At 43.2% G+C, this 72089-nt stretch overlaps 2 protein-coding genes across 2 annotated transcripts; both read right to left on the bottom strand.

Moving 5' to 3' along the window:
• Positions 1 to 2137: 2137 nt before the first annotated feature.
• On the bottom strand, positions 2138 to 3127 carry LOC310876842 (kelch domain-containing protein 3-like; the record flags this gene model as incomplete). The annotated part of the gene is made up of 1 exon (XM_083790494.1): positions 2138 to 3127. One exon carries the CDS (start codon positions 3125 to 3127, stop codon positions 2138 to 2140), a length of 990 nt encoding a protein of 329 aa, XP_083646620.1.
• Positions 3128 to 28701: 25574 nt separating this feature from the next.
• LOC310876840 (dolichyl pyrophosphate Glc1Man9GlcNAc2 alpha-1,3-glucosyltransferase-like) lies at positions 28702 to 30282 on the bottom strand (the record flags this gene model as incomplete). Its single annotated transcript, XM_083790492.1, has 1 exon — positions 28702 to 30282. One exon carries the CDS (start codon positions 30280 to 30282, stop codon positions 28702 to 28704), a length of 1581 nt encoding a protein of 526 aa, XP_083646618.1.
• Positions 30283 to 72089: the final 41807 nt, after the last annotated feature.

Here is a 72089-nt window from a genome sequence, read left to right as displayed (position 1 = left end):
ATGCGTGTCCAGAACCTCTCATGGAAGGACCATCCCACTAAAGCTCAGATTTATAAAGCTCAGATTTATGGAGGCACACCCCCCCCCCCCCATCTCAGAAAGAAGACTGCTTTGCTGGACACTGCCACAGAGCAAAAGACCAGGTTATTTCGGATATTCTTCTGTAGAGACTACCCTGCCATGCATCAAGAGGAACAAGACTTCTCACATTTCCAGATGTTCTGAGTAGGGACAAAGGACTGACTGTGAATGAACTTGGTGTGGCAATTGAGCAACAGAGACAAAGCAGCTTGTGTCGCAGGTCTCGAGGGCACTCGAAGGATGATGATGATGATAACTATTGAAAAATAGCGATCTATAAGCTCATAGCGCAGCACCGAGCTTGTAGATCTGCTATTTTTGAAATATTGGCGCACACCTTTGAATATATATTATTTCAGAGCGAACGTTTTTAACTCAAATCTTTAAGTTCCCTGGAATTACATATTTTCAGATGGGGGGTCCGTGGCCAAATACAGATCATTCCGGGGGTCCTTGACATGCTAGGACACCCATCTATGATGTGACATCATAGAGGAGTGACTTCATAGATGAGTGACATCATAGATGAGTGATGTCATAGATTAGTGACATCATACTTGAATTTACCAAGATTGCCTTTTTTCACCTTAGAAATATTGCACGAATCAGAGCCTATTTGTCTTTGGACGATGCAAAAACGCTAATCCACGCCTTTGTTTTTTTTTCGGCTTGATTACTGCAATGCACTTTTTTCTGGACTGCCTAAGAAAACAACTGACAGATTACAACTTGTCCACAATGCAGCAGCCAGAGTTTTAACTAGAACTAGAACATATTACTCCAGTTTTGGCTTCACTGCACTGACTTCCGGTTGTTTTTAGGCTTGATTTTAAAATGATTTTACTTGTGTATAAAGCTCTCAATGGTCTCGCACCTTCCTACCTACATGACTGCCTGCCTAAATATGTCCCAAACCGCCCCCTAAGGTCTTCCACTGCTGGCCTGCTCGCTTTGCCTAAAAAAATGTGTTCGTCAGGCAGCCTCTGTAGACATTTTTAAAGCACAGCTCAAGACCCACTTCTACAACATTGCTTTTTTCATGTCATGAAAGGTGCTATACAAATAAAGTATTATTATTATAGATCCAACACCAGGTTTTTTTTGTGTGCTGTTTTATTTTCCTTTTTTTCATTGGTCACAGTGTTAGTGTTAGCCCCTCCCATGCCCAGCTTTGAGGGGCACTAGCCCCTCCCATGGCCAGCTTTGAGGGGCACTAGCCCCTCCCATGGCCAGCTTTGAGGGGCACTAGCCCTTCCCATGGCCAGCTTTGAGGGGCCTTTGAGGGGCACTAGCCCCTCCCATGGCCAGCTTTGAGGGGCACTAGCCCCTCCCATGGCCAGCTTTGAGGGGCACTAGCCCTTCCCATGGCCAGCTTTGAGGGGCACTAGCCCCTCCCATGGCCAGCTTTGAGGGGCACTAGCCCTTCCCATGGCCAGCTTTGAGGGGCACTAGCCCCTCCCATGGCCAGCTTTGAGGGGCACTAGCCCTTCCCATGGGCAGCTTTCCGGGTTTGTGTGAACACAAACATTGGCTTGTGATTGGCTGATCACCCAATAGCGATGATCTGATTGGCTGAGCAAAGTACATACTAAAAGTGAGGGCAGTAATGTGAAGACGGAAAAGTGAGGACACAAATTGTGATTGGCCGGAATGAGAAGATGTACGAAGGCAAGAGTGCCTCTCACTTCACACAGGTGTGATTTTTATTCTTCATTTTAACGTATTATTTGTTTGCTGTTGGTCGTCATGGCTGCCAGTTCACATCACTTTTTGTTTCGTTTTTTGCCTCGCTTGTTGTTTGTTTCTTTGTCATGGCTGGCTCGCTGTTTCTTTGTTTCTTTGTCATGGCTGCCAGTTCCTATTGGCTGTTGCTAGTCATGGCTGCCAGTTCCTATTGGTTGTTACTAGACATGGCTGCCAGTTCCTATTGGCTGTTGCTAGTCATGTCTGCCAGTTCCTATTGGCTGTTGCTAGTCATGGCTGCCAGTAACTATTGGCTGTTGGTCGTAATTTCTGCCAGTTCCTATTGGCTGGTGCTAGTCATGGCTGCCAGTTCCTATTGGCTGTTGCTAGTCATGGCTGCCAGTTCCCACCTGATGTTGTGTGGGAGTGCAGACTGCTCCAGACCGTACTGGATAACTGCTAGCTTGCATAATGTCTTGATACTTGGACTTAAGTCTAAGACATACAGGTCACCTGGTCTGGTGTCTGCTCCAAAGAGGATGACACGATCTCCCACCATGCAAGAGCACATATTCTTCATCCTATGTGGGCGTTTTCCCTTGGGCTCAACCTTCTTCCAGGAGAAGTTCTCAGGACTGAATTTCCACAGATCATTGAAATTCCGGTCCAAGCCTTCACCACCAAATATGTACAGCTCTCCATTGTAGGTAAAGACTGAATGACTCCTGCGTCCTTCTGGAAGAAGCTGTGCAGAAGGTGTGTTCAGCCAATGGTTGGTCTCTGTGTCAAACACTCTGATGGTGTTGAGATACTGATCCCAAACCCTCCCGCCCCCAAATACAAACATCTTTGTCCCGATGATGGTGGCAGAGTGACCTGATGAAGCAGGGGGTGGAGTTCCTCTGACGTTAACTAAAGACCAGACCATTGTGGTGGTTTCCAACTTGAACATGTCAATGTCCAAGTAAATAAACATGGCCTTCTCCAAGACACAGGCTTGGTGGTAGCTCCCCCCGGCTGGAAGGGTCCCAGAAACCTGTGGTTTAAACCATGTGTGGGTGTCGACATCAAAGGCATAAAGCACGTCGGAGTGACCTGCGTCAGTCCGCCCTCCCCAGAGGTAGACGGTATATTCAATCAGCACAGCTGTGTGGCCCTCACGCCCGGAGGGAACCTCGAGGTGGCGCTCTCCTCTCCCAGGGGTCACTGGGGTCAACTTCCTCCAGGTCAAAGACACTGTGTTGAAGACGTTCACATCAATGTGATCCTCGTCACCTCCGAAGGAGTACACACAGTGTCTCACTGCCACAGCACTTTGATTGGCTGTTCCTGGTGCTCTCAGACGCTCCGCCCAGCGTGACATTACTCACAGTGGATAAATCCTATTGGTCGATGGGATCCCAGTGGTCAATGATATCCTATGGGTCAATGGTATGCTATTGGTCAATGGTATCCTATTGGTCAATGGTATGCTATTGGTCAATGGTATCCTAGTGGTCAATGGTATGCCATTGGTCAATGGTATCCTAGTGGTCAAGTCCTGCATGTGTAAGTGCGTGGAATATTCTGCGTTCTTCACTTATCTTCGTTAAGAGGCACACACATCACGCAGAGTTTGTCCAATCCGTGAAGCCGATGGTTTGGGTTGACCAATCAAGGACGTTGATGCCTGCGGACCTCCCTAATATGGTAAATAACTGATCACCATAGCAACTAGGGCTGAACAATATGGGGGGAAATGTCATACATATCTAGATATGTGTGACCTAATATGGTCATGCATATCTAGATATGTATGACCATTATCTCAATATTGATAGTAGCGTTCAACACGCCCACAGCGTCCCCAGCGGGGATCAAACCCAGGACCTTCTAGCGGTGAGGAGACAGACTGAATGGAAACACAGGACCTTCTAGCTGTGAGGAGACAGACTGAATGGAACTCCAGGACCTTCTAGCTGTGAGGAGACAGACTGAATGGAACCCCAGGACCTTCTAGCTGTGAGGAGACAGACTGAATGGAACCCCAGGACCTTCTAGCTGTGAGGAGACAGACTGAATGGAACCCCAGGACCTTCTAGCTGTGAGGAGACAATTCAATTAAATTCAAAGGGCTTTATTGGCATGAGAAAACATACGTTTACATTGCCAAAGCAGAAAGAACAGTACAACAATACAGCAATACAATCAAAACAAAAACAAAAATGATGTACTTTGTCAGATTCTTCAATAGATCAACTTCTATGTTCAAGATCACTCGATGCAGGTATAGTGCAGGCATATACACAATGATTAGTCTTTACGGTGGTTGTGTTCCATTTGATATCCTTCTCCTATCACAGCAACTCACAAATCTTGCTGCTGTGTTTGCACATTGTTGTAGTTCGCCCAGCAGATATGGGAGTTTTTTGTCATTGGTCATGTTTTCAAAATCTCCGTGTGTGGTTGTAATCTGTGGGAAGTATGTGTCTCTGATGTCTTGGTACAATGGACAGATGGTTAGGAAGTGTAGCTCGGTTTCCACTTCATTTAGTGTGCAGTGGGTGCATAGTCTGTCTTCTCTCGGGATACAGGTCTGCCTATACGGCCTTTCTCGATCGCGAGACTGTGCTCACTGAGTCTGTACCTAGTTAAGATTTTTCTTTGTTTTGGGTCGGTCACAGTGCTCAGGTATTCTGCCACTGTGTATTCTCTGTTTAGGGCCAGATAGCATTCTAGTTTACTCTGCTTTTGTGTTGCCACTTTCCAGTGTGTCAGATAGTTTTCCTTTTGCTGTTTTATAATTTGGTTTAGTCCAATGGGTTTTCTATCTCGTGGCTCTGTTTGTGTTTGTGTCCGGAGTTCCAGGGCCAGCTGGCTGAGGGGGCATCTCTCTAGAGTTTCACTGTGTGTGAGTGCCTTGTTATGGAGTGCATCTAGGTCACTTTCTTTTAGGTGGTTGTAGAACTTAAGTGCTCTCTTTTTTATTTTGATTATGAGTGGGTATCGTCCTAATTCTGCCCTGCATGCATTATTTGGTGTTTTTCGCTGGGTACGGAGAATGGATTTGCAGAATTCTGTGTGTAGGGTCTCGGTTTGGTGTTTATCCCATTTTTCAAGGTCATGGTTTGGAGACAGACTGAATGGAACCCCAGGACCTTCTAGCTGTGAGGAGACAGACTGAATGGAACCCCAGGACCTTCTAGCTGTGAGGAGACAGACTGAATGGAACCCCAGGACCTTCTAGCTGTGAGGAGACAGACTGAATGGAACCCCAGGACCTTCTACTGTAGCTGTGAGGAGATAGACTGAATGGAACCCCAGGACCTTCTAGCTGTGAGCCGGCAGCACAACCGACTGTGCCACTGTGCCCTCAATCCTTTGTAATGTTCTACCTGCTGGACACATAAGGGTCCATTTGGTAGCCCTAAATTATTGGTAAATTATTGATAAACCCCTGCATGGCCTAATTGACAAGAAGTTTACACAAATGGGTCTGAGAGGCTAATGCCTCGTTCACACCTACGAAGCTAGAAGCAGCAGCTTCTAGCTTCGTGGTCCCATGTTATCTCTATCGCTTCTCTGGGCCTTTTAATACTTTATTTGTTTTTGAGCCAACCTCGCCGAAGAAGACGGGCTGGCATCGATATGGTTGCATTACAGGCTCTTGCTCTTCAAGATGGACAACAGGTAAATGGCAAATGAACCTCAAAGTGCTCCAGAACAGAATAAAAAACATATAGTTTGGTAAAAAATAAGCCTATGTATGAAGTATGAATGGAGGTAGGTTAAGTTATATTTAATGGTTAAAACAAAACGTTTTTCAGTAAAAGGTTAAAGCACTATATTCTGATAGTAATCATTGCTAGTATTTGTTCTGTATAAAATTAAATGATTCAGATGGTAGTATATGATAGTATCCTGACCTGAAAACGCATTTTCTGTTTAAAGAGCTGAAGAGACAAGGAGACTCTTGTTACTGGACAAACTATAGCAATGAATACTATCTGAATATAGAGATATTTAACACTTATTTTAGCCAAAGAAAATGACTTAACCTACTTTTGTATAGAAAAAAATAAACAATATTACATTGATGCATGCATACACTAGCTGTGTGTAATAGCCTATGCCGATGCTAACCACTTGTCCGGAATCGATCCTGAATCCATGTTAATGCAGTGTTTTATTGTGCATTTAGGCATTCCAGCGCCTACAGTACACCATGCTGAACATCCATGTACCAGTCCTCAGGCTGTACATGGATCCTGAGAAGAGCATGAAGCCTGAGTTCAGGCTCTCAAGACAGGCCTTCAACAGCCTGCTGACCACCCTCCACCAGGACTGGGACCATGGCTGGGGCCATCATTTAGACATTTTAGTTTTTGTATACTGGCTTGCTCATGGCTTATCATATCGGGTTACCAGCAATGCCTTTGATATTCCCAAATCAACAATTTTTCGTCTTGTTCAAATAATTGCCAAAGACATTAGAAAGGCCAAGAACAAAATTATTAATTTCCCACCACCAGACACTTTAATAGAAGTAGGTCAAGGATTTGCCCAATTGGCACGGCATCAGGCCTTCAGTAGGGCTGTGCGGGCCATTGATGGATGTCACATCAAAATGGAACCACCCAAAACCAACAAAAGCTGTTATTACAACTACAAAGGTTCATACTACATCCAACTACAAGCCATCTGTGACTTTGAGGGGAAATTCCTGGACATTATTGGCTATCCCGGTTCTGCACATGACACCCGCATACTCAGAAATATCCAGAGCAGTGGGAACCAGTTAAGAGCCCAAATGTGTGGCCAAATCTCAGCACCCAGGCAGCTCCACAGAGTATTGGCAGATCATGATTATGCCAACATCAGATTTCTTTTTTTTTTGTGAACTTATTTTGGGCTCCGAACCCACCAAAGCTACCACAAATATGATCAACTATACATTTTATTGTTGATGGTGATATTCAAGTGATTAAGTTAATGCACAGGTTTATTGTTGATTTTATATGAATTGCTATGATTGCTAATGCCATTTATTTAATGCTATTTATTTCCTTTTGTAGTTTTCACAGTGTTCAACCATTCTTCAATCTGTGCCTGAAGACAAAATAAATGACACCCGTTGAGACCATCCACTTGCATTCTTTCACCAATCGAGGGCAGCTACACATACTATAAAAGTCTTCATACTCAACAGTGACCTTCAAATACATTTCTTTACCAACAATGGCCTACTGTATAAAGCAAATAAATATTCATGCTGGACATTTCAATTAAAGGAACAACAATCATATGAATCAACTTAAATTTATTGTTTAAATAAACAAAACAAAATATCTAACCCATAGGGTGTAGGATAAACTTTCAAAATAAAAAAAAGTATTTTTTGGCATCTTTGCCAAATTGGCAGAGAACCTAATTTGGTTTCTCTGCCAACTTGGCAAAGATGCCAATGAGGGTGTCGAGTTGCTTCTCTTTTTAATTTTCCCTCTCTTCCTCCCTCTGATCAAACTCCCTCTGCCTCTTTTCCTGGCTGTCTGTGTATTCTTTCAGGAACTCCACAACTTCACTCTTTCTTTTGGTTCCTGGGGCATTGGCTATTCCTGGGGCTGGGGCATTTGATGTTCCTGGGGCTGGGGCATTTGATGTTCTTGGGGCTGGGGCATTTGATGTTCCTGGGGCTGGGGCATTTGATGTTCCTGGGGCCGCAGTGGACTCGGATACTGAGCAACAGCCCGATGAGGTATCATCAGGCTGTTGCTCAGTATCAGAGTCCACTGCAGTGGAGATGGTATTGAGCGGCTTGATTGAGTCCTTGTGACCCAATGCCTTGTGCATGTCATCAAAGAAGACCCATGTTGCAGGAGTCTTCTCCCCAGCCTCTGTCCCTGACCCAGTCTTGGGTAATAGCAGGTCCTGTGTGTGGAGTATAAGAAACACAAGGATAAATTACCACATTACATACATTTTTAATGAACCTTAATTACTTATTGGTATTCATGAAGATTCACCACCAGTGTAAAGTAACCCACCCACATCCAGAAATCCAAGTGACCTATAGGGGCATATCACCACATAAACATAATACATTATTTACCCTATCTTTTTTAAAGGTTTTCCCACTTTTTAGACGCTTGTGCGACTGTCACCTCACCCTCCAAATTCATCTCTCTTAGGATCAAGCTGATGAGAGAAGCAATTAGTTTCACTATAGTGTGTGTGTGTGTGTGTGTGTGTGTGTGTGTGTGTGTGTGTGTGTGTGTGTGTGTGTGTGTGTGTGTGTGTGTGTGTGTGTGTGTGTGTGTGTGGGTGTGTGTGTGTGTGTGTGTGTGTGTGTGCGTGTGTGTGTGTGTGTGTGTGTGTGTGTGTGTGTGTGTGTGTGTGTGTGTACCACACAACGAAATGTTGGGGTAGCAATCATAGTAATGAAACCATTTATAACATTTAGTTTACTTACTCATATCCTTCCATGGAGGCATTTTCTATATCCCGTGAAATGGGAGTTATACTGCACACGCAGTTGTATAAAGTGCGTGGTCTGCGCATCGGTCCCTGTTGTTCGTACACATAACAGTGAAGTAATTGAATCAGATCTGAGCAAAGTGCAATTGGGAATCATTTCAGCACATAACTAAAGTACATTTCTGCTTATTCTTATTCATCATCAGTGAGAGAGAGCGTTCTACTTCTACTTACATTAAAACTTATTTGTTGCCATTGCCATTGTCCTTCTCCAAATACGTTTTAATCAATGTCGGCTACGCTACCCGTTCTTCTTCAAACTATTTATATTCCAACGGTGTCCGCTGTAGGCGCTGTTATTGTATAATTCCGAAGAATTCTCACAACGCTTTGCATTGTGGGCAATTCTTTTAAACAAAGTCAACACCAATGCTGACTTTGGCAAAGGGGCCAAGGGCACATTCTGATTCTGATTCTGAAGTCAGTGAGGGCTCATTGAGTCAGCAAGGGAGTGGATTGGGATTGGGCCTTCGTTTCTGCAGCAGCTGACGAAGCCGTCAGCTGCTGCAGCGGAACAACCATCCTGCTCTTCCACCCAACGCATGTTGTGCTTACTGCCCAAGGCAAGTACGGTAAGACGTTGCCATAAGTTATTCATCCAATTCATAATAATACGTTTGGGAAAGTCAAATCTCCCTGCCATAGAGTTATAATATCTGCTGCGGATCGATTGAATAGTCTCAACCAGGTGCGATGTGAGCTTGTAGATTGTCTATTTTTGGTGCGTGACACCGTCGTACGATGATGTATACATTACACTTTCAAAGTGACGGTGCACAATGAACAGTTCCCTCTGTCTGTTAGAAAGGTACTGTATAAGGCCCTAGTAAAATGTAGTGCAGGTTGTAGGTTGGTTAAAATAAAGAAAAGATTATTAAAATAGAATAAGATAATATATATATTATATATTATATATATATTCTGTTTCTGTGTGTGTGTGTGTGTGTGTGTGTGGGGGGGGGGGGGGGGGGGGGAGGAAGAAAAAAATGCTGCTGCATGAGAAAGAAACCTACTGTGACTGTCAAATGCACCAAGCGGGTGTCAAATGTGTCTTCAGTGTTTGGGTGATTAACTGAAATGGATTATTATTTTGAGTCCTGCTTAGTACAAGTACAACGATCTTAACCCATGGTGCATGAATGCTCCACCACTATTGTGTTGGGTGGGTCCATCGTATATCTACGATGAACCCACCCGACACAATAGTGGTGGTCCCCAGGCTGCTCTCTCTCTCTCTCTCTCTCTCTCTCTCTCACTCTCTCTCTCTCTCTCTCTCTCTCTCTCTCTCTCTCTCTCTCTCTCTCTCTCTCTCTCTCTCGTCTCTTCAGGTGACGTTTACTAAGCGTAAGTTCAGACTAACGGCGGGGCTCCACCGGGCGAGTTGCGTCTCTGCGGTGTGCGTCAACAAACGAACCGGGGCAATTTTAATTCAGTCACGCAATGCAACGCGGGCAGTGGAGCCACCCTTCATTGATTAAAAAGGGAACATTCCCTGTCGGTGACGCTGACGTGCCCGGTGGAGCCCCGGTGTGATGGAAAAAGGCGTTTAGGGCTCCTTTTTCGTCACCGTTAAACTATTTTGCTAAACATTTATGAATAGTTAAAATGAACAGTCTACAGGCTCACAACGTGTCAATGTAGATTGAACTATTCAAAATTGTTTTTCAAAATAGTAAAAAAAACAAAAAAGACAAAGAAGTTTAGGGATAATGGGTTTAGTGGTGACGGAAATGGAGCCCTCTAGGTTAAGTCATGAACATTGTTTTCTGTCTCCTATAGGTGACGTTTGCCAAGTGTATAAGTTCGGCCTGACAAGAAGAAGGCGTATGAGCTGAACGTTCTGTGCGACTGTGAGATGGCTCTGATCATCTTCAACTCCACCAACAAGCTGTTCCAGTACGCGAGCACCGACATGGACAAGGTTCTGCTCAAATACATCAAGTACAACGAGAGCAGGTCCAACTCTGATATAGCAGAGGTGAGACGCACGCACACACACACACATACACACACGCACGCACGCGTGCGCACGCATACACAAACGGATAATTGTGTGTGTGTGTGTCTGTGTGTGCATGCGTGCGTCATAAGAGGCCATGCCTATAACAGCATGTTGAATACTTCATCTCCTGTTCTCTTTGTGAGCGTCCACGGTAAGGTCACCCCTGCTGCTCCTGTTTCTGCCCCGGTGCCCACCAGGCCCCATTCTATTATACATGAAGAACACCAAACACGGCTTCCTTTGTTCCTTTGTTCTCCCCATGACCAAGACGGACCAAGATGTGTGTAATGTATGTTCACACACACACACACACACACAGACATGCACGCACACAAACACACACGCACGCACACAGACACGCACGCACGCACACATGAGCACCCACCACACAGACCCACACATGCATAAACGCATATATAAAGTATGTGTGCAGAACACACCACCTTTTGTAGACGCAAACCTGTAAGTAAAGTGTTACCGTTTGTGTTACTATAGTTTAGGTTGGATACAATGCGTCGTTGTGAGCTTGTTGAAGTTATTTTCAGCGCGCGACACTAGTGTTGATTTCGCCTAATTAAACTATGGCGAAAAATGTTTGTCGACTAGCTTTTTCCACAGAGGAAAACTAAATATTGCCATGCTTTTTGTTCTTGCTTAATGTAAGTCTGCTAAATGCCTAAATTGTAAAATTGCAAATTGTGGGGAGATGTGGCCCTCACAACTTCAAGTATAGTGTACAAGTACACACACACACACAGTCACACGTGCGAGTGCGCCCTCTCTCTCTCTCTCTCTCTCTCTCTCTCTCTCTCTCTCTCGCTCTCTCTCTCCCTCTCTCTCTCTCTCTCTCACACACACAAACATGCACACGCACAGGCACAGGCACAGGCACACCCACACACACACGCACACACACACGCACACACACACACACACACACACACACACACACACACACACACACACACACACACACACACACACACACACACACACACACACACACACACACACTGTACATGCATACAAACATGATGGGCTCACATCGCAGACCTCACCCTGTAACCCTCATAAACAAGTAGACAAGGACAACGCCAGCATGCAGTATTCAACATGCGTGCATACAATTTACAGTGTGCTGAACTTCGTACAGTATATGAAAGATGCATTGCTGCTGCTGTGTCTCTTGCTGCATACATAAGAGAAGTCCATCCATCCATCTTCAACCGCTTATCCGTAGTCGGGTCGCGGGGGCAACAGCTCCACCAGAGAGCTCCAGATTTCCCTCTCCCGAGCAACATTAGTGACTTCCTCCTGGGGGATTCCGAGACGTTCCAAGGCCAGAGAGTCGATGTATTTCCTCCAACTGCGCCTTGGTCTGCCCCGGGGTCTCCTCCCAGTGGGACATGCGTCGAGGACCTCCCTAGGGAGGCGCCCGAGTGGCATCCTAACCAGATGCCCGAACCACCTCAGCTGGCTCCTTTCCAGGCGAAGGAGCAGCGGTTCTACTCCGAGTCTCTCTCGTGTGACTGAACTTCTCACCCTATCTCTAAGGGAGATGCCAGCCACCGGTCGAAGAAAACTCATTTCAGCCGCTTGTATTCGTGACCTTATTCTTTCGGTCATGACCCACACTTCATGACCATAGATGAGAGTAGGAACGAAGATTGCTCGGTAGACAGAGAGCTTTGCCTTCTGGCTCAATTCTCTTTTCGTCACAACAGTGCAGTACAGCGACTGCAATACCGCCCCTGCCGCTCCGATTCTCCGGCTGATCTCCTTCTCCGTTCTCCCCTCACTCGTGAACAAAACCCCGAGATACTTGAACTCCTTCACCTGGGGTAATGCCTCATTCCCTACCCGGACTGCACAATCCACCGGTTTCCTGCTGAGAACCATGGCCTCAGATTTGGAGACGCTGATCCTCATCCCAGCCGCCGTACACTCGGCTGCGAACCGGTCCAGTGAGAGCTGAAGGTCTTGGACCGATGGTGCCATCAGAGTGGGGATACATAAGAGAAGTGGCGGGGAAAAATAGTACTCACATGTTCTACTTTTAAAAACTTTCACTCTGAAAGAACATAGTATACAAAGATTTGCGCCACATTGTCAAGGTAAAAAAAAATATATAGTATTGAGCCCCATTGCACCGGCGGGGGGCGATGGCTATATTTACCTCTGAACAGCACTCAATAAATCTAATCAGATCTAATCAATCTGCAGTTTCAATGTTGATTCTGCAGATTTTCCCCCTGGACCCCGCTCTTAACATGTTCAATACTTCTACTCCACTACAACTGAGGCAAATAATGTCCTACATTTTTGTGTACACCACTATTCCGATACACGGGCATATTCAGTATGGCCAGGGTGGGCCATGCGTTTACAGTGCCTCGCATATCCAGACCTTTCACCTTATAATAGGCAAACATTTGGCAGAAATAGGCAAAGATGTCTTTGCCTATTTCTATTGTAAAGGGGGAAAAAAGTAAGTAATGTGTACAGTCAGAGCCGGATTAACAATGGAACTAGGTGGAGCTTAAGCGCCAGGGCCCGAAGCTTGCAGGGCCTGGTACGAGACTAGGTACAGCTGTTGCTTCTTTCGAAAAATATAACGCAACATATAACCCCCGCTAGTGTTATTGGTCTTCTCTGAGAGTTTCTGTAGCAGTTTTCTGGAGGGGGGGGGGGGTGGGGGTGGGCAGTTGGTTTGGGGGGGTTCCCCACGGCTGTGCGTCGCTTCCACCTCTGACAGAGGGGAAGCGAGTAAGCGACGCCGTCAGAAGCCCCCTTGCTCAGGAAGGCCCCCTCACTCAGACGGACCAAGTTGCGACAATAACATACAGTCTATGTAAAGAGGAATATAAACAAGACCTTGGCGCAAAACTTCATATTTACCCTGCTCTAATACAACAAAAGTGTGTTCTTACATCCTCCATTTCACGATTTCAGCACTTGTGAGTAAATTAATTTAATTGCTATTATGAAAGTTTTCAGTGACGTTGGACCCACAGGTTGCATTGTCGTCAATAATTAATCTGTCTTTAAAACGTTCTAATATTAATATAGCATATTGGCATTGTCTGTTGGTGCACAACATGGTCAACAGCACTGTTTGCAAATGTAGCTACATTTGTTGGCCACAAAGACAATTTAGACAAAACATGCTGCTGCCTGCTAATGGAGCTTGTATTATAGGCTAATTCTTTTTCGGGGAAATTGCAGATAGCCTTTCCAACTTCAGTCTCTGCTAAACTGTGCCCAGTGCGGCAGTGCCTGCTGGCTGCTGTGTCTTGTGTCAGCGGGCAGCACAGGCAGTAGTGGATATGCGCTAAACGCATGCATGTTAATTCATGAATTAATTAATTGGCTGAATCAGTAGGGGCCTTTTGATATGGTGAAGCGCCAGGGGCTTGAGAGGGGTTAATCTGTCACTGTATACAGTAAGTGGTATGAGGTGTGCATGTTTTTGAAATGTTTGATTTTAAGTATTTATTAACAGTTTGCAGAATTACAGTACATTTCAAGCACAACTCAATACAAAAATTGGACGACATCATAAAGCATTATACTTGTTTACAATAGGGTCCACCGTTTTCAATTCATCATAACATTTAGGTGGTCTTTACACGAGAATGGTGTTCATAGAAAACGGCAAAATAAAGTATTGTTTGCTGTGGTCCATTTAGACGAGAACAGTGTTTTCAGGAGTGGAAATCTTTGAGAACGCCGTTTTATCCCTTCTCCGTGTAAAAAGGCAAAACGGTGAATAAGCAAAACTTATGACATAATGGCTCACGTTGGCTCACAGCGCATATGTTTATTACATTAATGCAGATATATATGATATAATGGAGTTCCTGAACAAGCCTCCCTCCTCGCCTACAAACCGCTGCTCATCAGCGATTGTGAATGTAAAACCATGATGTAAAGAAAAAGCCTTGGGATAAGCGGCAGCCGCGGCAGCAGCGTTTATGTAGCCTAATTTATTATAAAATATATAACCATCCATGAGTGACGCGCTCTGCCTGCATGCTCTGGGTTGCGTGAAGGGGTTCTTCTTCTTGTACGTGGGGGTGACTGGTCTATTTGGCAGCCCGTCACCGCCACCTAGCGACGTTATGTGCGTTCTCGTGTAAAGCCTCAATAAAAAATGAGAACGCAACGGGACTTTGACGTTTTATCTGGAGATGGTCGCCATGTAAAAGAGGCCTTAGAGACATACAAATATACACTATACTCTTTATAGCCAAAATCCGGAAATCATCATAAAGTAGGTAAAAAGGGGGAAAACATACAGTGAGGGGGAAAAGGGGTGGGTGGGGATTTCAGATTTTACGGGGGGGAGGGCAGTTTTGAATTGCAGCCGTCCGTAGGTGTCCTTTGAGAGCGGTTTTGAAGGAGTCTTGAACATGAATGAATGACAAGCAAGGTGTGGCTGCAAAAGAGGCTGCATGCCTAAACCCAGCTACAAAATGTGATATCACTCTGGCTCGATTGCTAAAACTCAAAATAATGTGGGACGAAATGTGTGTTAAACTAAGATTACTGCCTATTACTGCATTAGCCCACATTCAACTGCGTACTGGAAGCAGGCAACAGCACCGTCAATGTCCCAAGGCCATTGTGGATATCATATAATTACTTGCGCAAGCAGAGCGCGCAAGTACTAGTTTCGCTCAGGACGATATTCAATGCGTATGCACCGTCCCAGCATATTCGATGCGTATGCACCATCACAGCATATGACGTCAGGGTATAACTGGTATAACTAGCTCTCAATGATGACGTAATAAAGATGTGGATTAAAAGACCCAATGCCAGAGTGTAATTGGTTTTCGATGGTGACGCAATGATGATATGTTTTAGTGTCGGGAGGATTAAAGGTAATGCTCCTATGTATACAATTTGGCACCACTGCCGTATCAGGCACAAGTAGTCATTACGTCATTTGCTGGGACGGTTCATACGCATCGAATATGCTGGGACAGTGTTGCGCAAAGTATGGCATTTAGTATTAATATAGTCCAAGATTAAGTACATTTAAAGCAATTGACTATTTAAAATAAATAATTAAATAATGATACTGTATACGTGATAACATATTTAATTTCAGTTTATATCGATGATTTATTTTTCTTTGAGAAACTAAAAAGGGATCCAGAATAATTCTAAATCGATAAAACTGTATTTATTTTATAGATAGAAAGTGTACCATACTTCATAATACTACTTGTTTACATGCATAAAGTAGGTAGGTAGCAACATTTCAAACGTTCCTTCACAGAGAATCTGAGATTTGACAGTTTGTAGCGGTCGACAGTACTTGCGCGCTCTGCTTGGCCTACTAGTGTGCAACAAGCAAGTATAGCACTCGACAGAGTGCAGTTCTAGTTAAATTATATTTCCCATGTAATGATGTAATGCTACATGACAACATAATGTCTGATTATAAATCAACCAAGCTACTCTACTGAACTTCTCAAAGTAAAGTTGTCCTTCTCTCGATGCGACACATTTAATGTTTTTTTTTTTTCTTCTGCCACTGCCGATTGTTTGGGAACGGTGGTATCGACCACCGTTCTTGCCTGCTTGCCTGCCTGCAAGTGCAAGTAAGGTCCAGGGAACTTACAGTCCCATCTGTTTTGGTACTGTTTGTAATAACGTCATCGAGAGATGCATTGGCATATATTACCCTAGATTATCTGCATGCATTTGCCACACTACTCGGTTGTCGTGTCTTTTGTATACGGTATTCACTTTTAGCCGCAGGGAAGACAGCCGGGGGATAAATATTGCTTGGTAACAAACACTGTGTAGCCTATAATCAATCTTTCACAATCCTTGTGTACGGAGTGTGAAAACAAATTTCCTCTGGGGGAGGACAATAGACTATGAATCATTCATACAAGTGGTGTTTGTCCACAGACACTGTTTACACACTGCATGAGGCGTCATTATTTGGCTCGCCACAGAATAGGCGGTAAAGAACAATATATTAAGTAAGACCCTGAGGTCGCGTGCACGCATCCGCCTGGGTGACGGCAGACTGCTGGCGCCTTGGCATTGATTGATTTATTGATTGATTGATAATGTTTAGACAAAACAATTGCAAACAGTACAGGGAGCAGTCAAGCACAGCATTGGTCCAAAAGGAAGCAGAAGAAAGACCTACTGTATAGCAGTCTTGTTTCCATTCGGGGCTCATGCATTCATTCATTCATGATGACAGTTTAGACCTGATGACAGTTTAGTCAAGTTGGCTTTCTCATTGGCTAAACCGCAATGCGCTGTTTCTGTGTGTGTGTGCGTGTGTGCGCGCGTGCATGCGTGTGTGTACCGCAAATATGTCAGAACACAATAATTCCGGCCTGGGCCATGGCCCTCCCCAGTTCCTGTCATCCTACTGTCTGTCTCTCCATAAAAGAAAGTATATATAAAATAAAGGCAAAAGCCACAAAACAATTAAAAATAATAACACAATACAACGCCATAGAGAATGTTGGTTCCTACCTAAACTGACACAGAGGCAGTTATAGCGGACCCCCACAGATAATAAAAATGCGGCTGGTAATTCATTTTAAAGGAATTAGTTTTAAAGGAAACCAGTGATTGTTTTGAGGGAAGGGGGCAGGGCATTCCACACCTGAGTGGCAGTGCTGTACGGTGAATTTACCCATAATTATTTGTTCTTGGCATGGGGGGGTCAGATCAACATATGAAATAAATTCTGTACTGGCCATATTTGGAGCGTGTCTTGAGGGTACAGGGCTGGATGATCAGACATAAACTTATGTATTCACTATTCATTGATTCACTAGTATACCAAAATCCATTAAAAAAATGGCTCTCTCAGTTCTTGGGTCAAATAATGATATGCGATTAAAATGCGATTAATCGAGATTAATTAATCGAGTCCAAGCTCTAATTAATACCTGTAAGCTATAGACATTTTATTTAAAGACATTTAAATTTTTTTGACAAACTGGACTAAAACCTTTTACTAAAATGACTAAAACTGAAAAAACTAAAACTATCAAGGATAGAAATGACTAAGACTGACTAAGACTAATTAAGCATTTTTCCAAATGACTAAGACTGACTAAGACTAATTAAGCATTTTTCCAAAAGACTAAGACTGACTAAATCTAAAAAATGTCTGCCAAAAACAACACTGTCAGGGACCAAGCATGTATTGGTGGTGTCGCTCGGCCAATCAGGGACCAAGAAAAGCGATCGCCTGGGTATGTACTATGTATGTCGGTACATTCCACCAGCCAATGAGAAACCACGGTTCTCAATGACTTAATTTTCAAAATGGGTATAAGGTCAATAGGGGTTATGTATGCATTGGCTGGGTATGTATGTGTGTATGTCGGTGTACTCCACCGGGCAATGACCATGCTGCTGTATTTCAAACCTAGACAGCAGCAGAGAGCTTTAGGACTGCAGTCGTACCTGCTTGCACACAATGGCCTACTTGTGTTTGACAGAGTGCATTTCTAGTTTGGTTTGTTTCTTTCTGAAAGTGCAACTCTGAAATGACAACACATTAGTGCTGCACGATATAGACAAAATGTAGCCTAATATTTCTGTATTTATGCAAAATATAGCTAAATCGATTAGGGGTGCACGATTATGAAATTATGACCGATATCCGATCTCCGATTATTTGCAGGATCATATCTGCTGAGACGGATTCTGACCGATTGCCATATTATACAGAGGACCACAATGGAAACAAGCCTAGGCACGGCCTAGGCGGTTGGCCCAAAGCCTATTAATGACACGAACTGTGTACTTTTATTGTGGTGTAGTTCCTAGTGTTTCCTGTCTGCTCTAATGTTTTCTACCTGCCTTGTCTAACCTTGTGATTAGTCTTTGTATTTCACCTGTGTCCTGTTTAGTGTCAGCCTATCGTGTGTTGATTGTAGTTATGTTGCACCTGTGTCTTGTCTATTTAAACCTCCCTGTGTTCAGTGTTCACTTGCCAGTTTATAGTTTGTTGTCACAGTGTCCTGCCCTTGTATGTCCTGCCTAGTTGTGAATAATTCACATTCAACTTTATTTATCTGCCTGCCTGCCTGCCTGCTTTTGGTTCTGCATTTGGTCCATCACATGTCTCACGTGACAATTTATTTATTTATTGTTTATTTTTACTTAAGATTTTATTTGATTTGGCTTTTGTTCTAGACTAGAAAGACCAGAAACTTTTGATTTATATTCCGATTAAGCTACCGATTATTTTGGACCAAACAAATAATTACAAAGAAGAAAAACAACAAAAAAAGTGTTGTAACCTGCCGTTTTTTTCTACTTTCAAATTCTTTGTTTGGTCCAAAATATTGTGTGTGTTGTCATGATTTGTCACGACAAGAGTTGGCTTCGTACGACGCTTAAAAGGTCTTTAAATTAATAATTTAAGAAATGCCTAACGTCAAAATGCATTGCGATTAATTTCCTGGGCCACTCGTTGTTCTGAAAGGGGGAGGGACTGCGACGCTCTATAGGGACTTGGCCCAAAGCCTGTTAAATTGTTAATAAAGTATTAAATCAATCAAAAAATAGCACAACACTTTTCCAAGTGTCTGTTTTCACAACTGAATGAGATGAGTATACACAAATTAAATGTAGATTTAAAAATAAATCAATTCAATGCGAAGTGAAGACATTACATGCAAATTTGCAAAGATATCCGCAGTTGTAATTACTACACAACATGTTTTATGCAGGCCTATACTTTCAGTAATCAAACACAGACAATTAACTCAGTTTAGTCTTTTTTTTTAATTGAAATTCACATAATGCTGAAATATTCAGAAAATGTCAATCAAAAATAGTGAGTAGCAAAAGAGGCTGAAACGGCATCCAATTACCTATGTAGGCTGGGTGCCGGTTCAAAGACAGTCATAGAATAAGAATAAAAAAGTCTGCGCACCAATTTCAGCTCCCAATAATTATTTGCTTTAAAGGTACGTGTACCACCTTTAAAATTAAAGAATAATTGGGAGCTGAAATTGGTGCGCAGACTTTAAAAAAATAATCAAATATGCTTCATGAATGCATAATCAATTTAAACTAATAACCCAACAGAAAAGGCTCCGTTCAAAACATCTCAAAAATACTGTTTTTACTGTTTCCAGACCCTTGGAATCTCCAATGGATCGAATGAATTGGTACAGTTACTGTATTCCCAGCCATGGTGACTACTGTTTTTACCAGTGTTGATTTTGTCGACTAAAACTAAGACGAAAAATGTTCGTCGACATACCTTTTTCCACTGATGAAAACAAAATGGAAACTAAATGAAAACTAAACTACGACGACTAAAACTGAGACTAAATATGCTGACAATTTCGTCAACAAATTAAAATTAGACTAAAAAGTTAGGAAGGGACTAGTGGACAAGAGTTCCAGTATAACTCATTTTATACTTTGTTGCATGCTGAAAATAGCAGATCTACAAGCTGAGCTTGTAGATCGGCTATTTTCAGCAAGTGTAAAATCAGTCATTACGACGGCATCAAGGCCCACCAAAATACATTTTAGCCGACTAAATCAATTGTAGATCAAGTGGCAAAGTGAGTGAGTGACAAAGTGAATTGAATGCTCTTTAAAGTAATGTAATGCAATCAGATAGGACTTTTCTGTTTGGATGTATGAGCTGTTAAGGCCAGAAATTCATTTTTTGCCACTCAGTAGGCATTCACGCATAACGGGTATGATGTCACGCGCATACCCTTTATGGATCAAATTCAAGTCATGTACTGTATACAGACGGAGCTAACGTGACCGCTTCATAAAGAAAGATTGGCTCCGTCTTTGAGTTACAGAAGGAGAGAGCATGTGTGCGTAACCCGAGACCGCGCTATCGACCGCACGATCCCTGTAATCCGTGTATGCGCAGGCCTACGCACGCACAGCTGGACGGACGCAGAGAGAAAGAATAATTCAAGTTCAATTCAAAGGATTATCGTGCCAGTTCCTCTATATTGGGCCAGCCATTATTGTGTACAACTTATCAAACATATTCAAAAATAGCGGAAATAGCAGTTCTACTTGCTCACAATGTGTCAACATGTGACATGCTTTGTGAGCTTGTAGATCTGCTATTCTTTCTTTCTTTTTAAATTTATTTCGTTTCGCTAGGGGACAACCATAGTCTATAGATATCTATAATGGCTGTTCGGGTGTCACATGGACATGTTAAAGGGCCACTTCACCCCTTTTGCAACCAGATCTTATTTTAACGATGTTTGGGAGACAAGAAACACTTTCCTGGGTTTTCTTTTTATGTGGGTAATATGTGTTTTTAGATATTTTAGCATTTCAAAGTGTCCATGGGCTCCATGATATATTGAAATGTTATTTCCTTTAGAGAATAGCCCCTTGAGATTTATCATCTCGTTTTAGAGGGGGTCCTCGGGGTCCCAGCGTCATGGACACTGGGCTCATTTACTTCCCGGACTGCATGTTGTCTCAGTAAAGCCCTGCACACACCGTCTGCGAACACCGCGCGTCAAAACAGCCGCCTCGGTTATTTTTAATGAACCTATTGCACACCGGTGGCGTCCGACGCGTGCTGACGCCTCGCCTGACACGCCGATACACCACTGTTCTATTTTCCAGCCTGTGCCGCGTCTCTGCGCACCCGGTGTGTGCAGGGACATCCACGAGGACTAGCAGTGAACCAAAGCATGAATTGTCCTCACCCTGAAAGTAGCATAATGTTTTGATCATCTTTTCTCCATGGGACCATGCAGAGAAAAATGTCATTGAACTCTCCCTGGTTGTGCTAATGGATGAAAAATAATCACACATGGCTGATTAGACATCTTTTCACTTGACTCGGTTGAGATGAGGTTTGAGGCTTTTATTGCTGATAGTGTCAAAGTACCTGTTTGATGTATACCGTATTGTTGTAGACTCTACATATATATATATATGGTCATGTTATGCCTATGTCATTTGAACATCTGCCAATGTGAATATTCATTGAAATGAGAAACAAAATATTGTGCTGTAAAAGCAATTCATGTCCTTTGCATTTTGTTTTATTAAAAAAAAACTCAACAAAGAAGTTTATTTGTATTTTTGTCCTAATATTTTTTATTTCTAATACATTTGTCTTAATATTATTTGACATTGATAATATAACTTACTATAAGTATTTAGTCTAATTTAAGCTTTAGTCTTTATGTGGATGTGTGCACAATTGCACATGCATTGAGCCTGTCAGAAATAGCAAAAAAACAAGTGTTTTTTCTAACACGTTTTAGTGGTAGATCTTGGCTTACAATTGGGAATAAAATGGGCTCTTGGGCTTGAAAAGGTTGGTTACCACTGTTGTAGAGTGTTGCGTGCGTGCATGTATTTGTATTACTGTACAGGTGTTACATTGGCTCACATGCCAGTGCCATCTACATCTTCCTAATCTCTAATCCTGTGATTGGGAGACTGTAGACAGGGGTGCGGCTCCTCAGCTGCAGCCCTTTAGTAACCGGGTGGAGCCCTATTTAAGCTCTGCTCTGCACTTCAATGTTTGTCAGATCCTCAAGTAACATGCTGTGTTTCTCTTGCTCCAGAACCTGTGCCTTGTCTTGGACTTTGCCTCTTCGCTACCAGCCTACGCCTATGTTAAGATTACCTATACCTTGTTTGGACTTTTTGCCTGATTTTGTATTTTTGTTGTGCTCTGGACTTTGCCTCTTTGCTACCAGCCTATGCCTACGCTAAGTTTGCATATACCTTGTTTTGAGTTTTTGCCTGCTTTTGCATTTTTGTATTTTTGTTGTGCTCTGGGCTGGAAATAAATCTTTGTGTTTTTGAACTTTGAACTTGCCTCTGTGTTTGCATCTGCAATTGGGTTCACCTAGACTTTCATACCTAACAGGTGAGGAGCAATTTTAACCCCTCGCGACATACAAACACTAGAGCCAGAACGTTACAATAACGCCGCCACTCCAGCACGATACGTGATACTACTACGATATTATGGATTCTTGGAGTCCCTCAGAATTTATGAGTATAAGACTCAACATATTATAATAGGTTACTCCCCTCCAATACATAAGGACTAGCATTACTGTCGACACACTCACACTCTCTCTCTCTCTCCCCCCACGCCTATGTGTATATTACGTACAAGAAACGGTTTTCTCCCCTCCCAGACCTCCCAAAGAGGATTATTTTAGCAAACAATACAAGACTCGGTGTAGGCAAGTAGCTTTCTCCCCCCGATACGTAGTGACAACGACTATGTTATGACACTTCATATTAGAATGACTTCCCCCTCTCAGTATGTACAACAATGAGGCATGCTCGCTCACACTCTCTCTCTCTCTCTCTCTCTCTCTCTCTCCCCACGCCTATATGTACATTACCTACAAGAAACACTTTTCTGCCCTCCCCTCCCTGTCCGGCCTTGTGAAGAAAAATCCGGCCTCCTCAGCAGAGGAAAAAAAGAAAGAGACTGACTCCCTCCCTCCCTCCCTGCCTGGGGAGGCCCCCAGAGTTAGTGTTGAAGTGTCCTTGGCTTGATCAAGACTGAACCCCTAATTCCTCCGCCATCGGTGTGTACATGAATGTGTGTGTGTGTGAAATGGAATGGGTGAATCTATGCAAAGCGACTTTGATAAAGGTGCTATGCAAATGCACCATTTACCATTTAATTAATTTCAGACTGCATGATTGAGAAAAAAAGATTGAACAGGCAACTGAACATAACGGAGACATTGCTCGCACTTCTAAATCCAATGACTGAAGGTCTTAATGAATTAAATGAGTTTATTTGCATTCTGAGTCCAACATGGTCTAATTTATAATTGACATCCTAAGCATGCACATACACGCACATATGGGTGAACTGACTGGTGCCAGGTATACAACAAAGACTGTTTAGAATGGAACGAGAGAGAGAGAGAGAGAGAGAGAGAAAACACACATAATTAGAAGTGACCAAGAGACACATACACATGTTACTGTACCCTGTCATGTCATACAGTACTTGTATCACTGTACTTGTCACAGCATACACAGCCTAGTATAGCCTATATGTATACTGTATACACTGTCACAACTAGGGATGGCCAAAAGGAAAGATTGTATTAACCGGTTACCGCCAGGACTTTCTCTAACGCGCTTGCGCGAGAGAGAGAACGTCTGAGAGAGTGAGGGGGGGGGGGTCCCGTTAACAGCATACCGGTACGTTCATTCTATGATCAATAAAACGACAGATCCACAACGTGCATGGGGCTGCTCCAGGCTGCAGAACCCCCCATGCGCTCTGCGATCTGCCGTTTATAGAACCAACGTTCGTTGCATGAAGGGCAGATCTGCGGTGCGCTCTGAAAAAGCTGTTTTGACAGTGCCCGGAATATCGGGAGGTCGAACCAACGGGACGTCCCTTTAGTGCGAACTGCCCGACGAGTCGAACTGACGGGAGGTCGGGCTATGGGGAATGGTAGGGTCTCTTTTTAGTCCGACCGGTAGGACCAACGGGAGGTCGGGCTATGGGGAATGGTAGGGGCTCTTTTTAGTCCGACCGGTAGGACCAACGGGAGGTCGGGCTATGGGGAATGGTAGGGGCTCTCTTTAGTCCGACCGATAGGACCAACGGGAGGTCGGGCTATGGGGAATGGTAGGGGCTCTTTTTAGTCCGACCGGTAGGACCAACGGGAGGTCGGGCTATGGGGAATGGTAGGGGCTCTCTTTAGTCCGACCGATATAGGACCAACGGGAGGTCGGGCCAAAGGGAGGTCGGACAAATGCCATGTTAATAAAGTTGCTTTCACGTATAATGAGAAAGAAGTACATTTGTACAGTTCAATCTCACGACCAAATGCTATTAAAGCTCGGCAAGGATATTATTAAAGCCCTTTCTACTGATGAATTGCGCACTGCACCTTTGGCAGAGGTAAAGATAAAATACGATAATTTTCACCAGAGCATTATTGATTACTGGGGTGATTGATTCCCTCCATTGTCCCACTATATCAGATTTGTAAAGCAAATTGAATAATGGACATGGATTTAATCTATGCCGGACCAGAGTTTTGCCTTTATTTACTGAGGGTTAATCCGTTTTTGGATTAATCATTGTTCTATACGTCGGAAAAGCATCCAGCTGTTTCCTCATCAAATGTTGAAATGTATCAGGCTATTCTCTGGGTGTGGCGTTCATGCAATCTATATACAGTAGCCTACATTATCATAAATTTATACCCCCCCCCCCCCCCCCCCCAACACACACACACACACACACACAGACGGAGCCTCCTGATCTCCCGTTCTCCCGAGAGAGAGGCCTCCAGCGGCGCCTATAGTCATCTCATGGTGAAGTTCTTGCTCCCCTCCACCGATGGAGTCCCCTCCACCTGTGTGCACATGGGCGAGGAGGGTGTCCAACTGGCAACTCTGCGACACCCCGGCCGAAGATTTCACACTCCTCACTGTTACCATCTGGGGCCACCGTGTCTCTGGTAGGCCTACCTGTCATCCAATTTTATTAAAAGTGTCAAATCACAACAAGTTGTCTCATGACACTTTACATATGTATAGAGCGGAAAACAAACAATTCCCCCTTAGGAAGAAACGTCAGGCAGAACCCGACGAAAGAAAGGAAGGTATTTCATGATCTTATAAAAGTATAGGAAGTGGAGAGCAAATATGTCATCAAAAGTAGTATTTTGGGGGAAGGGACCCTCAGGGTTCCATGAGGAGGAGGTTCCAAATGGACCCTTACATACTCTGAGAGCCTTACATAGGCCGATGTACACTCAGAGGGTCCTTGAAATTAGAACAAATGTTTGAGAAGCACGGTACGACCAGCTGTACTTAATATTGGAAAATAGCCAATATATGAAGCTCACACGCTTGTAGGTCTGCAATTTTTTTTAAATGACATGCCCAAACTAGGGACAACACATCAGATTTGGAGAGACAGCGAGATCCATGATCGACGGACGACGATTCGTCGTGGCATTTTTGGAGGTTAGTTGGCTAGTTGGAGGTGGGTGAGTGGTTAATTGGCATGGTTGGCAAGGGTGGAATATGGTTGGCAAGGGTGGAGTTGGCAGTGGCAGGTGGGTTGTCTTCTGCTTGGCCAAACCTCCCGAACCTCCGTTGTTCCAACTCCATTTAATGGTAGGGTCACAAGAAACCCCTATAAAAAAGATTGCCCAATACTAACAGCCAGTCAGCAAGTGGATTCATGAATACATATATATAGACAATATTTTATGCCAATAAAAAAGACTATATACCAAATATCCCACTTTAAACAAAAGAGGCCTGTCGGCTGCCGGACTAATTGAACAGGTCAGAGATATCAATGTGGGTGTGTGAAATATGTCCTATTCAGTTTCAAATGCAGTCCTACATCTGCCATGTCGGGGACCAACACAGGCGTTTATCTGTCTGAACAGTCTGATTGGCGTAGAACTAATTCATTTGTTTGTCAACACCTGTTGGTCCCCAACGTGGCAGGTGGTTGGACTACATTTGAAACTCATGAATACACAAGATGTGCGATGTAGTGTGCGAAGGATTGCGGTTGAAAATATCAGTGGGACGAGGCTTTTCAATAGCAGCACATGTGATAACAGATTGTGTACATACTGTAAATATGAAAATATCAATCATGCACGCATGCATGCACACACACACACACACACACACACACACACACACACACACACACAATGTATATCACAGACAGGGGCAAGGGTGTACATTACATTAAATAAATGTATGATGTGTGCACTGTGCAGGTGGCTTATATCTGTGACACACACACATACACACACACACACACGCACGCACACACAGTCACACACGCGCTCTTACGTATATACATCATCATGACATAAAATAGACACTATGCCCAAATTCTCCATTCATTGTCAAATGGAATTGTATGTTTGTGTATAGGACAAAAATCACACCCGTGTGAAGTGGGCGCTATTATATTAAAGTCTAACTCATGACGATTAGTTGAGGTAATGGTGATGTAAAACAAACATTAAACGCCATTAACAATATAGAGACAATATTACGTAATGAGGCACATTATGACGTACATTTTCCCTTCATTGTCAATATGTTTACAAAACAAACATTGAACTAAAGACAATAGGAGAGGGGGGCTAGCGCCCCTCAAAAATGTACACTATGCCGATTTGCTCAGACAATGACTTGTGTGTAATGTTTGTGTAGGACAAAGTTTGTGAACCTACCTGTACACTAAAAGCTGGATATAGGAGGGGCTAGCGCCCCTCAAAAATATATCTTCATCTGTTGGGCATAATAATGTGTTTCTATTGTGTCTTGTCCTGTGAGGTCACCACAGGTCGGTATCAATATCAGGGAGTCTCAGCTCATTAAAAAAAAGAAAAGAAAAGAAAAGGGTCCCACATCTTACTGATTTTTTTCAGGGAGCCACCCAGCAAGCATCTGATTCTTTCCAATTTATAGCTAGAAAGTATATCCGTTACCCTCAAAGTGTGTGATGGAGGTGTGGGAGATTTCCACCTGACCTAAGAAATATCCAACGTCTAGCTAGTAGGGTAACGAAGGCTATAAAAGTGGTCTCCAAGGAAGAGAGCGACGTTGTAAGGAAAATTACCCCAAAATTGGGCACAGATTGCTCCGTGAACGCATTAGGCACAAATTGCTCAATTAGTCTCCCAACCACTTTAGATAGTGACTCAAATATTTCCATCCAATAGGACTGCAGAACAGGACAGGACTAGAACATCATCCACATGTCTTGCCGGCGCTTGATGACATCTGTCACAGATCGGATCCACGTCATTATAGATTTTGTCAACTACAGTTTTAACCAGCCAGCTTCTAGATCATGTATAGATTAGGCTCCAAGACACAAATATATCTTCTGGTAGGACTGTTATAACAGTTGTTTTGGAATGATTACAACTGAACATGGACAGATAATGTCATGGTTGGAAAGTGTGCTTGTTTCAAACGCTTCACTGAATAAAAAATGTTTCAGAAGCGTAAATAAGCGCAAGCAGCAACATATACTTACATGTAAAGTGTAACACTGGTGTGACTTTAAAACAACTTTACATGTGGATAAAAATGGTAAAGGTACCTAGTGGTTTAAATTGAGAAAGAAACTCACCCTATGAATCACTAACGTAATTAAAAAAAAGAAAAACGTATGAGAAAATACACTTGACAAACCGAGGGATGATGGTGATGCCGATGATGTTTATTCATGCAAGACAACTTCACTGCCAACATCAATTCAGGCTTTCACCTTGAAAACATTTTTACTTCTACTGTGTATCACGTATCCTGGTTCCACATATACCGCATAGGGCTTTACACATTTTGTGAAGCCTATACTGTATATAGCTTGAGGAAGTGTTCAATGGAATTCATTTGATATCTTGAGAGGTTTTCCACTATTTACTTTCAATGTGTTATTTTTCTAACCACTCCAAGGAACAGCAATGTCCGTGTCCGCCTATCTATGTGACGTTCACCCATGCGCCTATGTGACTGTGAGTGCGCTGTTGTGCCAGAAACAGAGAGAGAGAGAGAGAGTGCTGCACTGTTGCCTGCTAATGAGAGAGAGAGGGGGGGGGGGGTTGGAGTTGCACCACTCAGTTCACACGGGTGTGATTTTATTTTATTCAGACAAATCTGACCTTGATTTAATCAGAATTAAACCATTTATGCAATACTTACTGTCACAATCAGACTTATATGAGTATTATGTTACATGCTGAAGTTTCCATAGCTCAATGTGCATGGTTCATGTCTTCTCCAGCTGTATATCTCATTTGTACTCACCCCTCATGTGCACAACATATTAGTCTTGTCTTGTTCCTCAGTCAGTCCTTGTCGGGTCACTCACCACACCAGCATTGTGAGTAGTACAACGCTGAAATATGCAACAGCAGTGTGTTGAGCGTTGAGAAACTTGGATCATTCCAAGACATACTGCAGCGTACACAGTAGCCTATATCAGAAAGATTGTGCTCGGTAGAGTGCATGCTGTACCTTCTCTACCACTTTACAGGTGTCAGGACATCATCAGTTCCCTCCGAGTTATGTATTTATTTTTATCTTGCCTTTAACTGATCTGTTCTTTGACCTTTTTGGACCCAAAAGTTAACCACTTTCAACCTGGCATGCTCATTTTGGTCATGTCATTATTGGAAAGAATGTGAGACAAATGTTCAAACCAGACTCCGACTCTCACTCTCAGACTCCATGGCTGAGACCCTCAACCACGCCTTCAACACCTCCCATTTGACTGGAATGAAGTTATATTTGGGGTATGGGCCAATTGCCATACCTTTGGTTGCTTTGAAGGCCAGAATCAGAGTTTTGTACTCAAATCAGGTCTTAGTATAGGCATGAAGACGGGTGTCTCGTCACTCTCCGTCTCTTCACTGTAGGAAGTACCGGAGGTACAATCTTACAAAGCTGTACGTGATCCCCAGGCTGCAGTATACGGACGTCACCAGCAGGGGGACGAACGGCAGCGTCCGCTGCCACGGCGACAGCGGGTAGACAATCTCGCGCAGGATCTCCACGGCAAACAGACCCGACAGGTATGCCCGTTCCAGGGGGCCGAGCACCGGCCCCTGGCCCGCGTGCAGGCGCGTCAAAGCTGCGACGGAATACACAGTGAACATCGCCATCAGCAGCGTTTTGAGCGGCAGCTCCGCTGGGGTAAAAATGAGCGGCGACAGCGAGTAGTTTCCCGCCGTCGCCAACACCAGGAATATACCGGCGTCCTCTCGGCTCTCCACCGCGAGGACGCTCAGCGGCAGCACCGCGATGAGGATGGCCTTCTCGTGCACGTGCCAGGCGAACATGAAGGACCCCAGGGCGCAGAGGACCACGCAACGCATGAGGTCCCTCCCGCCGGCCGTGGCGACACCCGGCTTCAGCCAGGTCCTCAGCACGGCCGGGAGGACGGACAGGAGCGTGAGGACGAGCGCGGCGCCGGGAGAGACGGATGGGAGAACGGCGTGGCGGGACTCCCGCCCCACCAGTCCTCCGGTCATGGACGCCTTGGGAAGGCCGCTCGCGTCCAGGAGCTTCAGGCGCGTGCCCACGCCGACCAGGACTTTGTCCAGCGCGTTGTAGAGGGCCCAGAAGTTCGGGGCCCAGTACGCGTGACACAGGCCTCTCTCGAAGGGGAACAGCCTGGACAGCACCTGGGGCATCTGGCCCATGGCTACGAAGGGCCCGAAGGAAACGGCTGTGACGGACAGGACGATCACCGCCAGGGCCGCGAGACGGCGAGGGCTGAAACTCTTCCACCAGACGACGCCGCCACCTGCGTCATCGTCGGTGAAGCAGTAACGCCGCAGCAGGTAGACCCCGTAGGCGGGGCTCACGTACAGGTAGACGTGCTTGAGGTTCAGCAGCATGGCGAACAGCAGCGCGCCCTCCAGGTGACGCGACTGCGCGTGTCGGGCCAGCGACAGCAGCAGGAACCCGGACAGGAAGCCGTTGTACTGGAAGTGAACGTGGTCGAGCAGCAGGAGCCCGGCGTTCCACAGCAGCAGCGCGGCCAGGACGAACGGCGGTCTGGACAGGAGGAGCAGCTCCTCCCCGCCGCGGCGCTCTTCCTCCCTCACGCTCTCGCAGCACTCTCCGACGGCGTAGACGAAGAGGAGGTCGGCGCCGACGACGGACAGCCTGTGGAACAGGACTGCGGCGGGACTGCGGTACCCCGGTCTGTCCAGCGACAGCATGTCGGCGTCGACGAGGTGCGCCAGCTGGGAGAGCGCGCACTCGAACCACGCGAACAGCGGCGGGTAGTCCAGGGTCCACTCCGACGTGCTCTCGCGGTACCACCGGGACAGCGGGAGGCTGTGCGTGATGGCGAGCCAGTTCCTGTGGACCTCGAAGTCCGTGGAGTGATACGCGTCGACGAAGAGACACTTCAGGAGGGTGACGCCGAGCGCCAACGCGGCGAACCAACCCCGACACTCGCCGCCCGTGCTCGCCGCCATGACACCTCGGGCACGGACAGACGCGTTCGTCCCGCCGTGGACTTGTAGTTGAGATGGAAAGTCTCTTGGGCGTGCGCTTTCGCACTGAGGTATGATTCACGCCAAAATATAACGGCAAATACATTGCGTTAATGTAATCTCACAATGTCATCAATAGGACATCAGCCTTGTCCAAATATGGAGTTGCCCACTTCAACATCACCTGGGTGGTAATAAAACAATCACGCTTGTGTGAAGGGCGAGGGGCGCCTTTTGTGAAGTTGTGAAGATCTATTTTATATTGACGTCACACAGAGACGGCACGTGGCGTCATTTTGCCATTGCCATGGCCTGAAAGTTTTACAGAACAGAAAAAGTCCTACAAAAATCCATAGACTTGGCCACACACATGACGTCACAGGCGGAACACACAGCCAGACATTGGGTACACCTCAACAAAGCAATTAAAGAGGGAGAGCTACCAATGACTTTGTTAGATCGATTACAACGTTTCAACCTTTCATAGGTCATTGTGGTGGTAATAAACTTTAGAGACCAGGATTACTGGTCGCTGAATCATCAGCGTTCACGTTGAATGCTTCACTCTGTTGCTCGGCAACGCGTGCCATGTCCAATTTGCCTGAAAGGATTTGAAATGGATGGCACAGATGGCTCCAGCTTACATTGTCAAATTAAGTCGCAGGAATTGTCTTCATATAAGTCTTGCCAAATGTTACAGTATGAATGCTGTGCCTATATATATTTCCTATCGATATTCAATATCGTTACTTTGAATCATCTGCACCCCTTTATTTTACGGTATTTAGTTGATTAACTTGGGCTGGGGACTGTCACTGACGAGTGACCGATGTCCCAGTAGTCCAACAGATATTAGAGCGAGGTTATGCTTATAGGCATAGTTTTTGTGAGGTTATGGTTAGGCTTAGTTCAGTCAGACAACTCACGAATAGATTTACCAATATTTATTACACAATGAGTAACAAGTGTGCATATGATATTTGACTTGGCGTTCGGCTCTGCTGGATTTCTCCCTGCGATTAAGCAGCAACACAAAACATACAGAGCAGGGAGATAGATATACAATAACCCCCCATGGGGAACGATGTAGCAGAGCCCCCTGGTAGTGCTCATGGGGAGGCGGTGGGAGCAAACAGGCGCATGCCAGCAGTCCGGGGACAACGACAGCAGGAGGACGACAGCAGGAAGAACAGAGACTGAGGTGAGCTTAAATAACGTGACAATTGGTCAGCTGACTGCCACGTCAACATAGGAATGAGTGTACACGTGTATTGTATATGCGCCCTTGGGCATGCCAAGAACCCCCTCGAGTATATCTGACTGAACTAACTCCGTCTCATTTAACCCATTTAGACCTGGGGACGCGTCTGCGTCATATTATAGCTTTTATAATGCTATAAGCCAGGCACTCCGCGCTACGAGCTTGTAGATCTGCCAGTTTTTTTGGGAGAAATCGTGAAAACGTGGCACAATTCTTGGATATATTATTATTTTCACAACGCAAGCTTTACAACTCATAAATCGTTGCTTCTGGGTTGATCCAGGAACAACGTATTTACAGATGGGGGTCAGTGGCCAATTACATATACATTTTGGGGTCCTTGACTTGAAATAGAAATAGTATGATATACTGATATGATATACACTGATATAGAAACATAGGGTTTTCAGAAAACTGTCATGATTTAGATTTTAGAAGACATTAGTAGAACATGGTGTCAGGTCTAAATGCCTTAATAATGCATGTCGTGTTACTGTTACTTTGGAACAATGGACGGTCGGACTATGCCACATACGGTACTCTGCAGTGTCTTCAATCAAGGTCAAAGAATCAGAAGGCTCTTTCAAACTCAACACAAAAGGTTGTTGTTGGGAACGTCATGTTAAACATCACTTCAAAATAACTGCTGGGATTGTTTGCACATATACTCAGACTTGGGAGTGCACTCCAGACAGTGTGATTGTGTGTGTGATTGTGTGCGTGCGTGCGTGTGTGCGTGCGTGTGCGTGTGTGTGTGTCTCTGGCAGTCCCCTGCAACTCTGAACAGTAGATAGTCGTCATGAGTATTCATGCCACTGGAAGAAGCTGGATGGAGCCGAGGCAGTGAGAGTAGGGACTGCGCACCCCTACGCTCACTTAAATCTATTCTCCGCGCAGGCCCATACTCCCCCCCGCCTGGATGGCAACCTATTCAACATCCGGCGCCTCCAGGCATCTACTGCCCTCCAAATCTGTGAACTCCATTATGCAGATGACTGCACGCTGATTGCGCACTCCCCCGAGTCCCTTCAGCATGCCCTTAATGCGGTAGCTGCCACGTACAGAGCTGTCGCTCTTCAGATCAATATCAAGAAAACACAAATAGTCCTCTACAGCCAACTACAATCCGGCCAGACGTCTGCAGGAGGCCAACAAAAGCGCTACAAGGACCACATAAAGGTGCTATATACTTAAGAGCTGCAACATTCCAGCCTCAAACCTGGAAAGGATAGCAGAAGACCGGGACACTTGGCGCTCCTCCTGCAACTCAGGTGACTCCCGCTTGGAGGCAAAGACATCCCTGAGACATGCAGAGAAGTGCAGGCAGCGGCATGAGCGCGCTGCAGGGACTATCCAACCAGGCTCAACACACTCCTTCCCCACGTGTGGAAACGTGTGCGGATCAGCAATTGGTCTTAACCGCCACATGTGGGCGCATGAGCGCACCAGACGCTGAAAACCCCCCTTTACCCCTGGGAGATATGAAGTCATCATCGACTACGATGGACTGCCATAAGCAAGTAAGTGTTTTTGTGTGTGTGTTGTGTGCGTGTGTGTGTGTGTGTGTGTGTGTGTGTGTGTGTGTGTGTGTGTGTGTGTGACGTAATGGCTGCTAAAAACTCAGCTTCCCATCATGCACCTGGACACAGTGTGAAGCTCAACAGCGCCACTTTGTCACCTGTTGGTACCCTAAACAGACAGACGGACAGACAGATGGATATAGGTGTGCATTGGAGTGGCTGCACCACTCAAAAATAAAATAAAAAAAATTCCATGTTAGACTTATTGTAAACACATGTCGCTGGTTCTGGTGACTGCTATTCTCCTTCTAATAAATGAGTAGGCGTTAGCCTTTCGATTAATTATTTGATTGTGTTAATATTCTGTATTCTGTAATGTTGCATCAAGGAGTCATGTAGCCTACCGTACAATCTGGGAATAACCCATCGGCAAAGAAATTGAAGAAAAATAAATCCTTTGAATTTGCCTCTGAATCTGTCTTGAGAGGCTATATTTATGTACAGTAAGTCCTGAAATGCATGAAATTAATAGAAGAATTAAAACACACACACACACACACACACCCTCACACACACATACACACACACACACACACGTTTATAATACGGATAAGAAATGGAACCAAATGGGCCATTAATGGGTGTTCCATTTGGTTCCATTTATACACTTTCAGTTATAGGGGTCTTTAAAAAAAAAGAAGAAATGATTGAGAGCCACTGATTTCGACTATTTTTAGACCGAGCTCTATGCCATTTCTTTTAGAATGCGCCCCTGTTGCGGTGGACTCTGGACACTGTTGGCTATACCTCTGCTCCACACACACTATCAGTCTACCTTTATCCTTCATGGTGTATACTGTTCTGGATAACGCTGTGTTCCTGAATCACACGCGTCGTACATAACATTTTGAGTCACAGACAGACACGGAAATCGCTCACACACACACACACACACACACACACACACGCATAGTCGCACACTCCTAGACTTTTGGGTCCAATCCCAATTGTGGAGAGTCTTATGTTACTGGTTGATTTTTAAAGGAGCAGTCCTGAAAGGACTTGGTCCTTTATTGTTATTGTTAGTTGTTTTATTCTCCGTTCTCCTTCTCCTTCAGCCAAAAATAGCAGTTCTGGCTGAACCGTCGGTTTTCGTGCCAATGCCATGCAAAGCCCGCAACCTATAGATGAATGAATAGAATAATCAATATTTTCACTTAATTGATTATTAATAATCGATTTTGGATCTACATGCAAAATGGTTAATCCGACTACACGATCTAGTCACATTATGAACATTAAAGAAAAAAGTAACGTACATTTGTTGAAAGAAAATACATTATGTAATTGAAAGAATAATCGCTAAGAACAGCCCTACACTGAATGTTTTTAATGTAGATGAAATGTGTCCACTTGTTCCCAATACCATCTGGTAAGGTACGTATATACCATCCAGACACGTTCACTTCCTGAAGAGTGCAAACATCTGGACACTTGATGGAGTTACTTCAGTTCCGAAATGCATACAATCTCCTCCTCCCCTTCCTCCATCCTCCTAATCATCTTTCTCCTCCTTGTCATCCTACACTTATCAGTGTCTCTCTCTCTCTCTCTCTCTCTCTCTCTCTCTCTCTCTCTCTCTCTGCGCTTAGGAGTTGATAAGAAGGTTGCCTGCTGAGCTCGCTGCTCGGTAACCTGCAAGGGCCTCTCTCTCTCTCTCTCTCTCTCTCTCTCTCTCTCTGTAGGTGTCTCTCCATCTCTGTCTCCCCCCTCCTCCCCAGTGATTCAACTTGTAAGCATCTGAATCCGTCATCCTAACCAAGCGTGTGCGCAGAGGAGTTCTTCTATAATGTGCCCTCTAATTGAAGGATTGCGAGTGGGGGATTATGTACTGCGAGACATGATGAGTGTCTGTGCTGAAGAAAGTAAAATTCAAGTATAGGCTATGTGAGGAGGAACGGTGTGGAGTGGATGCAGACGGCAGGCAGAATGAACCCATTTAGACCTGAGGACGATTCTACAAATGCCGTCTAAATGCTAGCAGTTTTCTGAAAACCTCATGTTTCTATATCAGTGGTGCTCAAACCTTTTCATGTCAAGGACCTCCAAAAATATATGTAATTGGCCGCCGACCTCCATCTGAAAATATGTTGTTCCAGGGACACCCCCAGAAGCAAGATTTGAGTTAAAAACGTTCGCTCTGAAAGAATATAATTATATTCGAAGTTTGCGCCACATTTGAGCTAAAGTATAACAAAATGCTTAAAGGACCACTTCACCACTTTTCAACCTATACTTCATATACTAGGTCCTCACTAATAATCATGAATAAAATGGCACAATTTCTATTATATGAAGACACCAACGCACCCGGAAGCTCTCCCAGAGGCACCCCTCTCTGCACAACCACCCCATGCAGTAATGATGTGACTTATACCCATGTTCTCCATGATATGTCATCACTCTGAAACTAGGGAATTAGGAGCAAAACGGCGCAGCTTCCCATGTGGCCATGCAGCCTTGGCAGTAAGCCAGTAACGTCAGTCACGTATGGCATCAGTCGCCTATGACTTATGCATGACAAACGTCTCCAGATTTGGGCACGGTTTCACCCTCGATCAAGAGACTGTTTAAAAGTATAATATTTTACAGCAAAAAAGTATGAAACATCATGTGAAAGAAATGTAGTGGAGCTGGTGCTTCTTTGGCCTACTGGAAAGTGCAAAGATACAGGTTTGTTCAGTGGTTTGCCAGATTGTCTCCAGCGAGACTCACACGCACACACACACACACACTGACCCTCTCATAGATGGCTTGCTTCTTGCAGAGTCTGAGGTCTGACTCATTTTGGTAGGGCGAGTTAAATGAGCTAAATGCTCTCGTTGGACTCAAACCAAGGCAAGGACTTCATATTCTTATCTCTCTTATTGCTCTTATTGTTGACGGGCAATACTGTCACACTGGCTGATTATATTGAGCGGTCTGTGTCTTGGCCAAATGGAAACAGCAAACTTCATAACAAAGTAAAGTCAGAGAGGCTTATTGTCTGTATCAGCCAGGGTAGAGTCTATCCACTTTTCAATGCGCTAAAATTCATGGGAGATGGAATTAGTCCGGCAGTGGAGGTGGACGGGTGGGGAATTTGGTATATAGTATTTTTTTATTGGCCTAAAATATTGTCTATATATGCATGAATCCACTTGCTGACCGGCTGTCGGTATTGGGCAATTTTGTTTCTAGGAGTTTCTTGTAACCCTACCCTTCCTTTTGCTTTACGTAGCATGTAACATGTCAAAGGGGGTTTTCATGATTCTGAATCCATTCCAAGCATTCATTTTGCACAAAATACACTCCTTGGGCTAAAAACTGCCATAGCCAGGCCCACTTGCCCAAAATGTGCTGACCTCATCACATTAAATTTGTCATGACATCTATGGCCGTTTTTAGCCCAAGGAGTGTTTTTGGTGCAAAACTAATGCTTGGAATGGATTCAGAATCATGAAGTTTGACATTTTTGAATTTCTTTCCTGCCATAAAATGTTAATGAAAAATACAATTGCCCAATACCAACAGCCGGTCAGCAAGTGGATTCATATACACAATATTTTAGGCCAATAAAAAAGACTATATACCAAATTTTCCACTAAATGCTGAGGGTGTCACGGTTCGTGACTGTAATGATTCTTATCTAAGTACTCGGACCCTCGTCTGGTTCTGGTGTGTGACGACCCTTGACATTTCCATGGTTCGGACAGACGGACATACGGGCAGGCCTGCTCCGGGAGAACGAGATTAACATGACACGGAGACTTGGTCACATTAATTCATTCACAAGGTTTATTACACTTACAGGATCATATATAGCTTGGATATACTTCATGTCCTACTGACGTCACTGACTAGACATCACAATCACTGCCTGCAGCACGCGGCCTTCAGCGTGCCCCTAACACAGCCCTAAAGTATGTTACAGTTCAGGCAGTGCACCATACATATAAGTACATTGCATATTCACGTACAAGTACCTGTTACCAGTACACAGCATACTGTATATCATAACAGTGACGTGTTATGTTTTCTTGTGTACCTTTTATTTTGTAGTATTGTTCTGTACCTGCCTTGTCTAACCTGTTTTGTGATTAGTCTTTGTTTTCCACCTGTGTCCTCTTAGTCCCCCAGCCAATCCCTGTCTTGATTTTGAGTTTTGTTCACCTGTGTCTAGTTATCCCATGTCTATATGCCCTTGTGTGTTCAGTTCTTTGTTGGTTCGTAAATTGTGTCAGTGTTATTTAGCTCCTTGTATATTCCTAGTGTTATTTTCTTGCTCCTAGTTATTCCCTAGTTTCCTCGTGTTCCTGTGTTTGTTCCTGTACCTCTGGTTTTTGGTTAATAAACCACCCTACACTCGACCTGCCTCATCCTCTGCCTTTGTCCTGCGCTTGGGTCCTACACACCTCTGACTCTGATCGTGACAGAGGGGGAGCTTAACACCTACTATCAGCTCCCAGTGCTTATTCCTGCGCAACTTCAAGCCGTGCTCCTCATACGGTGAGTTGGCGGTGGCCGGGATCGAACCTATATGACCTTGCGGTCGAAAGGTGAGTGCTCTATCGACTGAGCTACAGTGGCGGTCCGTGCTGAAATGAACTACGCCTTCAACAATCTAGAAACCATCCGGGACGGTTGCGGAACGGCCGCTCGTGCACAAACGCGCGTGCACAAACAAACAAACAAACAATAAACAATAATAATTAGATGCAGCCTGTCAAGTATCAACCTGTCAACAGGGACTAAACAGCACACACGCACACAGCGAGAGAGAGAGAGAGAGAGAGAGAGAGAGCTCCGCAGCGCACACGTTACAACTAAGTGGGCACTGCCGCACTGAGGTTGAGAGAGACTCGGCCAGTGAGCACCAGCCACAAGTTCACAACAACCATAGTGCATTGTTAAAAAGAAAAACTTATTATAAAATATACATTTCTGCATCAGGCAAGTGCAGGGCCAGCAGAGAAGGCCTTGCTGGCCCTGACGGCACACCACTGCTGAGCTACTATTGGTCCTCTCCGACAGGCTGAAGAATGCACAGATAATCCAGGATCGCCGTTGGCCGCCCAAACTCGACAAAGAAGTTACAGCAGGAGTAGTCTCGCGCTACCAGACTGTTGCCTCCGCAATTTCCAAACGCCTCATCATACAGTCTAGGGCCAACGGAAGAGCTGTCATGAGTAAACTATAAACGGAAGTGGAGCCTCCTCGCCACTTCCGTTTCGTCTTTACAGTCGCGCACATTTATCCTAATATAAATAGAAAACATCTAAGCATATAGCTTGTTGCTTAGCAGTAAAGGAAATAAAAAAAATAAGCTCTAAAGATATTTTAAAATATATTTTTGTGAACGGGGGCTATAGTTCCAGACTCTATATAGCATTCGGAGATTGTGGAATAGTTATCTGGCTACGTGAGACTACAGCAGGAGCTACCCGGACACTAAGCTCTTTATAGACCTACTTTGTATGACAAATAGCAAAAAAAAAAAAAAAAAAAGGCTATCTACAGTCTACAGAGTGACATCATAGATCTGCTCCTTTTACTTAAATAATTAAATTAAAGGATATGATAATAATGTAATTTATATTTCGGAACATTTTAGATTACCTTTTCTTCAAATGTCCTAAACAGGTTGAAACTGTTTCATCGTTTGTGTTTCAGCGGGTTTATTTTAACACTGCGCTAAATCAAATGTTACACTATGTTGCAAGACAATGACTCAAAATAGTAATAATAACAATAACATCCTTTTATTATTATTATTTGTATTATTATTATTATTATTATTATTATTATTATTTTTATTATTATTATTATTATTATTCCAGCATTCAGCTTGTGCAGGGTAGGCGTCTTGTATGTGCAAATGTCTTTCATTTAGGAATGAAACACGTTTCAATTTGCCACATTGGTGTGAAAAAATAATGAAAAATCTATGACAAGAGATAAGATAACAAGAAATCATCAGAGATAAAGAAAGAGAGAGAGAGGAGGATGAAAGACAAATCATTAACAACTTAAACCCTAAATAGTTTGTTTCACGCCGAATATTGATACGTACGTGACAAGCACGCACATACACACACACACTCACACTCGCACTCGCAGGTCTAGACATCGTCTCATCCAAAGACATTTCTCATCCGCTCTTATCGCTGAATGCATTGACGCAGTGGTCTTATGGTTGTCCTGAGGTATTCATTTTGGACACCAAATTTGGTGTCCAAATCGAAGAAAAAATACGCGGAATTAGACGGTTCTTCCGGGTGCTTCAAAACGCCACTGAGCAACGTCCACTGAAATGAATTGCGGATCGCTCTGGTACAGTCTCTATCCTTTTAATATTCTATGGGGAACCACAATCTGAATAGATAGATTGTGTGCTAGGGAACCCCTAGGAGAAGACTGTTGTTCAATGTAAAAAAAAATAATAAAGGGAAAGAATATATTGTTTTCTGACGGCTTGCATCCCACGACTGGCACAGCCCTCATAGGCACCCAGTCCTGGCGGAGATATGCATTTCATCATTCCAATATATCTCAGTTGTTCTGACTGTGACCATGACCCTGACATGAGAGCATTCATTAAAAAAAAAAAAAAAAGTGATTAGAATCCAAAAGGATTTTGAATTGTGACGTTATGCGGCTGCTGTAATCACTTCAGATATTGACACATTGAGGCAGGAGGTGTACGTCTCAGTTGTAATTTAGAGTGAATTACTTAATTATTTATTTAAAATAAAATCTAATTATCAGAAAGAATGGAAGCAAGCGTGTCCATAGAAGGCCACCTTCCATTCAGCCTGACAACTTAGAATGCTACTGAATAAGATGTACAGTTCTGATAGCGCCTATATGTCACCCGAAGGTCTGAATGACGCCAGATTGTAAGTCGAACCGAACAAACTTTGCCTATGTTGGGCTTTTAACAGTGAACATGAACATACATGTTTGTATTATGGACATGTGCTCGCCTGCCCACATGGTGGGCGTGTTTTTGAGTGTCTACACGAACACAATTGTCCCGTGTCCGCTGTCCGGGGGAGATAGGGAAGTTAGGCGGGGAGCTAGTGTGATGCAGTGTTGTTTTCGTCGACTAAAACTAAGACTAAGACTAAGACTACCTTTTTTAATTGGCGGAAACTAAATGGAAACTAAATGAAAACAAGCTATGATGACTAAAAGTAAGACTAAATATACTGACAATTTCGTCAACAAATAAATCTAGACTAAAATGTTAGGAAAGGACTAGTGGACAAGAAATCCAGTATACGTCATTTTACACTTGGTTGCATGCTGAAAATAGCCGATCAACAAGCTCACAACGCGTCGCAGCTTGTAGCTTGTAGATCGCTATTTTCAGCAAGTGTAAAATCAGTCATTACAACGGCATCAACGCGCAACAAAATACATTTTAGTCGACTAAATCAACTGTAGATATAGTCGACTAAAATCGTATGATATTTAGTTGACTAAAACTAGACTAACACTATCACATTCCAAGTGACTAAAATGTGACTAAAACTAAATGAAGTTTCATTTCAAAGACTAAACTAAAACCAAAAACAACACTGGTGTGATGTCATTGCATGTAATCCCATGGGCTGGGGCAGCACCTTTTTTTTAAGAGCCCAGAACAACTGGGCCCGGGCCCCAGTTTGTCAAACATTTCACTGCTTTGGGTCGGGTTCTGGCTGAACCTGTATCGGTCTGGGCCGGGTCGGGCTCAAATTATTAGAGGCTCTATAGCGCTGGTCAGCAGGGAGTGTTGGGTGGGAGGAGTAGGACGAAGGCTCTCTACGTCCTCCCGGTAGGGACTCCTCAGTCAGTAGGATAGAACAGCAGTGACAACACAGAATGTGTGGGGTAAAAAGTCAAAATGTAGCCTACAAATAATGCATATTTTAGCACCCCCATGCAGGCTCAGTTCTGTGTGCTCTACATTCACACCTTAACTGCGCCTTGGTATTATAAATATGTAATAATACACAGGTGAAGAAAACAATATTTGTCTTGAAACTACGCTGTAATTCAGTTTATGATACGATACGTGTAAGGCCATTTATCTAGCTGTAAAAGAAAATATTTTCTTTATTTTATGTTGTGTGTTCTTCAGTGGTCTGTCAACCTGGCCTCACCATTGATTAGAAATGAAAACATTGCTGAAGTGCAGCTTCCAACACAAGCCCGGCTCAAAGGAAATCAATTTTGCAGACAGTCCTGGACAGAAAAAGAAAAAGAAAAACTCACCTCAGAGGACCTCAAAACGGAGGGGAACGAAACAAGACAAGATGCAAAACATGTTGACCAAATGGACAGGATGTGACATGAATTTAGGATGAACTGCAAAATGATGGCAGGAGTTTTTTTGTGCACAAAGATCAAATGCCAAGGCAGCAAGGACATCGGATAAAAAAGAACTGTTTAATTCTTAAACCTTCGTGGCCTCCATCTGATTCCTGCCTTGGAGAGAGGACGCAGGACACGCTAAGCATGTGCTGTTGTAAAGCGGGGGTGACCCTGGCCTATTCAGTATTTAAGTCCGACGTCATTTTGTAGTGCTACGTTACGTCCGGGTCCAAGTGGCACCAGCTCCCGTCCGCATCTCATTGTAAATAGAATATCTAAACGTGTGAATCTTTTTCAGAAAGGAAAAAGGATTATTAATGTAGTGTCCATGACAACAAAAATATATGACGTGGAGACAATAAAGACTATTATTATTGAAGGTGGTAACCTTACCATTTGCTCGGTAAAATATTTCGGGGGCATATTTAGAATGTGTGCAGGCTTGAGTATGTTGAATCTAGTTTGCATGAATGAGGATTTAGTTGACACAATAAAATAAAATGGCGATAGTATTCCATGTGGGGCAGACGGCCTGTCACAGCCAGATTTGGGAGAGCGGCGCAGCTTTGTTGTTTCGAGGAAAAGCGGTAAAATGAGACTTTCGTGGTTGTTTTCGTCTCAGATTTAGTCCGACGGAGCGTCACAGTATAACTCTATGGGGACACAAAAGCGACACAAAAGTAGGACCCGGAAGTATCTCAGGAGGGGGCACTCACGTCACAGCTAAAATACTGAATATGTCAAGCCTTGTATTGTGAAGTGTTAAATTGCTATATATTCCTTGGCTTCTCATCTTCAAATACATACACCTCCACACAAATTAATTTAGTCCAATTAAGTATAATTCCATTACTCTGGGAACCAGGACAACGAAAACCACATGAATTATCCTCTTATTGTTAGAGACTCTGTGGACTCATGCAGGAAACAAGAATTCAAGTGGTTTTCTCAGGTTTTTTTTGTTTGATTTTTATCCCAGAGTAATGGAATTATACTTTAGTAGTAGTACCCTTGGACACAGTGAAATCCTCATTTAGTTACATGCACGTTCATTTGGTTAAAATTGTACACTAGATACAAATCCATTTGAGTTACAATTGTACACTCTTTTTTACTTTTCAAATGTTCATTATCTCGCTCGTTTTAGCCTCTCCTGGAAAAACACAACAAAACAAAAACAACTTTACAATTTACAATTTACAATTTAGGCATTTAGCAGACGCTCTTAATCCAGAGCGACTTACAATAATCAAGAACAAAAGCATGGGAAAACATCACAAAAGCATTTATCATAAAACATGCGTAAACTAATAAAGTAACAGTGGAATATCTATATTATGAGACTATACATAAACATACATAAACTATATATATATACTACTATGCTATACATATGTACTATGGCGTGCTATGACTATATACAATGCAATTATAGTGCCGTCTACATAACATGCTATAAGTCTGTATCAGATGCTATCTAAGTCTACAGAAATGCTATCTAAGGGGGTAGGGTAAGTGCTATGGGCCATGATGGAGTCTAAAAAGGTGGGTTTTCAGACTACGGCGGAAGATTGGGAGTGATGCTGCAGTTCTGACTGCAATGGGAAGTGCATTCCACAGTTTTGGAGCCAGAAGGGAGAAGAGTTTGGGACGTGTGGAGCGTTGTCCCGGCGTTTTTAGTGAGGGTACTTCCAGCTTCCCTGCGTTGGCTGATCTGAGTGCGCGGGAGGGTTTGTAGGGTTCAATCATACTTGCAAGATATGGGGGAGCCATACCTTTGGTTGCCTTGAATGCCAGCACCAGAGTTTTGTATTCTGTGCGGGCAGCGACCGGGAGCCAGTGGAGGGAGCGGAGCAGGGGGGAGACATGTGAGAATTTTGGCTGGTTGAAGACCAAGCGAGCTGCGGCATTTTGGATCAGCTGGAGAGGCTTAAGTGCACATGCTGGTAGGCCAGTAAGGAGGGAGTTACAATAGTCGAGTTTTGACAAGACTGTTGTCTGGATTAGGAGCTGGGCTGATTCCTGAGTGAGGAACGGTCTAATTCGTCGTATATTATAGAGTGTGAACCTACAGGATCGAGTGACAGCTGTGATGTGAGCTTTGAACGAGAGCTGACTGTCCAGGACAACACCGAGGTTCCTGGCTGTTTGGACAGACGTTACCAGGGCGTTGTCTACGGAGATAGTTAGCTCCCGCATAGGGCAGGACTTAGCTGGGAAGAAGAGAAGCTCAGTCTTGTCTGGGTTCAGCTTGAGGTGATTGGAGGACATCCACTGTGAGATGTCAGCCAGGCATGCAGTGATGCACTCTTCCACCTGAGTGGCAGAGGGGGGGAAGGATAGAAACAGTTGTGTGTCAACAGATGATAGTGCCAAGGGATTTAGTGTACAGTGAGAAAAGGAGAGGACCAAGTACAGATCCCTGTGGGACCCCAATTTGGAGGGTTCGGGGGGATGATAACAGACCTTTCCAGGAAACCTGGTAGGTCCGGTCGGTGAGGTGGGAGGAGAACCACTTTAGTGCCGTTCCACCGATGCCTAGATCCGCTAGGGTGTCTAGGAGCAGCTGGTGGTTCACTGTGTCAAATGCTGCCGATAAGTCTAGGAGAATCTACTGCAGAGTGGGAAGCAGCTTGGGCTTCTGTGACTGCCAGCAGGGCAGTTTCTGTGGAGTGGGCCTTCTTGAATCCGGACTGGTTGGGATCCAGCAGATTGTTCTGTGAGAGATGGAGAGAGAGCTGGTTGGAGACAACACGTTCAATGGTTTTAGAAATAAATGAAAGGAGTGATACCGGTCTGTAGTTCTTGACATCTGAGGGGTCAAGGGTTGGTTTCTTGAGGAGTGGTGTTACTCTGGCTGACTTGAGGGCAGATGGGACGCAGCCTGAGGTTACTGAGGTGTTGATGATGGAGGTGATGAAGGGGAGCAGATCAGGTGCGATGGTCTGGAAGATTGGAGACGGGACAGGGTCAAGAGGACAAGTGGTAGGTCTAGAGGATGTTACTAGTTGTAGAACCTCTTTGGAGGGGAAGTTTTCTTAAGGGGGTTGTTACAGCCAACCATGTATTATATTTTTGTATTTAGATTAATTGAATTATTTGGCATACTGCTTGTATCTTTGTAGGCTATAGAGGTGACATCATCATCAAACCCGGAAGTTATGTAGGCTATAGGAAGTGGCAACGTTACACATTTGCCTCTCACTTTGCCACTCGATTTGCCATTCACTTTCTGCATGCGCATATCCTCTATTACTTTCTGTATTATCCCTGTTTCTGAGGTGGAGAGTTCGATTGAAGGTCAACGAAGTCCACACCCAAAACACCAGAGGGAGTTCAGCAAACCATGTGCAACGCATGTGCAAGTGTAATGCTTTTTATGGTGTCGTCCACTCACAGTTAACAGTTTTTGTATTGAGTTGTAGGCTACTTGAAATGTACTGTAATTCAGCAAACTGTTAATAAATCAATCAATCAAAGATGGAGACTGTGCCGGTCAATGCCAATGTCACCAACACCTGTGATGAAGTCACAAGTGAGAGACTTGTGTTTAAATTGCTCCCTGTCTGTTATCACTGCACTCCACTGTCCTCTCACCCCACCAACCCAAACCAAAACAAAGCCTCTGGTCCTGTTGGAAAGGTCCTACTGAGACAGTGTGTGTGTGTGTGTGTGTGTGTGTGTGTGTGTGTGTGTGTGTGTGTGTGTGTGTGTGTAAGGAAAGAGAGAGGGAGTCTGGACTGTGAGTGATGGTGTGGTGTGGTGTGCGTGCGTGCATGCATGTTTAAGGAAAAGAGAGAGGGAGTCTGGACCCAAATGCATTGGAAGTGCCTTCTTTCTACGTCCGAGCATAGACATGGTAACGCCCCGCCTGCCTCTGATTGGCCTACCGACACTGCCCGTCTTGCCTTTCCTCTGAGATCAAGGCTACTCCGTGGTGGGAAATAATACAAGTACAAGAGAATGGCAACACGCGACAGTCATTTTATTTTTGTAGAAGAGGCAAACTAATATTGTTTGTGCCGTTTGCTTTGATTGAATAATTGATTGAACACGTAGGCCTATGTACTATGATTTGATTTGGCTGTGTTCTAAATTAAAGTGTTAGTGTTGATTATCGTGTATTAATCTAAACTAACACTAGCTAATACTATTATACTAATAAAGATCAAGGGAAAATAGACCTTTTTTTACAGTACAATAATGTTTAAAGTTTGTATACAAATAAACAGGCCAACGGCATAAACAATATTCGTTTACCTCTTCTACAAAAATAAAAGTTGCTGTCGCGCGTGCCAAGCTGTCATTCTCTTAGCTATTATATCACCCCATTCGACTGTATTTATTTCCCACACGGAGTAACCTCGCGCAGCAGACTATCCAGCATACATGTATATTCCACCTCGGAGACACCGGCTGTGTCGGTAGGCCAATAAGAGGCAGACGGGGCGTTACCATGTCTATGCTCCGACGTAGAAAGAAATCACGCCTAATGGCTCGTACACACTGCCCGATATTTGCTCGCCGACGTAAAATCGGGCTTTGATCGGTGAGGTTTTGCTCGCTGTGTGTGAAAGGATCTGCGAGAAGTTCCAGTGCCGGTAAAAGCGCTCGCCGACGCCTCCGCGACCATTTCTGAACATCTAGCACGTTTGATATTTGACTCTGTCGCCGACTGGATATCATACAGTATGAACTGGGTTGCGACTGCGCCCCGATAAGAACTGCATTACAACCAATGAGAGCACACTGCTCACAGCACTGCTGTCTATCTGTCTGTCTGTCTGTCGACTGTATAGATGATCAGATATATTTTATATAACATTCATTCCTTCGGTAAATCCCTGTAGGCTACCCACATATTGGTAGCCTATATTAGCCCAATATTGCCGTTACGCATTTCACTTGAATAATGTTGATAAAACCGCATCTGAATCGGAATCGGCCTTACCAGAGTTTCCTCTGAGGTGGAAGATACATGCTGGATAGTCTGCCGCGAGGTTACTCCGTCGTGGGAAATAAACAAATAATACGAGTACGATATATAATACAAGAGCATGACAGCTTGGCACGCGCGACATTAACTTTTATTTTTTGTAGAAGAGGCAAACTAATATTGTTCATGCCGTTGGCCTGTTTATGTGTAAAAATTATTGTACTGTAAAAAGGTCTCTTTTCCCTTGATCTTTATCTTTTTTAGTAAAACAGTATTTATTTACTATAATTAGATTAATACCTTGATCTTTATATTTTTTTGTATAATAGTATTAGTTTACTATAATTAGATTAATACACGATAATCAACACTACACTAACACTTTAATTTAGAACACAGCCAAATCAAATCATAGTACATACATGTTCAATCAATTATTCAATCAAAGCAAACCGCACAAACAATATTTGTTTGCCTCTTCTACAAAAAATAAAGTTACAAGTTACTGTCGCATTTTACCATTCTCTCTGCCCTTGCATCTCAGAGGACAGGCAAGATGGGCAGTGTTGGTAGGCCAATCAGAGGCAGGCGGGGCGTTACCATGTCTATGCTCGAACGTAGAATAGATACATACGCCGACAGACAGACAGACAGACAGATTTTATGATGAATGGTGGACCCTATTGTAAACAAGTAATGCAGTTTATGGTGTCGTCCACATTTGTGCCTGAAATGCAGCCTGCTGTAATTTCCCAATCTGTTAATAAATACTTAAATCAATCAACACAGACAGAATGTCCTTTATAAATACACAGGTGGAACACACACACACACACACACACACACACACACACACACACACACACACACACACACACACACACACACACACACACACACACTATTATGGTTTGTGTGCTCCCCAATGGCCTGTGTGTGATCAGCAGGAGCCAGGAGACGATTTCTGTATCCTAACAACACACTTGCTTTTTGTGGGGTGGGAGGGTGGGGCGTTGGGTCCAACAAGAAGTGTGTACGTGTGTGTGGATCAATACTGCCACCGGGTGGTCAATTGTAGAACTCGCCTAGTAGAGAACTGCAGATTTATTTTAGCTGGTGCTATAGGCTGGCTTTGGCCAGGCTGATAAATGGATCATACCATGAATTTGTATGGTTGGAGGACTTCGAGAGACTGAAGTGCCTGTTTCAAAAGTACACTTTTTCATTTGCCTCATTCCTTGAGAAGGCCTGGTCAATGAGGAGGAGGGCCATTTACATGTAAAATGGCCTTGTTATGATTGTTTTCGTTTTATTTTATTTTCTTTGTTTTCTTTTCTTTGTTTGTTTGTTTGAATAATTTACAAATATGTATGAACAGGAAGTGTCAGTTGTATTCAGTGTATTCTGTGAAATGTGTCATATACTCCCATATGGGATGGGCCAAAGTGGCATGACACGAAAATAAAAATGTCATTCATTCATTCATTCATTCATATTATATGGATCATACAACAGGTCGTTTCGATAAAGCAATCTGATTGGTTGAAACAACCTAATTCAGCCGTGTTGTACTCCCAGAGCACAGCAGACTCGACATTTGTGGTCGTAGTGGCTTCAACTGTCATTAAACAATCATGATTTATTTTAGCGAAAATCTTAGTTTCAAGGGTAACTGTAAAATTGCAATATTACACTTCAGCGCTGCTTACATAAATAACCTTCGGCTTGTTCTTGCAGCAACGCAGGCATGCCATTAATGACAGTAACGCACACCCTCTCGTGTAATTTTGCTTAATTCACCCAAGCAGCAGTGTCACAGGTCTTCATAGCTACCCCAAGCATCTCCCGGGACCAATCATTGATTTGTTGTGACACAATGCTGATGAAGGCTTTGATAGATAAATATGTCTTATCTGTTTACAAACTAATGCCCAGTGGTCAATGTCCCATATCCTCCTGAACTTTGGCCCATGCCATATAGGTCATTCATATTGTCACCTCACCATTTTACCCATATAGCATACTGCCTGTTTTACACAGCAATGTTTCTCTTATCATCATTAATGTCATGTCATCCATGTTTATGGCCAAAATATGTTTCATCTGTCCCATTTAATATCTTGTTCAGTCACCATACTGTCTCTTCTCAGTCACCAAGTTATGGTAGGCGCTGTTTTTTAATTCAACATGCAGCTGTCGTCAGAGCCGGATTAACCGTTGGGCTAGGGTGGGCTGAAGCCCGGGGGGCCACGACTAGGGGGGGCCACGAAAAATATTAAAATATATATATATATATTAATATATATATTTTTTTTTTTCTTTTTTTTTAATATATTTATAAAATTGTAAAGTATTGAAGTCCAATTGACCAATTCAAGTGAAATGTGTGTATAGTTATTGTATTTACAGTAGTTGTATTATGGTTAAACTTCTGAGCTTCTGTCTGCACTGCAGTGCTCACTGCTGTGGGGTAGCTATATAGCCGTGGAAAGCCTGATCTGGTCTAAAGCCTGCCTTTAGACCTGTGTCCGCTATATGAGGGGCCCCCCCACCCCCCACACACACAACAGCAGCCAGTGACACCACCATTTCCGTATCTCCACCCAAGATCCACCCAGACCCGGAGGTGAGGTCAGTTCACCTGTCATTTAAGCGCAACATCTGTCTGTCTGTTGTGAATCTTGAGACAGTCATCATGGCGGATAATGCTAAGAAGAAGAAAGACAATGAACGTCCAAGTGGACGCCAAAGAAGAAAAAAGAAAGAAGAAAAAGACGAACGTGAAAAGGTGACACTGAGCAAAATGAGGAAACTTACAGGGTTCTTCGCACCATTGAATTTAGCGACAGCTTCAGCGGCTGTCGCTGAAGCCGCTTCTGAAGCAACAACACTGCCTACAACAAAGCATGATGAACGGGTCGACCCCAACAACAACAACTATATCTCCAGTGACGAGGTGGAACTGGGAACAAGTCCCCTATCTGCTCCCGTCGTTCCCGATGAAGATGATGAGCAGTTCGGTGTCTATAAGTGTCTAAACCTAAAGCCTTGCTCAGAATTGTTTTGATTTGGAGCCAGGCCTGTAGGCTAATAAATGCTAACCTACCATTTAGGTGGCGGTGGTGGTATATGACTGCAGCGGTGAGGAGGTGGAACTGGGAACAAGTCCCCTATCTGCTTCTGATGATGATGATGAGCAGGTTGGTGCCTGCCCTTGGCCCTTCATGCCTATAAGCCTTGCATTATTAATTATTATAGTTGTAGTATAGCATAATTGTTTTGTTTTATTTTGGCGCCGGCCCGGGTGCAGTGTCTGTATGGGTAGCCAGTTCTGTAGCCTAATTATGCACATTAAAGCGTTTTGGATTAAAGCGCTATATATAGGCCTAATAACTTTAAGTAGCCTAATAAATGCATGGATGCAATGCACCATCTTTTAGGTGGTGATGGTGAACCTAGGCAACGAGGGGGAGGTTGAGCTGGGGCCCTCGTCTACCCAGTCTGAAGCAGATGAGGGTGAAGCAGGCACTGCCCAAATAGACAACACGGAGGAGGATTCCTATAACAGTGACCCTGCTCGCTGGGGTAACATTGATGACAGAGTTCAATCATACTGGGCTAAGAAGGGACCCGAGTCCTGTCAAAATAAGGAGGCGGACAACAAAACATCTGAACGTCAATATAAGGATCAGAGGAGATTTTTCTCCAAATCCATTTTCAAACGTGAGCTCCAAAACGGCGAGTTTGTGCCCAGAGACTGGCTTCTTTATTCCCCGTCCACTGGTTCCGTTTTTTGTTTTGCATGCCGACTATTTGGTTGTGGAAATAATACGCAGCTGTGCCCTTTTCAATAATGTGGTTGGAGTGACTGGAAACATGCCTCGGACAGCATTCCGAAACATGAAAACAGTGACAGCCACAGGAATGCGATGTTAGCATACATTAAACGTGCATCAGCGATTGGAGTAATTGACACTGATCTGAGAAAACAACTGGAGTTGCAGTATACATACTGGCAAGATGTACTTAGGAGAGTAGTGGCAGTTGTAAAAATGTTGTCAGAGCGGGGAATGGCTTTACGGGGCTCTAGTGAAATAATTGGCAGTCCTGACATGGAAATTACCTGGGCATCATTGAGGTAATAAGTGAGTTTGACCCATTTTTGAAGACACACATCGAAAAATATGGTAATGCTGGAAAAGGTAAACCATCATCTTTCCTCGACCATATATGAAGAATTAATTAAGATGATGATCAAGTATTATCAGATATTATCACTGAAATCAAAATGACCAAATACTTCTCAATTAGTGTTGATTCAACCCCCGATGTTTCACACACGGATCAGCTCACATTAATTTTGCGTTATGTGTCACCCGAAGAAGGTGACATTCATGAACGCTTCATAAAGTTTCTTCCTATAGTTGACCACACAGGGGAGGGTCTCTGTAAGTCCGTGATCACGGTTTTGGAGGAGATGGGTATTGAAATAGGCAATTGCAGGGGGCAATGCTACGATAATGCTGCAAATATGTCCGGAGTTTATAAAGGCTTACAGTCTCGCATGAAAGCGATAAATCCGCGATAAATCTTGTTGGTGTCAACAGCGTCAACTGCTGCCCAGAGACAGCTGAATTTTTCAACTTTGTACAAAAGTTGTTCAACTTTTGTTCCAAGTCAACAGCTAGATGGGCAGTCGTAACTGCAGGACTGCAGGCTAATGACAATAACCGCATTGAAACACTGAAATCGCTCTCCGACACCAGATGGGCTGCACACGCACAAGCGACAAAAGCGCTGTTCATAAATTATGCAAATATTCAAGCCTCACTTAAGAGCATTGCCGACAACGAGATCCTAAACCGTTTAATTCAAGATGAAGCAAGGTCGCTTCACAACAAAATGAACAAACTTGAGGTTGCTTTTCTGTGCAATATGTGGAATTGTATTCTCCAGCGTTTTCATAAAACAAGTGACGTGAGGCGCTACAGGCTGTGAGTCTGGACTTGTGTAATGCAGTTGATTTGGTCAGATCACTGAGAGGTTATGTCGCAGGCTTGCGGGATAATTTTAATGTATTTGAGGAACAAGCTAAACGTATGTCTCCAACAGTATCACAACTTTACAAAGGAGACATAGAGAGACAAAAGAAACGTAGGCCTACAGTGCGGGCCGATGAGTCCACAGAACATGAGGTTTATTTAGCAGGGAAAGAAAAATTCTCCTCTGGTGTCTATTTGGCTGTTATGGACCGATTAGTAGCAGAACTAGATTGCAGGTATCAGTCTTATAATGAACTGAATAATGTTTTTGGCTTTCTGAATAAAATTACCTCTCTCTCTGCACAACAGCTGCGCAAAAGCGCAGCTGACCTCCAGATGAGATATTCAACTGACTTGGGTGTAGACTTTGTTGAAGAGATTATCCAATACCAAGAATTCATTAGTGGGGGTGATACTTCTAATGCAAGAGAGCTTTGCCAGAACATGAGGAAAAGAAAAACGTCAAAAGTATTCCCAAATGTAGACATTGCTCTAAGGCTTTTCTTGACTTTACCTGTGAGTAATGCGAGTGGTGAGCGCAGTTTTCTAAACTGGCACTCATAAAGGATAAATTGAGGTCCACAATGGGACAGGAGAGGCTAAATAGTCTGACTGTGATGTCATTTGAGAGTGACGTCCTCCGCAAATTGGATTTTAGTGACCTGATTAAGGACTTTGCTCTGAATAAATCCAGGAAAAAACACTTCACAATGTAACGTTATATTGTAATTGTAAACAGTTCATATTTTGATGTCTTGTTGTTCCGAACAAGTTGTTCATGTACAGTAAACTGTTTGCAGCAGCATTTCCCTTGAAAGAAGCATTAAAAATACTCAAGCTTTCACACAGCATACTATTTCTTTATTGCTTATCTCTTTTACTGTGATTTTAATATCAGATTTCATAGCACATTGTGAAATATTTTGCTGTAAAACTGCATTAGTGCACTATTGCCTACTAGTGGCTGCATTCATTCAGCACCATGGACAGTGACTAGTCTGTCTGCCTGCCTGTCTCCTTCTCTTTTTAGGGGCCTGCATGGGTACCCCAAAATTAAAACAAAATACCCCCAATATTTTGCTGTAAAACTGCATTAGTGCACTACTAGCGGCTGCAGTCATTCAGCACAAATGCACCATGGTCTCTGTCTGTCTGTCTGCCTGCCTGCCTCTCTTTTTAGGGACCTGGGTACCCCAAAATGAAAACAAAATGGCGTGCGCGCCCCAAGGGGGGCCCTCAAATTTGCTCCAGCCCGGGGGGCCTCAGCAGGGTTAATCCGGCTCTGGCTGTCGTGTTATCAGTCTATTTTGACCTTGGCCTAGTAACTTAGTGCAGGGAAAGAAGTTATCAACAAGTTGCCTATAGCAATGCCAGCCTCTGTGCTTTTCCTGTCTATGGCCATCAATGACTGAACCAAGGAAGATGAACTCTACGTCGCTACTCCATCCTCATCATCAATGTGTTGGACTAATGAGAGACCGCCAACCCTGGTCTTAATTGTCATCTGACATTGTGGACATGAATCATCTCCAACCAATGAACTTTATATCAACAAATCTGACGTGATCTGCAGTATTTAGCCTGGAACAATACTGTGAAGAGGAGGTTCAGTTCAGTGTGGTTCATTTGGAATCCATCTTGAAACAATTAATTATTCTAAATTATATTGATGTATTATACTATCATATTCTGAACCATTTAGCACATTATCTATATGAAAATTGACTTTATACCAACTAAAATAATTGTTAAACCTTAAACTCTTCTCAGAACTTCATTTCATCCGTCTCCAAATCTTTTTTTAAGGTATCTTTCAATTTTTTGGTACAGTGACTGTCATTCAAGATTTAAAGGACTACTCACTCATTTTTAAGGTAAATACAGCACGGTATTTGGTCTCCCTGCTGGGTTATTTGAAGGTATAGATTTGCAGTCCTTTCTAAATTATCATTACAAAATAGATGTATTTCTATCCATGAATTGATCCTTGGGTCGCCGGATTTAAATGTATCTATTAGGCCTGATGCCGAAATGCATTATTATTATTATTATTATTATTATTATTATTATTATTATTATTATTATTAGTAGTAGTAGTAGTTAGGGTGATCAGATGTCCCCCTTTGCGTGGGACAGTCCCTCATTGCCAAGACTTTTCAGGCGTCCCACAAATTGAGACCATGTCCCACATTGTGACTAGCAGTGTTCAAATGCCCCCTAATAGTTGGCTTTCTGTTGTACAGCTCTCATTGCCTCTTTACCTGCAATTAAGGCTTCTAATAGCAACTTAAGTAGGCCTATTAGGTTGCTATCCCCGTCCCGTCCCGTCCCGTCCCATACAAGTGATACTTCTGTCCCTCAACTGAAATGAAACAATGAAACAGGCGTACAATGAAATTAATTTGGATCTGGTCACCCTACACTGAGTAAGGTAAGAAACCCCAGTGATAATAGAAGTCTTTATTTTTTCAGTGACAATTACACACTCCCTCCACCAGATGGCGGGAGGCATTAAGGCAACAGTTCCTAGAGCGTGTAATGCGCATGTGTGGAAACCGTTCATCATGGCTCCGTCTTTTTAGCAAATCTAGAGTTTCCCGTGTGAGCGCTACCAAATCTAAGACATCCGGTTACTTTCAGAATAAAAGTGAAGTCAATTAAATAATTATTACATTACATTATTAGTATTATTATTACATTACAGTTATTATAAAGACACACATTATGTTTCTGTGTAAAAATAAGTAATTAAATAACGTAAAAAAGTTACCTAAATGGATAAATGCTCTTCACTGAAGTGCATGGACTTTATAAAGTGGACACTGGACAAAAATACCTTCTATGTATCGACTAGTGTGACATATGCACATGTATTGTCCGGGGAGACTCCTCTACAACACCACAGCGTCCGCTAAGCAGCAGAGGTGTAAAAAAAAAAAAAAAATTGGCACGCCATAGCGAGGTCAGAGGTAAAAAGAAAATATCACATTTCCAGACTAAAGTGGACTTTGGACAAAAATCCCATTTCCAGACTAAAGTTGACGCTGGACAAAAATCCCATTTCCAGACTAAAGTGGACGCTGGACAAAAATCCCATTTCCAGACTAAAGTGGAACCTGGACAAAAATCCCATTTCCAGACTAAAGTGGACGCTGGACAAAAATCCCATTTCCAGACTAAAGTTGACGCTGGACAAAAATCCCATTTCCAGACTAAAGTGGACGCTGGACAAAAATCCCATTACCAGACTAAAGTGGACGCTGGACAAAAAGCCCTTCTATATCGACTAGTGTGACATATGCGTTATGCACATGTTCCGGGGAGACCTCTACAACACCACACCGTACGCTAAGCAGCAGAGGTGTTGTAGAGGAGGTACTGTGGAATGCACTTCCCATTGCAGTCAGAACTGCAGCATCACTCCCAATCTTCCGCCGTAGTCTGAAAGCACTTACCCTACCCCCTTAGATAGCACTTCCGTAGACTTAGATAGCATTTGATACAGACTTATAGCATGTTATGTAGACAGCACTATAATTGCATTGTATATAGTCATAGGACGCCATAGTACATATGTATAGCATAGTAGTATATATGTATAGTTTCATTATATAGATATTCCACTGTTACTTTCTTAGCTTACGCATGTTTCATGATAAATGCTTTTATGTGATGTATTCCCATGCTTTTGTTCTTGCTTAATGTAAATCGCTCTGGATTAAGAGCGTCTGCTAAATGCCTAAATTGTAAATTGTAAATTGTAGGTCTCCCCGGACATGTGCGTCCACTTTAGTCTGGAAATGGGATGTTTTTTTTTACCTCTGACCTCGCTGTATGGTGTGCCAATTTTTTGGCTCCAAGGAACAGCAATGTCCGTGTTCACCTATGTGTTGGTTCACCTATGTATGTATTGGTTCATGAGCACCAGTATGACTATGACTAACAGTAGGGGCGCTGCTGTGCCAGAAACAGAAAGAGAGATAGTATTAGTGCTGCACTGTTGAGAGAGAGATAGAGAGAGAGAGAGAGAGAGAGAGAGAGAGAGAGAGAGAGAGAGAGAGGAGAGGAGGGGGGCAGAGAGGGGAGTTGCACCACTCAGTTCACACAGGTGTGATTTCTTTGTACACCTCTGCTGCTTGGAGGAGGGTGTGGTGTTGTAGAGGAGGTCTCCCCGGACATGTGCGTATGTCACACTAGTCGACATAGCAGGGACTTTTGCAGGGACTTTTGTCCAGCATCCACTTTATAAAGTCCATGCACTCCAGTGAATAGCATTTATCCATTTAGATAACGTTTTAATTACTTATCTTTACACAGAAACATTACTTATTACTTATTTTTACATTTTTACATGTGTCTTATAGCATCGTTTAAATGCTTAAGTTATAGTTTTAATGTGCAAATTAATATTTTCTCAATACTCTAGAGGTTACTCTTATTTTGAAGAGATCGTCCATCGGAAGTCTTATATTTGCTATCTTAGATTTGCCAAAAAAATGCAGTGCCGTTCATGGCTACAGCGTGCTCACAACTCACAACTGAACCGAATTATAACTGTATAATGATACATTATTTACTCTAGCATCTCGGTGGAAAAACGTCTCATAAAGGAGACAACTAAAAACGTGTCAAATGGAGTGTGTATAGGGTTGAAGATAAATGAACACATGACGTCGGTGGGAGAGGAGTGTTTTTAGGCGCTTTATTTCAAGAGTGTTTGTGTTAGCGCCTCATTTGCTGCCGCGACGTTCATCACTCTTCTATACAGAGATGGACACTCTACACAACATCAAACTACACACTGCAGGTAGGCCTTATGGCTTAGGGTGACCAGATGTCCCCCTTTGCGTGGGACAGTCCCTCATTGCCAGGACTTTTCAGGCGTCCCACAAATTGAGACCATGTCCCACATTGTGACTGGCAGGCCTCACTGGCTCTCTTGCCTCTTTCCTGCTAGATGTGTTATTATTATGTCTGTTAAAATAACATGAGAAATATCCCCTAGGCTATGGTACCAAGTCGGCCATACCACCCCCCATGACCAAAATTTGCATTTAAAACAAAATGTGAGACATCAGTTTGATCTGATTCTGGTCACTAAAAGGGCATCGAGGGCTTTCCTGTTGTTCTGTAGCTGCTGTCTATGAGGTCTATAGTGGCTCAGTGCAGGGTGACAGGTTTGAACTGCATGGCCAAATTGTGTCTCTTTATAGACGGAGTTTGAAACAGAACCTGTATTCTCAGTTGAGATTCTGGTTGGTACTGGTACATTACTTGTCAAGTCAGTGGTCAGGCTGCATTCAGGTGTTAAAATACCAACATAAATCAGAAGTCCATGAGCCAGAGCTCCAACTGTGGGCTGTGATTACCTAATCTGGTTTCCCAGGAGTTTTCGAGACGAGATTACCAAATGCAGTAGGCAAAGAAGACATGTTTTTTAGATTAAACTGTTTCAAGTAAAGTACCGTATGATGACCCTTCCACAGGAGTTATTTTCACCTATAGGTGAATTGGATTACACATTTTAAGAAATTTTCTGAAATTGAATAATTATTAGATTACATTATTAGTATTATTATTACATTACAGTTATTGTAAAGACACACATTATGTTTCTGTGTAAAAATAAGTAATTAAATAACGTAAAAAGTTATCTAAATGGATAAATGCTATTCACTGAAGTGCACGGACTTTATAAAGTGGACGCTGGACAAAAATACCTTCTACTGTATGTATCGACTAGTGTGACATATGCACATGTCCGGGGACGGCGGGGAGACCTCCTCTACAACACCACAGCGTCCGCTAAGCAGCAGAGGTGTAAAAAAATAAATTGGCACGCCATAGCGAGGTCAGAGGTAAAAAAAATATCCCATTTCCAGACTAAAGTGGACGCTGGACAAAAATCCCATTTCCAGACTAAAGTGGACGCTGGACAAAAATCCCTTCTATGTATCGACTAGTGTGTCATATGCACATGTCCGGGGAGACCTCCTCTACAACTCCACACCGTCCGCTAAGCAGCAGAGGTGTTGTAGAGGAGGTCTCCCCGGACATGTGCGTCCACTTTAGTCCACTTTAGTCTGGAAATGGGATGTTTTTTTTACCTCTGACCTCGCTGTATGGCGTGCCAATTTTTTGAGTGGTGCAACCACTCCAAGGAACAGCAATGTCCGTGTTCACCTATGTGTTGCTTCACCTATTACCCTAATTACACTATTACCCTAATTACACTATTACACTACCAGTAAGACACCTGGGGGCGAGAAGCGAGGTCGTGTGAACGCCGACTGCTGGGTGAGCACTGACGCTTTGGCATGGGTGGTCAGATCAACATCGAATGAATTCTCTACTGGCCATATAAGGAGCATGTCCTTTTTTTTGAGTGACCTATGTACCTGTATGTGTCCGCCTATGTGTTGGTTAATGAGCACGAGTGTGACTATTAGTACCAGTAGGGGCGCTGCTGTGCCAGAAACAGAGAGAGAGTGCTGCACTGTTGTCTGCTAATGAGAGAGAGAGAGAGAGGGGGGGGGGGGGGAGTTGCACCACTCAGTTCACACAGGTGTGATCTTTTATTTATTTTTTTTGGCTTTCGCCTTTATTTTATATATTTTTTATGGAGGGACAGACAGTAGGCTGACAGGAAATGGGGAGAGAGATGGGGGAAGACGAGAGTAAAGGCCGTCGGCACACTGCCAGACTGGATTACCAGCCAAGGTGCCTGGACCACTGAGCCACTGCACAGAAGGAGCATGTCTTAGTGTACATGGTTTGATGAGGTCAGATCAACATAATGGAATGTCAGAGCAGGTCAGCTCCATACAGTATATGGAGATCTAAGGGTGCATGGTAGCGGGGACATTCTCTTGAGTGTCCAGGGTTTGATGAGGGCCCAGGTAGGGCCGGGCCTGAATTGCGGTAAAACAATAATCCACGGACACGATCATTTTGCATGGCTGCATCCGACCACATCCTACGTTATAAACAATAAAATCCACGTAGGAATCGTTGTAGAACCACTTGTTTGTAATAATAACAACACTGTCTGACGGGCGCCGTCATCTTGCTCAGAGACGAGCGCTGAGCGGTGACATGCAGTGAGCGGAGCGCAGCCTCGAGACCAGAGCCGTTTAGAGAGAGAGAGTGACGACAACATACCGTTCAGTGACTCATGCAGCTCCATGAATAAACGGTGAACGGAGTTGTCGCAACTCTCATCTAAATGGCACTGCCTCCGACAGAAAGATTTAGGGGAACATGTTGTATGTTTCTGTTGCGTGCGTTGTGGTGAATGAATCTGGTGAGTCAATGAAGTACAATACTTAGAAGAACAAGTGCTACAGAGTTTTTAATTAAAATCATGGATTGAACAATGGAGTCCCAAATGCACTGTCTACAAACTATTTATTTTTGACAATGAGTCACTTTAATTGAGCTGTGCTACAGTGCATTATAAATGCACCATACTTAATTTAGCTCACTGAGTGCACCACAAAGTAATTCACTTATATTTTACTTTATTTTGGTGCTATTATATTAAATTATTATTATATATAAAATTTCACTGTTATGTTTGCATACTATGCACAATACCAAATCTCAGATTTGGTATTGTGGTTCTACATGAATATAACCACATTCTAACCATTTAAAAATGAAATGGGAGTTGAATGCTGCAATTTGTAAAAATGACAAAATGTGACTCTTAAAGGTATTATGACATGATTTATAACATAATTTTAAAAACATTAAAAGTCTTGGCCATGGTCCTTCAAACGTGTCTAAAAAGTTTGAACACTCAACTCCACTCCAGTATTTCTTGAAAGGGGTTTTTGTGCATGTGTAAAGTTCACCCTGAGAAGCCATGGAAAAACACATTATTTTAGCCTGTAGATTTTTCCTGTCAACCCAAGATGAGCTACTTTGACAACTTGGTAGGAACGTCATCGTCAAAAATAAAAGAGTCATCTAGGCCAGTTGGTATCCAGTGTAAGGACTTGTGTTGATTGACACAGCCAACAACAGAGCAGATAGATTTTTCTCTAGAAGCCATTATTAGTAAGTATTACAAAGAAACAAAGTCGCGGTCACAATGAGGAAGCGGAGAAGAGAGGGTAGGCACTAGGCAGGGAGCAGAGTGGAGGGGGCGGAGGTTTAGCGGAGATCTACGTATATCTCTGCCGTCCAACCAGATGAGACATTTTTGCATAATTATTCACAAAAGTCCAGACAGCAGAGAATACACTGAATGTTCAAACTTCGTTTTTTTTTTTGGTGAAATTGATGTCAAGAAAAGCCAAAAAAGCCAAAAAATCTACAAAAATGTGTTTTAAATGTCACAATCCCTTTAAGGCTCATTCATAGTCTGGATTTTCGGTGGCCCGGGACTAATTTGATTGAAAACCTGTTTACATCACTACATCAGGGATCTCCATATATCATTCTGACCGGGAACCCATTTTGGTGTTGGCATCATGTTATGCTTTAGCTATTGAAAAATCGAAGAACGACTGACATTTTTAGAATCTGATCTCAGGTCAGAATGGGTTAATCAGACCAGTGTGTGTCCAGTGGAAACCTCGCATGAATCTGATCTCAGGTCAGAATGGGTTAACTTAACATTTACTATGACATCAGGGTCTCCACATCTCCATCCCTGATGATGTCACATGATGTCACGAGACCTGGGCGGTGACGGGAAATGCTCAATTCCATAGTTAAGGGTTATCATTATTTCCGTATAGCCAGCAAGTGTTGCAATTTTGATCTTCTGTTTTAGAGTAACAGGCCAAAATGTAAAGTCGGCTGTTATAGCACCACCATGAGGCAACTTGTGTAATGCACCACCATGAGGCAACTTGTGTAATTATTTTGTGTTTCGCGAAGTTCTCTATTCTCTATTCTCGTAGGCCATACGGATTCCGAGAGAAAAGTAGGCCTACCTGAAATGAAGTTTTAGATTTTCCTATTCAAGTCAATGGGACAAATGTATTCACCAATAAATGTATATAGGCCTAAATGTAACTATTTTTTCGCAATTACATGCTGTAGTACAATCATAATACACCATTGATGTGTGATGTAAATTTGGTGGTAATACTGCATATAAATTAAGTTATTGAATATTTTCTCTTTCGGTGTTGCACTTTGTAGACAGTCCCTAACCGCTCAGCTAACCGTCTGCTGCCCATAGACGCATATAATCTATTAACCCATTCTGACCTGAGATCAGATTCATACGAAGTTTCCAATGGACACACACTGGTCTGATTAACCCATTCTGACCTGAGATCAGATTCTAAAAATGTCAGTCGTTCTTCGATCTTTCAAGAATAGCAGACCTACAAGCTCGTGGCGCGCTATGAGCTTGTAGATCTGCTATTTTTCAATAGCTAAAGCATAACATGATGCTAACAGCAAAATGGGTTCCCGTTCAGAATGGGTTAAACTCGGAGGTTGGCTTTTTGGGATTCAAATCAAGTTGTAGTTTGTTCCTTATCTAATCAGGATTTGAATGAGATGTGTTTTTGATTTAAAATGTTTCATTCCTTAGCTATTGAGCCCGGAAGAGCGCATCTGTTGCGAATCTGTGAATCTCTTTCCATCTTTACTCAAGGGGGGTAGCATACAATCTTGTAGTGTAGCCCTGCTGTGGGGCGTTATTTCAAAACTAATGATGCTGCACGCTATGCATGATCTATGTTAAAGGGATTGTGACATTAAAAAAAAGTTTTGGAATTGTTCTTGTTTTTTTTAGGTTTTCTAATCTCAATTTCACCCAAAAAACATGAACTTTTAACATTCAGTAGATTTTCAGTGATCTGGGGTTTTCTGGCTCAAACAGGTGCTCTGATTTGCCGGCAGTAAGTGACATCACTTACTGCAAATCCCATATATATCAATGGGATTTGCCAGCAGATGTCACTGTTTCACTGTGTTGCCTGTTTTCATTGTAGCTCAAAAGGCCCAAAAAACCCCAAAGAAAACTTCAGACCACAGAAAATCCACTGAATGTTCAAAGTTCAGGTTTTTTGGATGTAATTGTGGTCATAAAACCTAAAAGAAAAAAGAAAAATAAATGAAAATGAATGTCATAAAACCTTTAAATAATATATTTGACATTTCCATTTTGCTGTCACGTCTTAATAAAATGTTGCTATTGTTTTAACAAGTAATATAAGCAAATTAAGTATTTAAACCATGGTTGGTTTGCAGAGTGGTGGAGTCTGTCACACTGTTTTGTGGCACTGCTTCTCTATCTCACATATTTCACTTGCACACATTGCAATGAGTGAATCTAGCAGCTTACAGACACTGGTCGGTTTGGGGGAAAAAAGAGGCGTAGACTATACTTACTTTGATGGGAATGGAGAAACCACATCCAATGTAAACTGGATTTAAGGCGAGCTGGTCAGTTAGTAGTGTGCTTTGAAGTCAGGCCAGCTAGCAGTTAATTTAGTTGACCTACTTCTGCATAGTGCAGTGGCATGATGTAATTAATCATTTGGGACTGCCGTAAAATTCCAATAGAGTCTTTAAACATTTGAAATGGCTTTCATATACTTTTGTTTTTCCATGTGAGGGTTGGCCTTATAGATCCAAATGTGCTCAGTATTGGCTACGTTCTGTCTGTTAATTTAAATAAATACATTAATCAAGAACACTCATTAACAAGTAATAATAAATAAATAATTGTGTGTTTTTTTTGGGGGTTTTCTTTTTAGAGAGAGACATGGGTAATCTACATGTTAAAAATGTTCATTGAAATCTTGCTGATCTGCAAGCTCACTAGGTTGTAGATGGATTACTATAATACTAATAGTAGTAGATTGTGTAGCCTGAGTCTTTAATTTCAGATCAGCTGGATTGATACAGGGTGAGTAACTTCAACCAGGCTTTCCACCAAAAGTCTGCTGCTTCCTTGGCCAAAGTTTGCATGCTTTTCGCTTGATATTGTTTCATAGATGCAGTAAAAGTAAAAGCACAAACTATACACCAAAATAAATCTATTCAGATTTGACTGACTGAGTTGTGGCTTAATTAAATGACACGTGCTCGGCTGTTATGCATCCATGGTTCTGCACGATACTTGGTATTGTTTGATAGAGGCGAGACTTGAGACAATAAAATCCATCCTAGGTGTGCCCTAGCCTCGGTCCCAGGCTTACTTATCTGCGAAAAGAAAAGCCTGGTCACAACGTAAGGCAGAGAAGCTATCGGCGGATGTATCCTCCGGAAGATCCGTCAAATGTATTTCGCCCGCATACGATATGTTCCCGACCAATCACAACACTTGTTTCATTCGCAGATAATGTAAACTGATTTGTAAAGCATCAACGTCATTTTCTTGTGCAATACTTCCGCTAAAATCCTGCAACTTCTGCTGATAGTCTTTTCAGCGTAGGTCATGCCCAGGGTGGGTGTGCCCTGGGATCTTTTGGCTGTGAAAAGTGTGGCCTGGCAGACAAAAGGTTTGGAAACACTGCTCTGACTATCTCTCTCACTCACACACACACACACACACACACACACACACATACACATACACATACACATACACATACACATACACATACACATACACATACACATACACACACACACACCTGCAGAGTCTCACTTATAAGCCAGCAGATTGCCAGGTGTCAGCCATTATTAATTGCCTCATATACAGTAGGCCAACTGGCTCTGGCCGTCACAGCATTTGCATTGAAAGAGATTTCCATGCTAGAAGGCTTTCTTACCTTTATTTGTAGTTGTTACGTCCCCACCAAAGAGGTCCAGGTGTTATTTTGTGCAAAAGTGCATTATTTGGCTATTTCCCCTAATATAAGCCCTCAGGGAGTTTTTGTGCTAATTTGCTTATTTTCATCAAAATTAGTAAAGTGTGCCGCTTGGGATACTATTTACATTATGAAGAGAGGATATACAAAAAATTGAGCGATGGAAATAAGCGAATTAGCACAACACCCCATAGCCCAATTCAATGCAATTCAATTCATTCAGGGCTTATGGTAGGGAAAATAGCCAATAATGCGCTTTTGCTCAAAATAACACATGGACCTCTTTGGTGGGGACGTAACAACTACAAATAAAGGTACGAAAGCCTTCTAGCATGGAATTCTCCTTAACGGCCTGATTCATGTCACATAGAAGTCATTATTAACACTTTGGTTGCTACACAATCCAGCAATGCCTATTTATCCAGCCAACATGTAGTCCCAACACTGGCCTCACTTTGTGCAGTTTGTCTGCCTTGTTACCGGCACGATTGTCTGAGAAGTGAAGGAACCAGAGCAGCTGAGAAACGATCACCCGCCATGGTCTTGTTGAAAAACTAGTGTCCCAATACAGCTCCAACTTGGGCTTGACGATGACCTCAGGGAATACAGGGCGAGGACATCCAACTTACAGTAAGCAAGGACACATGGTAGAGGGAAAAATATGTGGTCCTTGTAGATTCGCTATTTTCAAATGGCCGAAATGCATATAGGGCTGTAGTGAATTAGTGTATGACGTTTTGTAATGATAATTCAAATCCCAAAGTAACTAAAGCTATGTATATGTATATATATATATATATATATATATATATATATATATATATATATATATAAATAATTCATGCTATATACTGTCTACTAGCACAGCATGTCAGAACATGCCAGCTCCATATACGGAGATCTACAGTATAGGGGTCAACAGTGCCCATTGGGCCTGATCAATAAAGATTCTGAGTGTTATGTCAAATGCGTTTTGTTACAGTACAGTAGACAGTAACAGACTCAGTACAGTAACAAATCAATCAATAGTGATCAATATATAGCACTATAAAAAGAAAATAATCTTTAGCAGTATGATAGTAAGTATGACGTTTGCAACGATGATGCGATGCAAAGACGAGTAGATACATAAATAATGACACAACAAGTCTTGAATCCTTTTACGTCATGATCTGCCCGTCTCAATCCACAAAATTGTTCTTACCCGATGGAGGAAGGAAGACGAGCGCCTCGTCGAATCCATCTCACAGATCTGCTTTCATTGCCTCAATCGCAGTAACAGGGGGGTCGGGCAACAAAAGTCTTGATCCGTAGGCTATAAAAAGTCCCATTCCACTGTTCGGTTCAGAACTAACGGTGAGACGCGTTGTCATTAGCATTAGCATGTAGCTGAATCGGCGATGATGTTGGTTTGCAAGCTAGAAGGTGAACGTGTCTGGGCATGTAGCTAGCCCGGCTCTTTTCATCGCTCCCCCATAGGAGCGATGAAAAGAGCTTCCCCGAGGGGGTGCCGAGAGGGGCTAAGCCCGGCTGTGATGTCGACATGTCGACAAGATGACAACTCGACAAGGGGGGGAAAAAAGGGCTTCCACAGAACACAAGGATGCGGAAAAGTTCGTTATAAATTACAACCGGGTCGATGACGTCCCCGTGCCTTACGTCCCTACGTGCCTTCTACACGTAAAGCGGCCCTGCCGTCCTGTTTTCAGGAGAGGGGGGGGCTTTTTAAAAATATATATATCACGTGACCGGGACTTTGAAGCTTTGATCGGTGCTGCTTTAAATAGTGTCCGGGCGCATAGAAAGATGAATGAAAGTATTCAATATCAAAAGTGCTAGAAACGTATGGATATGTGTCTCGCACCGAACGATTATAGCGGTCGCTGTGTTAAGACCTTATTCATGTCACTTAAGAGTCCTTATTCTTTTCCTTCATTGCAGACCAGTGTGCAGAGTCCAGCCTGAAGGTGAAGAGGTTTTGGAGTGTTAAACAGGAACCTGAAAACAAACTGGACATCGGTACGTCTCTCTCTCTCTCGCTTTGTCTCTTTTTCTTTTTCTCTGCAATTGTAAGGCTATCCTCTTATATATATATATGCGCCGAGCATGTTTTGATATTTTTTTTTATGAATGAGAATAGACTTACAGTTTGGAAATGGAAAATGTATTTACAGCTAATGTTTTTCTCTCATTGTATTATATCCTCCCCAGACTTCCTTCCCACCCCTGTGTGTAAAGAGGAGGTTTTCCCTGAACATGAGGATAGGAGCCCCAGTCTGGTCCAGGAGGAACCACAACCTTCACATATTAAAGAGGAACTACTTCAAAGACCAGAGGAGGCGATGGCATTGCTAGCAGTGAAAAGTGAAGATGATGAAAACAGAGAGACAGAGCCTGTAGCCAGCACCTCAACTCAACACATGAAAACACAAGCTGATGTAGAGGACTGTGGAACATCACAACCAACCAGAGATGGGCAGGTCCTATCTTCACAATGTTCTGAATCTGACGTCACTGAAGACAGTGATAACTGGGAGGAGACCAGGGAAGGTCAGTCGGTTGTAAACGCACTGACTTTACGCAAGACACAAAATGTGGAAGGACAAACATTGTCTTTAAGCCACAAGCTCACAAAACAAAATCACTCCATGAAGAAGCACACAGGGAAGAAACGTTTTAGTTGTACAGAGTGTGGCAAAATGTTTAATCAAAAGGGAAATCTCAAGACACACACAGTAGTTCATACAGGGGAAAAGTCCTTTGCTTGCAAAGTTTGTGGTAAAGGCTTTGGTCTAAAAAGTACTCTGAAATCACACATGATGACTCATACAGGGGAAAAGCCCTTTAGTTGCAATGTTTGTGGTAAAGGCTGTAGTCAATTGACTCATCTGAAAACGCACATGAGGACTCATACAGGGGAAAGGCCCTTTAGTTGCAATGTTTGTGGTAAAGGCTATAGTCAAATGACTCATCTGAAAACGCACATGAGGAGTCATACAGGGGAAAGGCCCTTTCAGTGCACAGGTTGTGGTGAAGCCTTTAGTCGAATGGGTAGTCTGAAAACACACATGATGATTCATACAGGGGAGAAGCCCTTTACTTGCAAAGTTTGTGGTCAAGGCTGTAGACACAGCGGTGCTCTAAAAGCACACATGAGGACTCATACAGGGGAAAAGCCCTTTGAGTGCACAGGTTGTGGTAAAGCCTTTAGTCGAATGGGTAGTCTGAAAACACACATGATGATTCATACAGGGGAGAAGCCCTTTACTTGCAAAGTTTGCGGTAAAGGCTTTACTCACCGTGCAGACCTAAACAAACACACAAGGACTCATACAGGGAAAAAGCCCTTTGCTTGCACAGTTTGTCGTAAAGCCTTTATTCGAATGGGTAGTCTGAAAACACACATGATGATTCATACAGGGGAGAAGCCCTTTACTTGCAAAGTTTGCGGTAAAGGCTTTACTCTCAGTGGTGATCTAAAAAATCACATGAGGACTCATACAGGAGAAAAGCCCTTTAGTCACTGATGTAAATAGGTTTTCAATATAATTGGTCCCAAGACCCAAGGGTGGTCTTATAGATGGGTCCCAGGGACATTTTATGAGTCCAACATCAACGACATTACAAGTTGTTGCAAAGTTTGTGGTAAAGATTTTAGTCATAGTGGTGAGCTAATATCACATGAGGACTCATACAGGAGAAATGCCCTGTTTGTGCCGGTAAAGGCTTTAGTCGGCTTTAGCCTCAGTTCCTGCCGCACTGAGGCACACCAACACAAACACCTTGCTAGTAAGCTTTCAGCTTCAGCCTATACATTTTGATCACCTCCAACTATGTTATTGTAACCTTGTGTTGACAAATAAGTTGTATTGTTACTGTGAAGATGATGAAACAACTAAACTAACTAAACACTACAGAGCTTTTGGTATACTGTATTGAACGTCAATATCGGTACATTTTTGCTACTTATCGTGACAGTCTTAGTAATACTCCTTTACTTCAAGATCATATTTGGTTGACATCACTTCATTTACTTGTTTAAGTTCTACTTTTTTATTTAAGTTGAAGTGTTGTTTGTAAAGGCAAAGCTTTGCCGTTAGCTTTTTTTAATAAAGGCTGCTACAGGTATTTTATTTGTTTTATATATAGAAATGTTATCAAACATGGTGTGGTTCACATCTAATTAATAATTGTAATTGTGTACTGAGGCCTACCCCATAATAACTAATGTGAACTAAGGTTGGGCGATATGCCAAGATTGGTCCTATCGCCCATCGTCTGCCCCAAAATCGCCAATCGTATTATTCGTGCAATGTGAGAGCAGCTCACAGGTCGAAAAAAAGGCAGATCTACAATCTATCAACGTGCCTCGGACGTGACACGTTGAGAGCTTGTAGATCTGCTTGTTTGTGAAGCGCCAGTGTCGGACGCTTCAGCGTAAACTGGCGGAGATGAAGTGGAGTGGAACCAGACAGGCTAACGGGCTATAAAAGGTGGTGTTGTTAGCTTAGCTTATATTGCTAACTGCTGTCACCCCTTGTCTTCTGCTTTTTCTTTTATTTATTTTTTAAAGCTTCCAGCGACTTCACGGGTCGTGCATTGAAGCACGTCAGTTGTGATGAGACAGGAGACATCAGTGTGCATTCTGGTGTGACTATATTATTAAACTGAGTCCGGAGTGACGGAAGTAATGGACATAACTACAGTAACTTCCGCTCCCCAATGCTGCGGCGCGATGCTGCCCTGCTGCCGGGGCAATGGGACGTCCATTACAAGGGGAGGAGGGGTTTCCACCGGCGGCTGGTATGAGTTTTGCTGGCCCAAATTGAATCGCATTTTGCTCACACTTTTATTTTGCTGTACAGGTAAGGTTAATTGGGATACATTTGAAGAGTTCGATTTTTGATAAGGTTGAGTATAGAGCATCGAAGTCCTAAACAAGCTGTCTCTGCGTTATTGTTAGGGAGGTGTCTCTGTATCGTTTGCAACAGTCAGTCACTCATATATGATACTCTGCTTCTAGCGAAAATGTAACTAATTCAGCAGCAGTAACATTAGCGTTTTCTCTCAGTCAGTTGATTCTTCATATCCATATGAGTGCAACGGCCGGGGTGACATGTTTATTTTTCAAACACAGTTCTTATGAGGCGATCTAAAATCGCCCTATGGGGATTTCAATGCAACTAAACAAATACATGAACCTGTGTACTACTACTGGCGCCCTCTACTGAAAGTGACGTCAGACTTTGGTGCTCTATTATTTTTCAAAATAAAATAAATTGCCTAATAAAAATAATCTGCGATGGACTCATACAATCCACGGTTGGCAATATCACACCGCCAAACCTTACTGTGAACAATACAACCACAATCACTGCTTCATTTTACAGCCTGTAAACCATGTTTCCAACAGATTTGCACCATCATACTTATTTGCCTATCATACTACTGTCAATCAAACACCATTACCAATGTGCACACAGTGTTACAAAACACGACATCAAAGAGCACATTCCACACTCAAATAAACAGCATTTGAATAGTAAACACAGAACTTACATTTTGCATGAAAACACACACAATGAAGATAAACATTAGCACTGCAACAATAACTGTGAACTGGACCAAACACACTTCTCTTCTGACTGAGGCTGAGGCAAGAGAAGAAACGGAGTCTAGTTCACTAATTACCTGCAGGTTTGTTCATTGCCATTGATTACACTCAGGTGCATGCATGCACCCAATGACCCACACTAACAAGCACACTGGACCTAGTTCACAGTCAGGCTTTTGTACACCAAGCATGTTTCGATAAATTAGAATGTTTGCATCAAATTACTTCTTTAATGAATGAGAATAGACTTACGGTTTGGAAATGGGAAATGTAGGCTATTTACAGCTGAAGTTCTTCCAACTTCGAAAGCCATAAAACAGAGGAAACACTGCATGTTAAGTTCAAACCGTTAATGGTTTTCTCTCATTTTACCCCCCCCCCCCCCCCCCAGACTTACTTCCCACCCCTGTGTGTAAAGAGGAGGTTTTCGCTGAACACGAGGAGAGGAGCCCCAGTCTGATCCAGGAGGAACTTCAACCTTCACACATTAAAAAGGACCAAGAGGACCTACTTCCAAGACCAGAGGAGGCGATGGCATTGCTGTCAGTGAAAAGTGAAGATGATGAAAACAGAGAGACAGAGCCTGTAGCCAGCACCTCAACTCAACACATGAAAACACAAGCTGATGTAGAGGACTGTGGAACAACACAACCAACTAGAGATGAGCAGCTCCTCTCTTCACACTGTTCTGAATCTGATGTCACTGAAGACAGTGATGACTGGGAGGAGACCAGGGAAGGTCAGTCGGTTGTAAACGCACTGACTTTACGCAAGACACAAAATGTGGAAGAACAAACATTGTCTTTAAGCCACAAGCTGTCCCTGGGCATGACATCGTCAAAACAAACTCACTCCATGAAGAATCACACAGGGAAACGTTTTAGTTGTACAGAGTGTGGCAAGATGTTTAATCAAAAGGGACATCTGAAGACGCACACAGTTGTTCATACAGGGGAAAAGTCCTTTGCTTGCAAAGTTTGTGGTAAAGGCTTTGGTTTAAAGAGCACTCTGAAATCACACATGAGGACACATACAGGGGAAAAGCCCTTTAGTTGCAATGTTTGTGGTAAAGGCTGTGTTCACAGCGGTGATCTAAAAATACACATGAGGACTCATACAGGGGAAAAGCCATTTAGTTGCAATGTGTGTGGTAAAGGCTGTAGTCAAATGACTCATTTGAAAACGCACATGAGGACTCATACAGGGGAAAGGCCCTTTAGTTGCAATGTTTGTGGTAAAGGCTGTAGTCAAATGACTCATCTGAAAACGCACATGAGGACTCATACAGGGGAAAGGCCCTTTAGATGCAAAGTTTGTGGTCAAGGCTGTAGACACAGCAGTGCTCTAAAAGCACACCTGAGGACTCATACAGGGGAAAAGCCCTTTGATTGCACAGGTTGTGGTAAAGCCTTTAGTCGAATGGGTAATCTGAAATCACACATGAGGATTCATACAGGGGAGAAGCCCTTTACTTGCAAAGTTTGCAGTAAAGGCTTTAGTAACTGTGCAGACCTAAACAAACACATGAGGACTCATACAGGGGAAAAGCCCTTTGCTTGCACAGTTTGTGGTAAAGCCGTTTGTACAATGAATCAATTGAAAATGCACATGAGGACTCATACAGGGGAGAAGCCCTTTAATTGCAAAGTTTGTGGTAAATGCTTTAGTCTCAGTGGTGATCTAAAAAAGCACATGAGGACACATACAGGGGAAAAGCCCTTTATTTGCAAAGTGTGTGGTAAAGGCTTTAGTCAAAGTAGTCCTCTGACACCACACATGAGGACACATACAGGGGAAAAGCCCTTTATTTGCAAAGTTTGTGGTAAAGGATGTAGTATAATGAGTCTTCTGAAATTACACATGAGGACTCATACAGGGGAAAAGCCCTTTAGCTGTTCATATTGTGGTAAAAAATGTAGTCAAATGGGTCATCTGAAATCACACATGAGGACTCATACAGGGGAGAAGCCCTTTAATTGCAAGGTTTGTGGTAAATGCTTTAGTCACAGCAGTGCTTTAAAAACGCACATGATGACTCATTCAGCGGAAAAGCCCTTTAATTGCAAAGTTTGTGATAAAGGCTTTAGTCAAAGTGGTCCTCTGAAATCACACATGAGGACACATACAGGGGAAAAGCCCTTTAGGTGCAAAGTTTGTGGCAAAGGCTATGGTAAAATGAGTCATCTGACATCACACATGAGGACTCATACCGGGTGAAACGTTTCGGTCTGTTACCCGTTTAATTTTGAAAACGGGATTAAAGTTTTATGTTAATTATGCATGTAGTCCAGACGAGAGCGGTAGAGCTCCGGACACCCAGAGAAAGCTGCGTGTAGTGTAGGCTATATTATATGCACGGCCTGTAAAATGCATATACTGTATGTGGCATTGTGGCATAATCATTCAGTAGGTATGGGCATAATCAACTAGCTGATGTTTTCTTTCTTTTCATTACAAATCATTACAATTTTAATGATTGTACATAGGCCTACTAATATTCTCATATATCCTTCTGCCAGAAGTAGGCTACAAAGTAATGTATACATAAGCATGAGATTTAAAGATCTTAAAGCGGCGGCATGATCGGCGGCATGATGCATTGTGAACTTTAATATGAGTTTGACTTTGGAATCTGAATGTCAGATAATTGCTCGTTTACCCGATTCCGTACATAGGACGTTGCCACACGTCATAGGGACCCCACCGACGCGTACATTGGACGTATGAGGACGTCCTAGCGCATCCTCAATGATACCGGGCGAGATAAGAATATTCTGAATTTTTTCCTTTTTTTTGACAGTTCGCCTTTCGGCTACCGTATGCTACACTCTGCACTAAAATTAGCTTACCGTTGACTTAGCTGTTAGCGCGGTGGAATGAATGACTCGTCTCTCCTAATCCAGGGCGCTCTCCGTGGTTATGAACGAATCAATATACTTGCGCTTCATTTCTGCTCCTCCTCCGTCTCTCCCGTAAAATATGAACGCCTTTTGGATCATATATCGTATAAATTAAAACGATCGCAATGTAAGCTAGCAATGTAAAGTAAACTTTCTTTAGTAGATTGTTTCCGGGTCGTGGGTTTCAGAGTAAAAGCGACCAGACAACTCTGGCACCCCAGAGCTCCTATTTTGAAGAACTTCCGGCACCGATTGTGTTAACCCTGTGTCATGGAACTTTTTCAGCGACAAGGTGAAATAAAGTCAGGTCTGAGAGCTGTTTGGCCTCAT

The sequence above is a fragment of the Protomyctophum parallelum genome (assembly GCF_964188405.1).
Source record: "Protomyctophum parallelum genome assembly, chromosome: 19".
Classification (NCBI taxonomy): Eukaryota; Metazoa; Chordata; class Actinopteri; order Myctophiformes; family Myctophidae; genus Protomyctophum; species Protomyctophum parallelum.
The sequence above is the reverse complement of the archived record's forward strand: the minus strand, read 5'-3'. Positions and strand labels throughout refer to the sequence as shown.